Raw genomic sequence first — 71,335 nt, 5'->3', positions numbered from 1 at the left:
TAAATGCTTGATTTAGTACCTCTAACTGCGAAAAATGGGATGAACACAGAACATAACACAAAACATAGCCGAAAAAAACTTACAGTTTGAACTCACTTCAAATTATTTTTAAACCAAGAATAATTCATTACTAAAAGTACAAATTGGGTTCGTATTTGTATCGTGAACCTTTTATTTCACCTTCCTACAACCAAATTCTTGAGTTTATGCAACCAAATGTTTTATGCCTTCCAAAAGATTGCACAATTTCTTGTTTGATCTTCATCCCACAGATCTTTTTCTAAATGATGATATCCTTTCGATATTCTAATCGCTTGCTTCACGATTCTAAGGTTTTTAAAGGATTTTACTCTTTCGGCACAATGGTAATGTTAATTCCTGCACGGTGATAATTACTCATTTTTCTAGCTGAAATTGTCGTATTGTTTACTTTTATATCCGCTCTTAACAAAGTCCACCAAATCACCTTAGGCTGGCTAAAAAGAAATCGACGTTTTTCACGATAGATGTCTTTAAATGCAGATAGAAACGGTGCATACACGTATTTTACACAAACCGGACACATTAAACTTTCACATTAAATACAGTTTTGAAATTCAAACCGCAAAAAACCGCGATTTATTTTTAGACAACCTAATATATGGTTTAGTGAACTTCAACCGCTTTTCGGTCCTAAAATGAGCGCTGACCTTGCCACAATGTGATACTGGTTAAAATAGAAGGCCGGAAAGTTGATTGAATTAATTTGGTTTATATTCAGTGCCAAAAAAAATTGAATGACCTTAATCCGTCAAATTTTTTCACTTTTGGAAAACATAAATTTTTACATTTGCACCTTTTTGGCAACATTCGCTTGACCATTCTGAGCGCTGCGGTACGCTTCGATTTAGAGTTATCATCTCATCTCGAGGATGCAACTTACAGTCGAGCGAAATGTCACAATGATAGATTCAGGCTAATCTAGTCTATTTTCTTAATTTTGATTACTTATTGGCTACATTTTCTAGGAGCCCCCAGGACGTACAACCGAAAAATGATCTTGAGACTTCTTGAGGATTTGAATCAGTATTGAGCGCCCGCTGGAACTGCTTTGGATTAATTAGGAGATTGAATCGTTGGCCGAAGGAAAACGAAAGAAATCGCTTCGTACCAATTGATCAGCAATATACCTATCGCCTTGTGTACGCTTGTGAAGCGATGTAGAACCAAATATCATCTGACTAGAAACACGCAACATACCACGGAGCCGATTGATAAGGAATCCGAACGTTGCCAAGGTTGCTTTCACCTGAAATTAGTCGGGCCACCTAGGCCACTCCTTTGTCGGTTCTTCGACTCCGGTAGTCACACGATAGACTGCAGCCTGTCTTTTTCTTCCTGGGGCGTATGAGGCGGCGACCGAGGTGGCCGAGGTGCTACCAAACACATGTCACCTGTCAGCCTGGGACACGCGGCGGCTACGGTCCGACCGCAAGAGCGATAGCGCGAGATATTTATCGGGCGCACCTTGATAAAGATCTCGTAGCTCTCTGATCACGCCCCGTGCCTCTGGTCTGGTCTGACGTTTCGCGTGGTTTGACGTGACGTGCATTGGGTTAGCGACTCAGATGAGTCGCTGAGCAGCGCAAATGACTGCTTTTGCGACTCGTTTCAATAGTTTTCATGTCATCAAAAGTGTAAAGTGTTGTTTCACAATTTGTTTGCAGTTGGGTTCGGTGACCCTCGGCAGGCACAGGCCGGTCGGGTGGAAATTCAGCTGCCTACCCCGTCCGATAAGCGGTCCAGGTGCCGGTTCTGTAACGACCACTTTGAGGAATTAATTTGAAGGAAGCTCCGGAAACGAGGCCCCGGAACAATATCGCGCCCAGCCGCACCATAAAGTCCATAAGGTTGTGGCCGCCCGTAGGTTTGCGCTTCGTTGCGTTCGTCACTTGTCACCGATCCGGAGGGCTTCCGCGCGATAGCCGCGCGAAACCGGTGTCGATGGTGGCCAGGTTTACCAGCCCGCCCAAAACTCACCCATCCGTGCCGGGCGTCTCGGAACACGTCCGTCCGCATACGCCACGCCATGAACGCCAGAGAGCCAGGGAGCCTTATCATAATATGGTGTGCTGGTTAGGAGCCGGTCCGCACCCGGGGGCGGAAGTCGAGACCCCACCCATCTTCACACCCGTTCGTTTATCCGAAACATGCGCCCGGCTGATATGCTGGTACGCACGGATCTGATCGCTGTACTCGCCGGGGGTTTGGTGGCCAACGGTTATTATTCATCTTTTGGCCCGCGTATCAGCATGGCGGCGTGGTGTATGGGTTCGGTTTCTCTCGTGGACGATAACGAGGACCCCTAACGAGCGGCAACGAGCCAGCCGCTTCTCTGTGGAAGCGCCGCTCGAAATTGACAAGTGGGCCCAACAATATTATCGACCATATAATGACGGCATAAAATTAACGCAAACAATTACTGTTGGGTGTTGGGTTTTTTTCTACACTCCGCCAGGCGCTTGTGTCCGATAAGCGAAGTTCGTGTAGTGAGTCTCTTATTTTTAGTCGCAGGCAATACGACTTTAGACGTCGGTTGAAAATTGTCGCCACACTCGATCGGGTTTGGAGTGTCCATTCCGATAGTGAACCAATCGAGAGACCGTATCTTCTGGCTGCGAAATGAACTGTGATCTTTCGAGAGGCACAGAACAACAGAGAGAGAGGGAGAGAGTGGACGACAGGATAGTCATTTTTTGCTCGGTCACCGGCCGGAACTTTTCGGGCGCATTTTTGGCGCACTAATCTTAATTCCAATTTATGTGCCTTTGATGAGTGATCGGAACGCTTTCGGAGCAAGGTGCGAATGTGGCCACAGTGCGTTCCTTCCTGCCTTCCTAGCGGTCTAGCGGTGGTTCCTGCTGATGATAGAACCAAAGGAGGTATAAATTGGTTTCTTATCACTCGGTGGCTTTAGTCGGTGGGCCTCAGCAGCGGTATCTAAAAAGCTCGCTGTTTTGCAGATGCCGCGGGATGGATGTAGGTTAACAGAAAGGTCCAAATCGGATTTTCATCTTCGTCGTGGAACGCATTCATTGTAGCCTGTATGTGTGTGATCCCAGTTTGGCAACCACTTTCGTGTTTTAACACATTTTCCACACGCAACAAATGGAAGAGAGTCAATCCGCATTTTTTCCGACGAACCAGATGTAAGGTGCCATATAAGCAATGCTGATTCGAGTAAGAATAGTTGCTCAGTGTTCTATGGAGAATCGTTACTAATTTCAATTCTATCCGATCCGAACTAATGAACCGTAAAAACAAGTATTTGAGAGGTCTTTTGTACTAAAATTGATCACACGAGCGATACTCGCATTGAACTGAAGCTACGAAGCAAATCTATTGAATTCCTGTTACCGACATCATATGTTGAGGGCAAAATGGATTTGTTTTGAATGAATAAGACAATAAACACGATTACCTTATATTGATATTAACAACATATCAGATCAGTTCTTTTCGTCAATTAAACGAACGCTAATCGCTTGTAGTTGGGAAAGATTTGTTGAAGATTTGAAACAAAACCTGAAACCTCATCCAGCCCAAGTTGAACCAAACTGAAAATACAGTGGAACGTCGCTATTACGAATGAAAATATGGCCTGAAATGAATATATTATATTACAAATTAAATAACATCGAAAAGTGAAGATATAATGTTCATGAATGAATGTAATGTAGTTTTCGTTTGAAATCCTCGTTCTACCTAAGATCCGTTGACTAGTCTCACCGGGTGACCCCGTTGTCATATTCAAAATGGCCAGATGTTCACAAGATCCTTTAGAGCTTCTAATGCCGTTGTATTATTGGGGAACGTACAACGTACAACGATGATGCCTTGACACTTTCGATACCTATGAAAACGAAGACCAAACAATTAAACAAACGTTTGCCACGCTGCTTGAACAGGAAATTATGGGATCGGCTCGAAAGTATGATTATGCAAAAGCTATGTATTCGATAGCATCGATTTGTCTAAATGTCAAAGTTGTGGTTTTCAGTAACTAACAAAGGCATTTTTCTTGATACAAATTTAGGTTATTCGACACATGCGCAACTCAATTTACTGGCGAATCACATTACTTACAGTGGATGGCGAGGGTCGGCCATATTATAGGCTCAGAAACAGTAAGATGTCTTGTGAATTCTTCTCCGTGCGCTTCTAAGCCTTAATTTTGCATTTTGAATATGAAAACAAATCGTTTTATTATTGCTCATAAATAAAAAAAATGTACTCTAGTTGCTTTATTACCGAGCAAAAGGAAGGAAATTTGTGTATAAAACTGAAAACTTCATGCTTCCAACTTAAACTAAACTTTTTTTCGCCTACGGCCACAATTGGCCGCACCAGTCTAATAGATTATATCTAAATGTCATTTTATCGCCCAAATTTTGCACCTAGAACCTCAATCTAATATTCAACGTCTCAAAAGAGCCATCCAAATAGAAGACGTACTTATATTTCCACATATTATTCAAATGTTCAGGAGGTAAACTTCTTTTCGCTATCCACTGTAGGTCTTATTCGCCTTTTTGTCACAAATTCAAATTTTATTTTCAAGGGCCAATGATACAGACGGTCGATACATGAAAGGTTGATAAGCATTTTGATGATCAAATCGCCTGTAAAGAGGTTGTTTTCCTAAACCAACTTCTGGACTTAATAGCCCACGTGTGCTACGTAGATAGGACAGGAAAATTCCGTTGAGGGGCCTGCCTGATGCCTGAAGGTTACGCTGTCTCTGGCTACCCTCTAGCATAGTTGCATAGTCTACTGTTGCAGTAGCATAGGGTGAGAATAGCTGATGAGTTCGTCGTGAGCGAAAGAATGTCTTGTTTTGGATGTTGATTAATATGTTAACATTTTCAACCGTTTTGACGTCCGAGTAATGTCTGGAGCGCATAAATGGGGGCAAGGTGGCATTTTTCCCAAATATTTTCCACCCACGCCCACAGGTGCAGGCAACGACGACCACCGGGAGGGCACCTCGTGAAAATAGTTCACATTCTTCACGCCACTAATTTGTCTTCACTATGTTTAGCGCGTCGTTCGGAGGGGTTTGGGTTGTTTGCCACGTTCCCGGTCTTGTTTTTTGTCTAATGAATGTTTTTCCCCATTCTCGGCGTGCAGGGTGATCCCGCGTTAGCTGATCCCGCTCGTCGCCCCGCGTGGGCCTCCCTCCGGCGAGGATCATGTTTCATACGTCCGCCGCCTACTCCGACATGACGGCGGCAGCGGTGGTGGCCAGCGGCAACGGCGGCTCCTATCATCAGTCGGCAGCTGCCGCGGCAGCCGCGGCCGCCGCCAACACGCCCGTCTACGTGCCCTCGAGCCGCGCCCTGCCCCACTCCCAGTACGGGGCCCATTCGGCCAACTTTTCCACGCAAAATGGCTGGCCGACCGACGGTTTCGGTAAGTATCCCGTAGCGACTCCCGGCCGGCCGCCCGACTCGACTCCGGTGATCCGGTTTCGCTCGGTTCCTGTTTTGCGACTTGCAATTGCATCTCATCTGTCTGTCTCTCTTGCTCGCTCTTGCTCGCCAAAACCGGGCCGTCCGCCATTTTCCTCGAATTGACCATTTTGTTTCGACTTCACCACGCCAGGCACGACCCACACGCAGCTCCCGCCGCAGTTCTACGCCCAGAACGTGATGATGGGGTCATGGCGCGCCTACGACCCGACCGGCTTCCAGCGCACCTCGCCATACGGTAACTTGAAGAAGGTAACTAGAAGCGCCTAGAACTCGGAAACTAAACCACACTTTTCTCTCTCCCCCTTCCCGCCGGTTTCGTCCTCTCTCTCTCTCTTTCTCTCTCTTTCTCTCTCTCTTTCTTTCTATCTGCGTCCCGGTCGCTCGCGCGCGCGTTTTTCCATCCGCTTCCGTGGCGATTCGATGGCACCACACACACACACACACAATCGCCCACACACACACACTTGACTCGTGTTTGACACATGCGCCGGATGCGATTTTCCTTGGTTTTTCTGGGGTTGGGGGTGGATGGTCGCCCAACACACAGACAGCGCCATGGATTTTCAATTCGGCGAGGGACGCGAGTGTGTGAATTGTGGGGCCATTTCAACACCGCTCTGGCGTCGGGACGGCACCGGTCACTATCTCTGCAATGCATGCGGGCTCTATCACAAGATGAACGGCATGAACCGTCCGTTGATAAAGCCCAGCAAGAGACTGGTGAGTGTGAGTAACCTTTGCTTTCTTGTTTTAAACGCCTAAGTTTTAACGCCTCCGGTTTCCGGCGCGCCTTCCGGGCGCATCTATCGCCCACCTACCTGTTCCTGTCTTTCCCATCCTCGTCTTCCCGCTCCCCCACTTTTCCTTCTCCGCCCCTGCGAAAAGTGTCGATCGCACGAATCGATTCAAATTAGTGCTCGAAATCACTACCAAATAGAATTAAATTATTCTGGTATTTAAAATCGTATAAACTTTTGACAGTCACTGTAACGAACCGCGTTCAAAGTGGTTTGCGTCTCGGATGACTGTGGCGCCATCTGGGCGCTAGTTTTCGAAACTCTACGCAACTCGCGGTCGAGCGCGCGAGTCGAGCAGTTTGGATCGAGCAGTTTGAATCGAAATCGCGCAAAGACACACACACATACACACACACGATCTAGTTGTACACGCCGAGACTGATATTGGGACGCATTTTTTCTCTCTTTCTTTCTCCCCATCTCTCTCTCTCTCACTGCCTGTCTCTCTCTCGCTCTTGCATTCGCTCTCCCGTTCCTCCTTCGTCCCGCGCTCCTCCAGCAGACGGCCACGCGCCGGTTAGGGCTGTGCTGCACGAACTGTGGAACCCGCACGACGACGCTCTGGCGGCGGAACAACGACGGGGAACCGGTGTGCAATGCCTGCGGGCTGTACTTCAAGCTGCACGGCGTCAACCGGCCGCTGGCCATGCGCAAGGACGGCATCCAGACGCGCAAACGGAAGCCGAAGAAGGCGGGCAGCGCAGGGAGCGCCACCGATGTGATGGCGCTTGTGGGCGGCAAAAAGGACGACCTGCTCGGTACGGGGGACGGTAGGTCGTGGAACACAATGCGCATCCTGAGTCATGGAACTAACCTCCGGCGTAACCCCCTTCCCTTCCTTCTAGGGATGCTGCACACCACCGACCGGAACGGCAACTCGAAGGCGCTGTCGGCGAGCCCCAAGTCCCAGTCGCACCTAACGTCACCGCCGATCCGCTCGTTGCACCTGTCGCCCCACCACCCCCACCACCACCATCATCCTCATCACGCGCAGTCCTACAGTCTGGCTGGGTCCGGAACCCACCATCACGGGGCCGGCGGCGGAGGATCGTCGTTGGGATCGTTGGTCGGGAAGTACGATCTGGCGGCCCTTTCCTCATCGTCCGGATCGCTCGGTGGCGGTGGTGTCGTGGCTTCGTCTGCCTCCCACCAGCATCAGCTGGGCGGTGGGCTCGGCGGATCCCACACGATCTACACGACGGGCACGTCGCAGGCCAACAGCAACGCGGGTTATCCGGGCGGAAACCACCCCGGTTCCAGCACGACCCCGGTCGGTGGCCTCAGCAACAACAACAACGGCGCCGGAACAACGTTCGGATCGGGACAGATCAAATCGGAAGCCGGTAACCTCGGTACGGCTACCACTCCGACGTCGGTGGCCAACGGCGGGTATGGTGACTACATGAACAACTGTCTGCCGAGCGGGTACTTCGGGGGTGGGTTTGGGACGCTCCACACCCACCACAGCCCGCACCACCACGGGGTGTCGGCGGCCGGCGTCGTCGGCTCGGGCGGTTCGGTCGTGAACGGGGCCTCGCTGGCCGGGGCTCACCACGGACACCCGCACCATCACCATCACCACCACCATCACCACCCGACGGCGGCCGATCTGGCGGGGTACCACCACCAGCACAACGTCATCCAGGCGGCCAAGCTGATGGCCTCCTCCTAGGACGCGCCCTTCCGGGACGGGTTCCGAGTACTTACGCGGCGGCTGGTGGCAAGTAATTCCACTACAAGTTCCTCGCTTGCCGCTCGCCCTTTAATTTAGCGTTAGTTAGTGAGAAGTAGTAGCTCTAAGACCGCAGCAGCAGCAGTAGTAGTGGTAGGCCCCCCGGCAGAGTTGTCGTCGAGGGCACATACTGTACATACGGCAAGATGGCGCCAGATTTTAGGAACTAGAAGTCGCCACCAGAATTCCTATTGCATTCCCCGGGGAACGACGGCCAACAGTCGGCAGAGAGGCGGCGAGTATTGCTTTCCTAGGACCAGACTAGGTCGGGCTGGGCCGGGGCGAAAAAAGGCGAATGCCAACTAGGACTCGTATTTAATATACCTTAACCTGTAAGCAGACGTGCATATGCATCTCGGGCAAGCGCCCGGAAGTTGCCCGTAAGATACCGAATTGTAATTGAACAGAAGTATTAAAAATAAAGCACCATCGGACATGAATCGGAGCGTGGATTACTGTCTTTTTTTGTTTGTTTGTTTCCGGTAGCTTGCGGGTTCTGCGCCGAAACACCATTTTGTTTTCCAAATCAATATTTGTCTTTGTCAATTTTGTCCTATTTATTCGTTTCTGTTGGAATGGTTCGTTTTGTGACAGTTCTACTGTAGTGGCAGCGTTTAATTGGGCTAGATTTATAGACAAACAGACCTACGGCATCGAACTGATTTTACTGCAAAAGAAACGCCAAGCTCACAAACCAGAGGTCCTGAGGCAAGAACTACGCCTAGGTGACAGGTCCGCCTTTTTAAAATCTTCGTGTGCTTCGACTCACCAACTTGTCGACTCACCTTTATTGTCTACATTGGTTCCAGTATTTGAAACGGTCCGAAAAATTCAACACATTTTTCTTATCTCAACCATCGGCTCTAAACGGTGTCCACGGAGCGGCCTCTTGAGTTGAGTTCTGGCGAATAGCCAGAAGTTACTTGGTGTCAAGTCAGGTGGTTGCGGAATCATGTGGGTCGAGTGTTTAGCGAAATGATGACGAAATGATTCCAAAAATGAAATGCAACAAGTTCCTCGCGAGGCAAAAGTCAGGAATTGTCTCTCCACAAATCAGGTCTGTTTTGACGCACAGCATTATGCAAACGACGGACAACACTCAAATAGTGTTTTTTGTTGACAGTTTGGCCGGTTTGGAGTGAATTTATGATGCACCACACCACGATAAGCAAAGAAAATTGTTTCCCATTTGGTCACAGCAGCAGAAGCGCTGGTTGACTCATCGATTCGCTATAAGTTCGATATTTGAAAACCGCATAAATTGAACCGAAATACTTTGGGTTAAATGCTTGATTTCGTGGTCTTCTATTCATGATCTCTACATGATTAGGGAAACACTTCGAAACAACGTGAGATCTTCAAAAAACCTTCGCACGGCAACGTAAGAATTCGGTGATTGGAAAGTTTAGATTTCTCCATTATATAGTCCGAACCTTACACCACTACCTGTTTTGGTTTCTGGTTAGTCTCTCAGGTTAGTATTATGCAATAAACTTTAAAGAGCCTTATTGGTTCTCATTCAATTTATAAGACGAAGAAAAGCAAATTACAGAACACTCATTGTTCGTCATCTTTGGTCGTTTCTCTTGCGTTTGCCATTCCGAGCGTTTCTCGCGAACACATCCATCAATTTGCATATTCGAAAGTGAACTTTTAACCGTACATTGCATTCCTCGTCGCCTGAGCGTTTTCTTGATGTTATTGTTAGACGGTGACTATAAAATACGTAACTTGGCTCGAAGTGCGTTGAATGCGTTGAGCGGAAGTGGTCTAGACTACCTGGTGAACACATCCATCACTTCATAACCTTACATAACTTCATTCTCGATATTGGTCTTCAGTGATCGAATTCAAAGGTTGGAGATCTGGAAATCAGGTAACGAATCGTCTGATTCTTCAGGGAAACGAACGACAAAGAATTGTAATTTCCATTTGAAAAGATTAGTAGCAACTCATCTTTAGACGAAACGTACTTCAATGCATATTTGTTCATGTATTTACAACGACGTTTAATTGTTATGAACCGTCAAAATGTTTCACAACAACGAAGAGTGCAGAATTGCATCGATACTGTTGACAAGGACCACAATTAGTGGGATTCCCCAATTTGCTACAACCTATCCTCGTTGGCTGCAACTCAACTCACTAAGAAAAGAACGCTGATGAATGTCTGCTGCATCTACCAAACAAACCACCGATCCGACTCACCGATTTGCTACCCCGACAGCGATGTTATCGAGGAAGGTGACACGTCGTTCGACACACGGCCCTGATCAATCGAACATCGCGCTTCAAGAGGGTGGCCGTCTTTGTTGGTCCTTCGCTCTGGTTCGGTTGGTTCAGGGCGCACACATGGCGCGCTCATCAACGGCCAGACCCAGAAAGATCTAATCTGCCCGTCGTCAGGACCGGTCACCGGACGAAGACCGCGGACGGACGATTACCAACTTGACTGTCACGACGGCTGTCCGCAGAGGCCGATGATTGGCGCGCAGTGGCCAGGATCTCTGCCGCTTTCGTTAGTGACGGCTCGGATCAAACGATAACGAGTTCCGGGGAAGAAAAACCGACCACTCGGTGGTGGTTCTTGGAGGCCTTGGAAAACGCCACCAGCGAATTCGCGTTCAATAAATGACGCAAAACGTGACCGGGACTTTAACGGAAAAACCGAACCCAAACAGTGAAAACAATCATTCTCCGTCCGTTCCATAAATTTCACCGTCACAATTGATGCCACCGTTCGATGATGACAATGGCTCGACGACGTTTCCGTTTTTCCGGTTGTTTTCCCCACTTCCGGTGGTCAACAAGTGTCCGTGGCGTGGCGTGGCGTGTGTAATTGTGGCCGGCGGTATGGTCACGCCGACCGTGTCAATTATGTCGGACATCCGGTGTCGCGTCTTCGGGCCGTAGCCTGACCGTTATGATCGTCGCTTTTCACCCTTTGCCCGCGGCATGACTTGTCAGGTTCGAGTGGCCGCCCGTTTGTGGCCACCGTGCGGTGAGCGAGCGTCTTTGATTTGACAACGGATAACAAGGGGACACAGACACGTGTAACGTTGGCCGTTGCCAGGTGTAGAGCGACTCTCTCTGGCGTGGTCACTTGTCGATGGGAAGGCAAATAGTGATTAGCGCCGTCCGCGGTTGCCGAAGGATGGCCGGAGTTGTATAAAAACGGTCGGCACCGGCCACCGGGGAGCTTAGTGTAATTCGGGTAAACCCGTGGCCCATTGTGACCGATGTCCTCGCCGGCGCTGGTTTGTCGTGTTTGTGGTGACCGCAGTTCCGGCAAACACTACGGCACGGTTTGCTGCGACGGGTGCTCGTGTTTCTTCAAGCGCAGCATCCGCAAACGGGCCATTTACAGCTGCATCTGTGAGTCGCGGCGGGTGGAAGAGTGGCCGCTTTCGGGCGATTAGGTGCAAACAGAGTGTAATGTGTTCGTTAAATCGTCCTTCCTTAGCCGGACCGGGTGGATGCTCGGTGGACAAGGCCCGGCGCAACTGGTGCCCGTTCTGCCGGTTGCAGAAGTGCTTCCTGGTGGGGATGAATGCTTCGGCGGTGCAGCAGGAACGCGGACCACGGAAGGCCGCTGGCCGGAGAGTGGTTCCGGCGAGGAAAGCGCTGGCCGAAGGCACCGACCGCCCGGTGTCCGGTGGAACCGCTGCAGGTAAATCGATTTGAGGTCACTTTCTCTCGATGCCGACGGGGCGACGGGTGGCTGTGCAGTGAGGTGGAGGTGTGCGTTCCGGACATCCCGTTGAAATCCGTTGCCGATTTACGTAATTCAAGATGTCGGGCTGGAGTGACCGCCATGGGAGTTTATTTATTTTAATGTTTGGCAACTTTTTTTCTATTATTATTTTTTGGTCATTAATTAGTTTCGATGCAATTTTAAGCAAAAGAATGTTGACCAATAGCAGTTAAAGAATGTGCCCAATGTAAAGAATGTTTTTACACATAATTCGATTAAGTTGGAGTAGAATTTCGGCATATTTGTCTTAAATCCATATAGCTAATTCATCGTTAATGTAACTTTGTAAGAGGATCTGTGGCTAGCGAAGATATGACGAAGGTATCAATCACCTAAAGTTATGAGGAATTGAACTTTTCTGCGTACTAAATCAACATTGTGCAAATTACAGAAGTGTTATAGCCTTCAAGAAACTGGCAATTTAGTGACCTTACCTGTTCGTATTGACTCGAACGCATACCGAAACTTGACGAATGAAAATAACCATTCATGAAGACGATGAAGAATATTGTCCAAAAAGACGTACTATTTTGGACAATATCCTATAACAAGGCTTTATTGCAGGATAATGCAATAATCCACAAGGCACAAGTAGACAAGCAGTACCTCGAGGATGACGGTATTCAGGTTTCAGACTATCCGCCTCAATGCCTGGACCAACCAGCCATTGGGAAAATGAGGGCTCAGGTGAACCTTGGATCAACTGAGAAGACCCCACTCAATTTCACAGAATTAGCTCAATTGATTTAAAACAGCGAGGCTGTAGAAAGGACCGCATTTGGCTAAATTGTTTCATGTGTATCAAAGAGGCACAAAAAACCGAAATGTTCTTGTTGAATAATGGATGTTGTTTTACTGAATTTCGATTGTTTAACCTGAATATTTCATCCGCGTATTTGATAAAATCTGTATTAAGTATTTATCTGTTACGTAAGCCATCTGATAAAAGATCAATGCGACTGCAGTTTCGTCCGTAAGTCATATTACACCCGGATGGGACGATGGGATTAGAATTGTTTTCGTTTTAATGAATTGTTCTGTCGATAAGACTATCATTGAATTCTGCAGAATCTTTCCTTCTGATTAGCTATTTTATCACAATTCTACCACTTTAAAGAACCATTCGAATCCAATCTGTAAAACGGCAAAAAAAGTAACAAAATGAAACAGTTCTCTTCACTCACAATTCAAACCCACTATACTGAGGCCACAGTTTTTTTGTCGCGAACCGAGTTGAGAGTTCACAAATCTTTACCAAAGGAAATCACGTTAATCGTTTTCGTTTTGAAACCCAATTTCCACGCGATTCGTGACAACCTTTGCTTGGTTAGTGATACGCGAACTGCGCTAATGTGGCGTTGTCGTTGCTAATGCATTTGTGTCTCGTGGCCCCTTTCGGGTGACTGGGGGACACTTGCAGCCTTTCAACTCGCGAGCACCCGAACCTCGTCCCGGGGAGGATGCGATGGAGCGCAAGTATGCTAATTAGGTTGACGGGGTGCATGGCCGTAGCGTAGGTGTGGGCTCACCGGTGTCATTCGTGGGATCGTCTTCATCTCGTCCCATGTTTGCCAATGAGTTTCCCCCGTTCATCCATTCGGCGGGACGAGCCATCAACCGGTAAACGGGGCACGACTACACACGACTCCTGCACAGTTGTCGAGTCGAGTGCATTTCCGCTTGGTTTGCAAATAATGCTAATCACATGGCAGTTCTGTAGCTCCTTCGACAAACTTACGTCCATCGCCCACTCTCTCTCTCTCTCTCTTTCTTTCTTTTTGTGGTGCAGACGGACTCTCGGTGCAGATCCTGTCGCAGGTGTTGGTGGCGTGCATTCGCCAGGTGCGCCACAACGAGCACTTCGCCATCCTGAGCCGCACGCAGCAGGACGAGATCCTGCGGCACGTTTGGTGCGAGTGCTTTCTGCTGCGGGTGGCGAACTGGTCCATCGACATATCGGCTCTGGTGGATCGGTGAGCACATCGGAGGCGGCGTTTGCTTACCCATTAGCCGCCGTAACTCCGGGTTCCGTTTCAGATGCTGCGACGGCCATCTGCGGTCGGTGTTGGACGATGTCCGGGCGCTCCAGGTGGATCTCATCGAGCTGTCGCTCCTCGAAACGCTGATACTGTGCCGAAAAGGTTGGCCGGGCGCGCCCGAGAAAGCGGTTCCCGTTTCGGCTACCTTTAAACGTCCGTTTGGTTCCTTTGCAGAGTACGCCCTCGGTGAGCGCGAAGCGGACCAACTGGAGCACTTGGCCGAGCGAACCCTGATCGCCTTGAGCCACTACAGCGTGCAGCAGCTGGCGGGTCCGGTGGAAAGCAGTAAGACTGGCCCCGGTTTCAGGTCCGGACGGCACGCCGCAGGTGTCGAGGGTAGGGCGGACAGGGTGCCCACTTCTGTGGCCTCGCCGTCCGCTGACCGGCAGCCCCTCGGGTGGGCCGCAGCTCGGCTCGGGAAGCTGCTGCTTGGGTTGCGTACGCTGACGCTGCGTTTTAACGAATTTTCTGTCCGCTCGATGCTGCGGGATGTAATTAGCGACGGCCTGGCGATGGAAGGCATCCTGGCCAGGCTCTAGCCCCGGAGGCGATTCGCAACGAGCGTTCGCTTCGTAGGACGCGACTTCATCGCCGGAGAAGCTAATTAGTTGAGCGAAAGTGCACTTACCTGGCGCGCTCCGGGCAACAACGATGCGACCGAGTGGGAATATGATGACAGGATTTTTGTGCTTACCAACTGAAAGGACCCGCCGTTTCCTGGTTGGATTGTGCATCGGTCGGCTCGGGTGTTGTTCACCAGGGCAGAGTAGGACAGGATAGTGTATTGTAGCGAACCAAACACATTTGTAACCGAAGATTATTCTAGTAGCAGGGAGCCGATAGTCACGGAGCCATAGCTGGCAGAAAATTGGATTGGATACGGAAACAATCACACGAAGACAGACACATCACTATTATCTGGGTTGCCTTAACATTGAACGAATTGTCACCATCTTACTAAAGAGTTTAGCCATAAATTACTTTCCTCTTCGACACCGTGGTTACATTTATCCTTTTGGCTATTACTTCGCGTCCGGCTGGACGCAATTTTCACATATTCGAGCACCAGAGATTATTCTGCATAAGTAAGTTCTTGCCGCGAATTATGAAGATGGATTTCCATGAGTTGCGTTCCACTATTCATCTATTTTCCGATGTCAGATTTTTCTAAACATGTTGAACTTAGCATTAATTTTCGAAGTGACCTATCGCATTTTGTTTTTTACTCTTGTACTAAACATTGTTTGGAAATTTGGGTTTAATCCGCGTAGCAATCGTGACTTTTACACTAATAAATTCACCTCATTGTGCATATACAATCCTTTCTGAAGATTATTGCGTAAGGTATAATCGTTGCAGGATTAAGAGGTCTTGCTCTGCCGACGGGTACCCGTTGACACTTCCCATTTGTCAAGAGCAGTAGGCGACGTCATTGGCGATGGTTGCGTAGTTCGCGCATCTTCGTCTTCGTTACTTCGAAGTTAACCCCAAATGGACGCACAAAGTGAACGGCAAGTGAAATTGTATTGCATGATTTTCAACAAACTTCTCACTCCTTTTCTCACCACAGAGAGTGCGCTATCTGCTTGGAGGCATTGAAGAAAAGGTCACCCACGCTCCAGTGTGGCCATCAATTTCATGGTTGCTGTATCAATCTTTGGCTTAGAAAGTGCAAAAGCTGCCCGATTTGCCGAACGCCAACGGAAGCGGATTACGTGAGCAGCGTAGGTGAAGATGAGCCTGAAGATGCGGAAACGCCTGAAGATGCGGCACAGGTGACAGCACAAGACCAAGAAAATAATGTTTCGGAAGACGAGTGCTCGGACGACGATCTAACGGGTCTGTCGGATCTGTTCCAAGCCTCTACCCTTGGCTGCGTAGATGTGCTACCTTTGAATGAAAATGTTGAAATCCGATCGGATGATGAATTTACAAGTGATTCAGAAAGGATTCCAGTTACAATGTGTGATCTTATTCCAACGATAGCGCTAGAATAAGAAGCATGGCCATCGAAGAAGTGTGAAACGCACTTCAGTACGACTTTCTGCAAATTGAATAAAATAAAATGATTCTAATTGATTTCAAATAAAGAAAAAAACAAAGATGAGTCGTTTATTGATGCTGATTGTTTAGTTCTTGACTGTCGATTGCTATTGCGTTCTCTATTGTTGATGGTTTGTGGTTTCAAATGCAGATAGAACATTGCTGCTTAAGGTTGCCATCATCGCTTGTTGTGCTGAAGATACGGCCAGTAAGTATCAACGCCATTAAGCATATCATAAGTAACACTTTAGTGGCGAAATAGGAGGCCATTAATGTTGCACAATCCTGTGTGTTAATAGGATGGTCTTAAGTATGTTGGATTTCAAGGATCCATTCATGAATAATAAATTAGAACAGTATGCTCTAACATTTTCATTTATTAACTGCTCCTTTCGTAGACGGTAAACAAGCTTAGCGTTCGATTCTCAACCAGCATCCAGTAGTGAAATCTTGTGTTCCCAAAGAGTTTCCTACGATACTTTTTCTGAATAGTGTCTAGTCCGGAAGTAATACGAATACGAAGTAATACGAATAAATAATAGTAATACGAATGCGAATCGCGTTTTTTTCAGGATTCGCCTTTATCTCTTTCACCCATGTCATTTCACGTGCATTTATCTCGCTCTATTAGGTACGCCATAGACCGTTTATAAGTCGTGGTTTTTCAACAATGTTTTGAAATTAGAATTATTTCCTGAAGTCGTTCGTTCCATTTCTTTTCCCTCTAGTACTGATTATGGTGTGAACATTTACTTACGCTAATAAATCTCCCTCATTCGATTATTGCGTAAGAAATTATTTTTTTTTTTGGTAAACAATCCTTACTCTGCCGACAGGTACCTGTGACACTTCCCGGTAACAATCGAGGTAGCCGTTGACACTTCACAGTAGGAGTGAAAAAGCGGTATTCAAGCTCGAGGTTCAATCGAATCTCAAAAACTACTCTCTAAATTAGTCTGGAGGCGTATTATTCTTAGTGCTGAATATCTCAAGCGCAGTGAAGTATTCAATTGTTTCTCAATTGCACAGTGAAAAGGTTTCCCTTCGTCAACGATTCTCGTCACACACGGGACAAGTTTATCGCTCAACAAGACTACGGTGATAGATTGCATCTTCGTTACATCATCCATTTATTTGACTCCAAATGGAAGTAAAACTTGAACGGCAAGTGAAATCGAAGTGCGTGATCGTCAACAAAATTGTAACGCATTTTCTCACCACAGAAAGTGCGACTTTTGCTCGGAGCTACTAGATGACTCAATGACGACGCCGCCGTGTGATCGTTTTCATATGCAATGCTTTGCTCCATGGCTAGAGAAACGCTTGGAGTTCTTTCGTCAACTAGCGTCCGAGCAACCAGAAGACCAAGAAAATAATGTTTCGGAAGACGAGAGCTCGGACGACGATCTAACGGAGACCATTGAAAGGTTCTTGGAGCAAGAAAAAGATGAACGCGAAGCCGCTTATGAGGCAATGGAAGCTCAATTGGAGATGGAGTCAGAAGATGATAAGTGGGAGAATTTGGCCAGCTCATTTGAACCAGAAGATGATAAATTGGAGAATTTGGCCAAGTTATTGGAACCAGAAGATGATGAATTGGAGATCGAAGCCATGTTGTTGGAAATGAACATTGGCAATTAATGATGAAGAAAATCTTCTCTTGCACATATCTCACTACTACTATCACTATCACTACTATCACAGCTGAGTAGCTGTGGATAGAATTGAAAGAAGAAAGTGATGCACAATCACCGGAATTGTCGAATGATATCCTTTATACACGTCCATCACCTTGCCGATTACCCCAATTGTTAGCCAATCATTTCGTACTTCTTCAGCCGCTCCACTTTATGCTTGCACTGGAACACCTTTTCCTGCAGCGTATTTCTTTAGAACGCTCCTACGCTGTACGGTGTAGTGTTTTGCCGCGTGAAAAAAGAACTGTGTGAGGTTCCCGCTGGAGGACATAGCAACTTAATTGCGATCCTTGATTCTTCATTTCAACCCTCCCGGAACGATTGTTTCCACACTTCTCGTGACTTCCTCCCTGTCTTCTTCGATAAATATTGGTGGATAAAAAGTGGTCCTTTCGGAACCGTTTTCCATAAAACTTAACACAGAGAATGTATTATTCAAGAAGGCAAGAACAAGATGGGTGCTCAAATTGAACTGATTCTGACAATAAAATGCGTGAATGCTTGAATTGCTATAGATACACGTGACATCAGCTGTAAAATATAAATGTTGTGTAAAATGAAAGAAGTGTTCCTTAAGACACAGTAGGGCTTTGACGATACGTTACAAGGTGCTTCTGAAGAACTGTTACAACTTTGAACGAAACGTGTTTAAAACTAAAATTAAAAGTGTCAACTTTTATTTGTAATTCTTACTGTTTCCAGTGCAATTTGTCTTGCAATGGTAGTTGGTTTGGTTGATAGATTCATGCCGCCAAGGGTTAGCGGGCAGGTCCACAGTACTTACGCCTTGTGTTGTGCCCAACGTGCTTCAGTGATATTTGCCACTCAGAAGAAAACGGTACCGTCGGCAACGCAATTTTGCACGGTTGATGAACTACTGGAATATGATTTTCTTTATTTTCCTTCCAGTTTCGGAAAATTGTAAAATAATCTCTAACATTCATATAAACATCTGTGAATAGCCGGCCGCTTGAGCCCTTTCGACGCGGCGCGTGCCACCTTCTACTAACATTCAGTTTGATTTGAACAGTAACTTTCTCTCGTTCTCTCTCTCTTTCTTTATCTTTCCTTCACTACTTCCCTCTGTTTTTCATCTCGCGAGGCAACAGACCCCGCTGCGCTGTCCCGTCCCGCTGCCGCGCGCTCTCCTGGCTCTCAGTTCCACTACACAGCACAAGATGATATAAATTGTCTCCGCTTGGAGATGGTTTCAGCTGTACATTGCACTAGGAAAACGGTGTTAATTCGTTCAAAGGATGGGGGCTACACGTATATCCCCGCGTCGTCGTGGCGCAACTTCGTGCGACACTTCGTCGGAGTCGCAATTCGACTTCGATTTTGCTCGGCAAAGTGATTTTCCCCGGGCAGGACGCTACGACAGTCGACGAAAAACAAACAATAGTCTTCGGGAGACAGTGGAATCCCTGCTCCGATTGCTGCCGCCGCTACGGCGTGCTATCTAAACGAACGTACGCCGGGACTCTGGCAACAGTCCCAAGCTGCCGGTCCCCACGGTTGGCCACTTACAGTTATGCTGTTGCGCTGTCGCGTCGCTACATGGCATCTCGGAAGGGGTAAATGCGCGCGGTACAACACACAAATGTGGAAAGTAACAGCTCCAACGGTACACACACGCACACACACGCACACAGAGATGAGATTATTTTCCGGTTTTTTGGCGCACTTCACGCACTGATACGTTGTTGGGCCTTTTGTTTGGCTGTGTCATAAAGCTGTCGACGGCACTTTATGCTCTCGTTTAGCTGTACAGTGTGTGTCTTGAACGTTTGGGGATTGTTCCCCTGCTTAAATGCTATCGATATCGAACGGAAGAGTTCAATGGCCTCTATTGGCGACACTCTACGAGGAACACTACTTTTGGCGCTACATATTTGCTACAACTATGGCGGGAAGTTTACAACTAAAAATCCGTCGTTCCACTTGAACACACACACACACGCGCCGGAGAACGGAAGGACCCTTTTTGCATCTTTCACCTACGCGGAAGCGTAATAAAAGAAGCCGGATCGTGACCGGAAATCATTCGCAACCCTCTGTGGATTGCACCTTTGCGACCCTTTTGCGCCGTTCGACTTGCGCCTGGCATGCAAATTGGGGTGTTCGGTCGGGTCCTCAAATGAGACCACCCGGCGATTCCCGGTCCCGGAAGGTATTGATTGGGCTACGCGGAAACAAAAAGTTTCTTCTCGGACTTGGAGGCCCATCGCTAGGTCTGCCGAGTTTATGGGTTTTTTTGGTGGGGTTTATGGCGACTCGCTCACTAATCATCCGCTTCCCGGCTCCGCTTCTGATTTAATTTAATGCATTCCTCTAAGCTCCACAACCACGTGGCCCGGGGATCGGGGCGAAGTGCCCGTCACGGTGCGCGGACCATAGGGCGGACACACACAACCCAGGCGGGTGCGAAAAGCGGTTCCGGAGGTGTCCGGGTCACCAACTAGTTGGGACTAATTAATTCCTGCAGCACCTGGGCCACCTGATGGTGGTGGTGGCCAAAATTCGCCCAATCGTTGGAGGCCGCACCGAAGGTCACCCACTTTGTCGGTTGGACTTTGTGGAGTGTCGTGAATAAATGAGTTGTGTGGTGGAATTAAATTTCTACCACACTCTCGTTTGGACCGCTCTCTAATTGGGATCACCTACCTGGCTCATGGGGAAGGTGTAAAACGGTCCCGGTCTGACACTGGTCACTGGACTCCAACAACGGACTGCCGCCGACGAGGACGGTGAAGCGGTTGATTCATAAATGATGATGCTGACCGGAACCGTGTGGCAATCAGCGCAGGTCTCGCCGGCTCGCCCGTGACCGGATGTGGGAGGCTTTTTAGAAGGTGCCGGTCTTTGACGCCAGCACCGCCCGGAGGACTAACACAGGGGCTGAAAAGTCCCGAGCCTAACACATAAAGGGCGCTAGTCTTATTGCATTCATCACTTTTTCAGTTAGTTCGAATCTTCAAAAGAAAGCTGTTTGAATTTCATGATATTCTGCTCATAAGTTTGCGAGTTATTGTGCAGAGAGTGGAACTACTTTGTTAATTTCAGAACCATGCATTAAAAGAAATTTCGTGTTTTAATGTTACACTGCATCTTGATGGGAAAACAATCCTTCTAAGCGAAGCAGGTCAATGAAGCCAACGTCAAAACTACGTGAATTTTACTGTTCCCACATGCACCGTATTCGTCAGATTTGACTCCCAGCGACTACTAACTGTTCGTGGCCCTCAAAAACGGAGCCCGCAGAACTCAGGCCTATTTTGAGGCAAAAGATAAACATCGTTCTACAAAATTCAGGACTTTTCAGCCCATGTGTTAAATGAGCTCGGCTGACCACTGTCCGGTGTGTGTCCGTGTGTGTGTGTGTGTGAAAATGGTTAAGCAAATACCTACACGTACACAGGCGTTCACAGGCGATAGGAGATTGTCGAGTCTGCTGTCCCTGTGGATTAAGTGCTTAAGCGTATCGTATTATCGTTCCACCTCGTAAAGCTCGTACAGTGATTTTTCGCGCACCCCTGACCCCACGCCTGACCCCTGACTGTGTGAGTGTGTGCGTGTGTGTGTGGTTTTGGTTCACTTACAGCTACAGGGCACAGAGAAAGAAACGACACATCGAGGATACGCTCCGATCGCTAGCGCCGATCGACTACACCCTAACCCTAACCTCGGAGTCGGTTTGAGGTGGTGCTCTCCCACACTCACCCCTGCTACTGTTAACGCTGGTTTGGGGGCTCCAGCTTCGAGAGCTCCCCTCGCAGCAGACGGACGGCCACGGACTCTCGGTTTGCAGGGACACGTTGACGTCGCTCCCACGTTTCGTGTTTGTTTGTCGCCGCCGCCACTGACTTCCCGAAACAGGGGCCACCGGGGACTCCACGGGTTGAAGGAGGTGTAGAATATATTTATGCACCCCGATTGCAACACATCAAAGATGATGGACAACTTCATTTCGCCGGTTCACCGGTCTGGGAACGTGCTTCGCGGGGTTTGTTTTGGTCCGGACCGTTTCGTGGAATGTGTCGGCGAAAGTAAACACCTCGGGACCTCGCGGTGGCCGGGGATCTGTGAAGTCGGCTCTGTTTACGAACGGCGCGGGTTGTCTCCGCGTACGACACGTGGCGTTCGGCATAAACAGTGCGGACTGCGAAGTTGTAGCGTCTCGGGAGCTCACCGAAGGCCGAGTGCTTCCACGCTGAGCCGCAGCTCCTTCCCGTTCGGCGCCCGCTCGATGGCCCCGTTCCGGATCGTCGCCACCCGCCCGCCCGGCGGCAGCTCCGACTGCAGGCTGGACGTGCTGCTGCTGCTGCAGCCGGTGTGGTTGAGGGCGTAGGCCTGCGGCGACAGCGGGATCTCCTCGATCTTCTCCAGGTCCTGCGCCACGCTGGCCGACTGCTGGCGGTGGTGCATGGTGAGGGTGCGCTGCTTCTGCGTGCCCTGCGACCCGATCGAACCTGACGCCGAGCCGAACGATGGGATCGACGTGAGCGTACCCATCCGGGCCAGCTGCTCCCGGTCGACCGACATCGACATCGAGACGGCGTCGAAGGTAGCAGCGCCTGGCTTCTGGCCGGCGGCGGCGCTCGCAGCCACGTCGTCCTTGTCCAGACTAAACTGGCGCCGCAGGAAGCGCGTGGAGCCGGGCTTGCTGGAGCAGCTTGCATCCGACCGTAGCTGGTAGCTGCCGTAGCGGGACTCCGTGCACTGCGACAGGTTGCTCTCGCTCGGGCTGAGACACTTGTAGTAGTTGTACGGGGAGCTGAGATCGATCAGCTCCTCGATGCGCTTGAACAGGCGCGTCGAGTTGGCGGTCGGCGACGGGTTCAGTCGATCGAGGTGCACGTTCGCGTTAAGGAACGAGCCGTCCGAGATGACCTCGGACAGCTTGCGGGGCTGTGGGCTTGCCAGCGGAGTCGCCTTGGTCGCCTGGAAGTCGCCCAGGTTCAGCGTGAAAGTGTTGTTGCTCGAGCTCGAGTCGATGGAGAACGAGGTCGAGAGGACGGCATTCTCGGCGGTCCCGGACCCCTCGCCACCGCCTCCTGGGCTCGGGTCGCCCGTCACCGGTACCGGGGGCGTTATCTCCACCTTCACGTCGATCGACTCTCCGGCCACGGACGGCGAGTGGCTGGACGGGCAGCTACCGACCTTGCCGTTGGACTGCTGCGACTGGAACAGCGAGTTCTTCAGGATGGCCACGTCGAGCCTGTTGGCGGGTGGAGGGTGGGTGGAAAGGATTTAGCATTCATTTGGGCCCCAAAAACTTCGACCGATCGGCCGCCGAACGGCGGATGAGTCGCGGAGCATCGGCAAGGATGTTTGCTAAGAAGGATGGATTAGTTGAAGAAACTTACCCGTGCGACTCCCTGCCAGTCGGGACGAACCGTGGCGATGGTGGCGATGATGCCCACAGCGGTCAGAGAGAGAGAGCGAGAGAGACCAAAGATAGAGAGAGAGAGAGCAGAAGAAAGCGTATTTGTTGAGAACAGGTGAGTTTTCAGAGGCGGCTCGCAGAAGTTTGGAATTGTTAATTTTCGGTGCCCCCCCAAGACGAGGGCCGACGGGTGACGAGGGATCGGCCAAAGTTTTGGCGAGTTTGTCTTGGAAATGGTCTGCCACCGATCAAACAGCAAACAAGCGCGCGGCCCGACCGGTGGCTTAAATCGTTCGCCGGAACCAGGGGCTTAGGTGTTTAATTATTCGGCCGAGCGGCCGGTCTCCGGTGGCCGGCCGGCGGCTTATTTGGGGTTAGGCCGGTGGGCAAAGTTTTGCGCAAACTTTTAATGCCCGTCTGTTATTTTTAAAACTTTAGACAGCCCATTGAGGGCGGTTGCTTTTGCGAGTGGAGATCCATTAAGGAATCCTGCGGGAGATTCGGTGGTCACTGGAAGTGCACATAATAATGTATTCGATGTTTTGGGCATTTTGATTTATCTACGGGCTATTCTTCGTATGTGATCGTTGCACTCAATCTGGGGCATCTGAAGCTCTTAGTTCCAGACTCCGTAAAGATCATTTACATGGTGTTGAAACTGTATTTAATTTACTATTAATTCAATGTGTCTTTGGTAGTGTTTTGATTGTAACTAAAGTACCTTCGGAACCTATTTTTGTGGCATTACATTTAGAGTGTAAGGTATTAAAGGTCTTCAAAACTGTATTCATGCAACGATCCTTTCATTTCATCCTTTCATCCGACCGATATGATATCGAAACTTGATTTCCATTAACTCTGTTGTTTGAACCGTGATGATTCCTATATTTTTGTGCCGATTTGAATAATCAGCTCTCTGTGGTCCAGCAGCTCTGGCTGTGGTGTAAACTTATAAAACTGATTCCTAAGTCTAGAGCACCTTTGCTCAAAATAAGGGAGGTTTCAAAGTATGTCGATAGAAAAATACAGTTCTTTTGCTTAAATCGGCCCTACTGAGGTGCCGAACCGTCTTGAGAACATGGCCAGATTTGCCTACAACAAATAGACTACTTCGGACGACATGTTCAAAAGTGACTTCTGTTATTATTCTCATAATAGAGACCATTCAAAGTTCTCATCGGTTCTCATCGGTTGGTTTTTAATATTTGGAGGTTGCAGTCATCGTTCAGGATGAGAGCAAATTCTCTTGAAACTTCTTTACCGCGCATTTCTCTCTCTTAGTTCTACATTTTGAATATCAAAACATATAAACAATCAATTTATTATTATTCGTGAATAACTAAATCAACTGTAGTTACTTCAATACCGAGCAACAATCACGCTATTAAATTGCCATTTAATCGCCTTTATTTTGCTCTTGGAGCCTCAAACTAATATTCACCACCTCAAAAGAACGATTCCAAAAGGAGACATAATCGCATTTTCACAATTTATTAAAATGTTCAGATTCAGATATTCAATTATTCAAATATTAGCTGAACTTTGTTTCGATAGCCAACTGTAATATGTCAATATTTGCATAGGAGTTGTGCAAGCTACTTGAACTTATCACACTGATACTCTAACCGACGATATCAAATAAAGGTTCTGCAATAGTTTAGTTGATGCAACCAAAACACTATGCCGTTGGAATTGTTTTAAAATAAAGTATGCGGCGAAAGAAAATAAAATTATTCAAAAACGCAGCCGCAGAGGCAACGAAATTAACATAGGACACGCGTTTGCCATTCCCGGGTCCGTGTAGCGTTCGATTGGCCGGCACGGGAGCGCCAAAACCATACTTCACATTCGTTAACCAAATTCGAATCGAACAGGGAAGAAAAGAAACGAAAAGGACAGCATGTGACGTTCTCTTACCCGATCGGTGGCGGCGGTGGCAGCGTCTTGTCGAAGCCCTTCTTGCCCAGCAGCCAGTAGGTGTGCATTTTGCCTTTGCCCTTGATTTCGATGGGCCCCCGGGGCTCGATAACGTAGCCGCCCGCTTTCTCCAGCAAATTGCACGTCTGCTGGGACATGTGGATCCTCCAGGACGAACCTACGTTGCAAACGGTGACCGAGAGACCGAGAGAGAGAGAGAGCCGGAAAGGGAAGAGAGGAAAAAAGGCACCCACCCCGCGCGTGGTGGGGTGGATGTGGGTGGTTGAGGGCTTTTTTCCGCTTCGATCCATTTCATTTTTATTTGCCATCCGAATGGCGTGGGTCGGGAAATGATTGCAAAGGTAATTGCCATCATTTTTGCCCGACGGCGCAGTGCTGTGCATATGAGTGAGGATGTGGATTTATGAATGATGGTGGACGGCCGGTCATTGGGCGTGCGAGAGAGAGAGAGGGAGAGAGCGTGCCGAGCGCGAGCGAGTCGCAGTTCGGGGCGTGAATTGCCGATCGATGGAGGCGCCTGGTGTGTGGTGCCAAACTTAGCGGCAAAACGTGTTCTCCGAACTCCTCGGCGGTCGGTCGGCGGTGGCACCGGCAAACTTTGCTGCCAGCCAGCTGGTGGGGCTAAGCTCCGTTCCGTGGAAAATAATGGCACCGCATTACCTGCTGCGATCGAGTGCTATGAGCTGGTCGATGGTGGCCATTTTTTGTGTTGTTTTGTGCATTGCATTTATCGGCGTGAATCGAGCACCCTTTTACTAATTAATGTGATTGCAATTTCATTGCCATGGCGATAAGATAGCCGAGCCCCAGGCGGGTGGCTGTGACGTGCATTTTAATTGATTTCGAACCGTTGCGTGGGGTCGAGCATCGATCATCGCCCAATGTTGACTTGCAGCGGGCGGCTTATCGGTGGAGGTGCACGGGCCGCACCCGGGATGATTGATAGGAGAGATGGTCTGATCACGGTCGCGTTGGTGCTCTCTCGTGACAGGACGTTTTGTTAGTGCGTCGTTGCGTTGCGAGCAACGCCGTCGAGCGAGTAATGAGCTGGGGTTAAAATAAATCACAATCCGCCGGAGTGTGGGCGTTGTGGCGGTGGGCGTTGATGTCAACATAAAATCAATCAGCCGAACAGTCAACAACAGCCAACAAACAGTGCGTGCGACGGGCGACCAACCCGTCGGTGGCCGTGTGGGATCGCTTTGTGTCAACTGGCGATTAGTAATCAATACCCCATAAATGCACAGGTAGATGGTATGTGTCAAGCAAACCAGTGCTTCAATTGTGAGTTAATCCACATTGACTCGTGGTCATTATTGGAAGCACCTCTTCTATGCTGTATGTTGGGGCGTCAGTTCGCATTATTGGACGCTCTGTCCCGTTTAGTTGAAATCGCAACATGGAAATGGAAAAATGTTCAGAGCGGCTGATTGGAAATGCAAATGAGAAATTCGATTAATTTGCGCTAATAGCAGATAGAGTTCATTGCATTCGACATCGTTGATTGATTATAAAATGGCGGGAAAACACTTACATACACCCATGGCCGTAATTTTATCAGCGTATTAATATTATCCATAAAAAGGCTTTTGAAATAATAGTTCAACCCTTTTTATGCTTGAGTTTCACGACTTGAATGAAATAAATTGAACTCATTGGGCAACAATTGGGGCTACACAGAAAATATACGTTACACTGTGGACGTTCAAAAAAAGAAAACGGTTCATGAATAATGGATTTTAAAACTTCACTAGTTGCTATTGCCTATATTCTTACTTTATTAACAAATGAGCCCGAATCGCAGTTTATATTGCATTCCTTCATTAGTTTGTAGAATTGTATTGAGTTAGTTTCAGCATGTATTAGATACCTAGTAATTATTGGTAAAGTTTAAGTGCTTAGCGGTGATCGGCATAATTTTGCTGCGATACTGTTTTAATTAAATAAAATGCTACAATCATTTCTAAAGTTGAAGTAAGTTTCGTCCACCTCGTTATGGTCGGTCGAACACGCACGACCACGACCACTTAAAAATGATATAATGATGTAAACAATAGAGTTATTGTGGCCACTAGGAGATATACTTAATAACGTACCACGTGACTGTTGGGAATCCTTCGAATAAGAATATCAGCATATAAACGTTTGATGTTAGAAAGTCACATAAACACAAGCCAATGAAAGCTGAAAAAAATGATAAAACATAGATAAATACACAGTAAAAAATAAATACAGTAAACTAGTACATATAAATACACAAACTAACGAGTGTAGACTGAATATTTTGATAAATTTGGGCACTATTTTAAGGTTGTTTCACATTTTGCTGTGGTTTTTACATAGAGAAAATTAGAAAAAGAAAAGCTAGGATTGCAGAGCATCGGAAAACAATTTAAATAAGTTTTTCACATAAAGCACAGAATTATTGCTACTCGGCTATGAAAAATCAATAAAATTATTTATAGATTGTATTTATTAATAAAAAAAAATTTGAACAGGATAATTGTTGTTTCAAGAAAACTTTGTTTAAAAAAAACAAATAATCAAATTTAAGTACTAAAAACGCATAAAACATAACTCAATTGACCTTGTTATGGGCTATGCTTGTTATGGTGTGTTTATATAAATTCGGCACAATATTGACATTCAATATAATAAGATTCATCCCCCATCGGGCCCATAATTGGAACAACTAAAAACTACAATTGAAATAGTTTCGGTTCACGGAAAGCGGAAAAATTTGTGGTCACGAAAGCGGACTCGATTCGATCGCAGCGACCTGTCAAAATTCCGCGAACCATTTGACCGTGCCCGACGGGAATGTAATCTTTTGGTGTGACCAAGTTACGCCATTAATCCATTGCCTTGACACCGATTCAGCCCTGGAATTGACCATTGTCAGCGATTTATTGACAGCTGGTGCGAAGAGCGTTAGAAACACAAAGGCCCGCTAAAGCGTTGGTGACTTCCGGTCGATTCGGCAGCAGCCGCTGATGCTGGCCTGGCTGCCCTCGACCCAACACTCGAGTTGACGACGAACGAGGACCCCGCAATTTACATATTTGATGGACATACATTGTTAACCGGGTTCGATCGCTTCTCGGCTCCGATGGCGGGCGGAACCGGAGGCCTCCGCCGGTGTCAAGTGCTGGAAAAAAAATCCTTCCGTTTTCTGGCTGCACCGAAGCCCTCGGGCGGTTTTTCCCCGTCGAAGGACGGCTTGAAACGGGTTGAAAGGTCGCGTGAAGAAACCTCACCAGCAACAACGCATGGCATCTGTCGGAAAATCACATTTGGCATCGCTCTCCTCCGGGGCGGGAGGGGAGCATAATCGTTCTCCCAAATCTAATATGTGGGCCGCCGAATGATGATGATGATGATGGTGCTGTGATCCGGACCGGACCCGATCGTTTGGGAGAGTTTAGCCAAAAAGACCATCGCCGGTAATGGACCGGTGCCCGGTGGCTACGGACTTGCGGATGAAGGCGAAGGTAAACTATGAATGATTGATGACGTGATGGGTGCGGACGGCCCGCGGCACTTGCGGCACGCAGGCATAGATCACAGTGAGAGAGAGAGTGTTTGGTGTCAGTACCTGTTGATTCCATCCGGGAGGCCGTGTTGACCGTGTCGCCGAAAAGGCAGTACCGGGGCATCGTGAGGCCCACGACACCGGCACAGCAGGGACCTGCGACCGGCGGCAAACGCGCGCCGTCAAGCCGTCAGCGGCGAGGTGTTAGAGAAGTTACGCATTTGAGCAGGAGCAGTGGCAGGAGTGCCCGGGTCACTTACCGGTGTGCAGTCCGATGCGAAGCTGGAGCGGAACGCCCGGCAGGTGGCGCACCTTGAAGTGGCCGCTCTGGGACAGCAGGTCGAGCGCCATCGTCGCGATCTGCTCGGCGTGGTCCGGGGTGCGCACGGGGAGGCCACTGACCACCATGTACGCGTCGCCGATCGTCTCCACCTTGTAGACGTTGTACGCGTTGATGGTCGCGTCGAAGCAGGTGTACAGGTCGTTCAGCAGATCGACGACCTGCACCGGCGTGCAGTGGGCGGCAATCGTCGTGAAGCCTACGATGTCACTGAAGTAGATCGACACCTCGGCGAACTCCTCTGGCTCTACCGCTAGCCCTAATTTTAGCTTCTCTGCCACCGAGCTGGGACCAAAATGGCGAAGATGTCAATCAAGTAGTTGTTATGAAATGTGATACATGGGCCCATTCTCTAATAGAAGACTTAATCTCAAACCTATTCAAACTAACTTGAAGTTATTGAAGGTAACTTACAGGCAGTAGAAGGACATTGGGTAAGGTAGGAATAACAGTAAACAAGTCAGTGCGATGAGGTGAAACCCAGAAACAAACTCCGAACATTAATTAACCATATACAGTGAAAAGCAAAAAGAAGTTTAGTTGAAGAACACAAAAGATTTTACGTTCCCAAATGTATTTAGAACGAGCTAAATTCCAGAAGCAATGCATACCATTCCGCCCCAACCATGTTCCCAAATATCCTGCTTAAGTTGTCATGTTGTCTTTTCTATAGTAGTCAGGTATTATTTTGGTCCCGATTGTTTTGTTTAATTTAGCTAATTCTGTTCTCTGTCATGTTTTCATTGGTTGGATGATCTGGACAGCAAGATTGATAGCCTAAGCCTTTGATATCACCATCCCCGAGGTGCTGGATGACTACTCCTCCCTGGTGGATTGGTGCACATTCCTGTGATGCGGTGAAATGACCAATGTGAATGTTCACAAATAAGACTTGTTCATTCCTGAATATCACCACAACCAGGAATGGTCACCGACTTGTAGGTTTCATGGAAACAATGCATGCCGAGACAAGAATGTCGTTGTAATTTGTTTCCTAATGTTGATTTAGACCTACATTCTATAGACTACGTTGAATGACACACACCTCCAGGGAGTTCTTTACATCTTGGTTTTTTTTGTCAAATACATGAGGTGGAATTTAAAAGGGTTTGTGGAGGAGATATTCTCTATACGTTTATCAACTCGTTTTGTTGTTGATTTCTTTTGGAGCGCTCAGGAGCTTGATGACCAAGAGCTCAGGACATGATGAGTACGACTTTCGTTTTCAAAACCATTGATTATTTAACCGATGACTGTTTCACTTTGGTCGAATATTTTTGCAATATCATTGGTACTTTCATCACTAAAACTCATACTAATTTGACCATTTGACGTTCTTCATTGGTCAGTTTGCAATGTTTCGACATTTCTGCCATCTTACAAGCTGAGACACAGAATATTGTCTTGTGAAATCTCCACCGTGCCTTTCTCAGCCTTAATTTTACATTTCGAATATGAAAACATGTAAAACATCAAGTTGTTATTGTTCATAAATAACTAAATCTACTCTAGTTGCTTTAGTACCGAGCAAAACAAAGGAAAGTGGAATGAAAACTTAAAACTTTGAGCCTTCAACTTCAACTAAACTTGTTTTCACGAACCTCAAATTCACCTATGGCCACAAATGCCGGTGCCAGTCTACAAGATTTGATCAAAATGTCAAAAAACCGTCATAATTTTGTTCTTAGAACCTCAAACTAACGTTCAACGTCTCAAAAGAGCGATTCAAAAAGAAGGTTCATTTTTTCACATATTATGTTCAAATGTTCAGTAGCTAAACTTTTTTACTTTCCACAGTAGATAAAGAAAAAAAACATTGTCTTTTGTCAATGATAGAGGAAGGTCAATGGTAGTGGAAGACGTATCAAACTGATCGGCCTCTAGTCTTACCCTTTACCCAAAAAAAAACCTTCAACAACGCCACCCGAATTGAGCGGCCACACTTACCTCGGCAGCATTCTATTCAGTAATTGTTCAGTCTTTTTCCGCTCCACGTCCAGCTGCTCGGTGCGCTCGCGTATCAGTTCCTCCAGGTTGTTGGAGTACTTCTCCAGCATTTGGAACATCGTATCTACAAAGTTAACCTTCCGCCCGTGGTTCAACTGCTTGAACCGTTCACAGATCCTGCGTCGGTCGGTGCGGAGAGACCAAATGTGCATGACATTAGAACGAAGCGGACCTAAGGCCACTAAGCGATCGAGCGGTCACTTACGCTGCGAAATCCGGTCGCATTTCGGGATTCTCCGCCCAGCACTGGCGCATAATGTTGATCGCTTCCGGCGGGGCCGCACCCTTCGACACCGAGGGCCGTATCAGGGGCGGTGGTTTCTTGATTTTGGCGATAATCTCCTCCGGCGACAGTGACAGCATGCAGTACGGTTCGCCGCGCACTACGACCTCCTGCATGATGATGCCGAAGGCGTACACGTCCGCGGCCTGGGTGCCTCCGCGCGGGTATCCTTTCGTGTCGCGCAACGCTTCGGGCGCGGTCCACAGGAGCTCTTTGGCCGTTCGCGTCGTTGGCGGGATGCCCTGGGCTTCGTAGAAGCTCAGCATTCCGTAGTCGGTGATCTTCAGCACCCACCGGGCGTCGACCACGCAGTTCCGGGACGACAGCGATCCGTGCACGCGCAACGGCGACGCGTGCAGGTAACGCATGCCTCGCACCAAGTCCGTCAGCAGGCTCAGACGGAACGACCAGTCGAGCTTGATTTCGTCCATGATCAGCACGTCCTGCAGCGAGCCACGCGAGCAGTGTTCGAACACCAGCGCCGTCCTAGTGGGCTCGTTCAGCCAGCCTGGGAACAATGGGCATTCGTTTTTGTTATTCATTTCTTTGCTTGGCTAAGAATGAAGCTCTTTTTAGGGGAACAATTTCGACTTTTTACGAAGTACCATGCGTCTCCATCGATTGCCTTTTAAAGTGGTTCAAACAATAAACTCATAAGAACCATGAAGCATTCGGGGAACCTTTAAAATGTTGAGAATCTGACGGAAGTTTCTCTTCAACAACTTTGACTTATGCATCCCATTGTTCTGTTTTGATTGATTGCATGCTAAACCCCAAAGCGGTTCTGACGATTCTGATGAAAGTTTCACAAGAAAAGCAAAAAGGGAAAGCCCTTATTGTATGAAAAACTACTCCTGAATAGAGAACCGACCACAGGCAACCCATTAATCTGTGGCTTCACCCGGCGAGCTTCCGTGTGGGATTACTGATAAGTCCTTCGTATCGTGCACACGTAAGATACAGCGTATGGGGCCGTACCGGAGCGATAGTTTGAAGAGAGAGATGGCGGGAGCAAAAAAAAACGTGATTAGATTGGCCGAATGGACAGGATCTTCCCAGACCTTAGAGCATGCAGCTGGAAGAAATTGAAAAAGAAAATCGATGCAAAACCCACCGACTTTCTGGCATGCAAACCACTCTCGGCCCGGCTCTAGGTGGTGCTCTTGGCCAGCGATCTGGTAGAAACCCCCCGAGAAAAGGGCACCGAGAGGGAGAGAGCGGGAGAGCAGCAGAAGTAGTTTCATCAACTGTAACCGTAGATCATGAACGGCTGTACCGAGTCGTGCAGTCGTTTGGCTGCAGCCTAGGGAGACTTATTAATTCACATCCAGCGTGACCTGTTCCCGGTTAGGTAAGGAGGTGAGTGCGTCGAGAGTAGCAGAAGGCCGGCAGAACGATTGAAATGTCGGCGGACCGTGGCCTGTGAATATTTGAATGCTGGACGAACGTTGCAGCGTGCGGATTGTTGCACGTGTTGATTCGAATGCTTCAGTCAGGATTCAAACGGGAGCGTTTTTGTTTTTTCTCGTGGCCAGAATTTAATATAGGATCCTTTCTGGCACTTCAACTCTAGCGGAAGAGCCGCCCGAGCCGCCCTGGATGGTGGCAAAAGTTTTTGGAAGCAGCAGCAGTGGTGGTTTGGTTGAAAATTTTAATATTCTATCGCCCGGTAACCGCGCATAAACTGTGGGCAAACTGGTGGGAACTCGGTTTTGGGGTTCGCTCGAACTTATTTCATTGTACGAAGCGGGATTTTTTTTTATAAATTTAGCTTATGTTTTATATTTAAAAAACGGAATCGTGTCTGTTCGTCCGTGGGTCGATTTAATAAAAGAGAAAGTGCATCAAACTGTAGCAACTGCAATAGTGTCCGAAACGCGTTATATCAGAATTCAGTTCTGACGAATGTCCTGATGATTTGTTATAGGAGTCCTCCATCAATTACAGAAATTAGAATAAGGAATATTCCACTATGTCGTCACCAATATTCGTAGAAGAAGGAAAAGAAAACTATGGAACTCATTTTTATGAGTCAATGTAAAACTTGCAAAACAGTAAGCAACTAAAGTAGCGAATTTAAGTGGCCATGGCAAGGCATGCATCCGCGGCATCCGCTAGTAATTCACATCGTAACGAACGAGCTGCCGCAAAGTTTGTTGATAAATAAAGTATTTAATAAACACAGTTCTTCGTAATGAAAGTTGCGCTTCTGGACCGGCCATTACGTTGCCACGTAGCACGTAACTCCTGTTCCGTTGTGGAGCCGTGTGGGGTTCACCCAGGCCCAGGCTCCGGGTTTCTCGAGTTACCTAATTGTTGCTTTGTTGTTGCTCTAAATTGGATTAGTTACGTGCAGTTCACGGCAGCAGCATCCGGCTGCACTGGTGCAATGGCGTTTATTTTCACCATTACCGCTTAGACCCCGGCCCGATGATGGTTTGCTATTCTTCGCCGCCCGCAGTTCGCCAGCGAACGAGTTATGCTCATTAAAAGTTCCCACCCTGGCCACCGTTGTTGTTGTTGTTGCAACGGCACAGCAAGGAGCAGCAACTTTAAGCGCCAACGGTGCGCTCTGTTGTTGATTGTTTGTGTTTAACTTTCGGTCGCAACGTTTTTCTTTTATTCAAATGAGCGTTGTGTAGCGCGCGTAGCCGAATGATAATGGGTTGCAATTGGTGAGGTGATATTTTGGTGTAATCTGAACGATGGCACGATAAGCACCGAAATGGGGGAGTGTTAACAGGACGGCATCGCATGACGAGGGCATCCCACGCAACCCAAAACGGGCTCGTGCCGGCGCGTTAGCAGAGTTTTAATTGAATTAAAATTGGAAAATGGCTTCCCGAAGCGAACGGGTTCCGGTGCGGACGCCGTGGCCCACACAAACCCGGGCACTACCGAAAATTGGTTCATGTTTGTATGCTTTTGATGTAATTAGGTGCCGTTCGGTGCCTGTTCCCTTCCGGGGCAAATGGGTGCCGGAAAACGAAAGCGGAAGCGAACGGTATTATTGCTCCGTCAGCGAGCACCATCCGGACCGTATGGGCCGGATCGTCTCCGGAAGAAATCGAGAAAATCGAGTTCCCCGAGAGAAAGGTGTGTATGCAAATGTCGTGCCCCCAGCATACGGCCGGTGTACGTACAGTCCATTGGTGTTGTAGCCTGGCTTTCCTTTTTGTCGGAGATTTATGGAGCGTCAGCGTCCGATAGGTCCATTGCGTCGTCCGGTGTAAAAACCGAAAAGGGGCTTCGGGTTTTCGAACACGGACGGGCGCCGGTAGTTTGTGTAGGTAAACGGGATTATGTAGCTTTTGGCCCGGCACCCGGACCGACAATCACTTTAAAATGCGGTGCACGACCCATTGGCGATGGAAAATTAAAACATGCAATCGGGTGGCCATGGCAGCAGTAGCAGCAGTGCGGGTTGCGGGGAAATTGGGCAACCATCGGGCACAGAGTTTGGTGTGCCCCGTGCAGACAAGCCCACAGTGAACAACGATATTGACTCTTGCCGTGTAGTTGGCTCTTGGTTTTATCATCATCAGGAGTCAGGAGCGGCCAGCTTGGGCCAGCGTCCGCAACCGATCGTGGCAATGTAGAATGTATGGCCATGTGCAACCCGCTGTCAACACGATACGGCTCCATCATACGGGGCATCGGGCTGGTACCGACCATTTCGACGTGTCCCAACGGACACAGTGGACGCCCTCCGAATTTAGCCTGGGCCTGGTCGACGAATCCTTCCGATAGCGAGCCGATTCACGGCACTGGCTGGCCGCACAGCTAAGGTCGGGGCGATGCTTGTGCTTACGCATGATGTAACAAATACAGGGCCGACGGACCGGCACTATCTGCCGGGTCCTGCCCGATCGGTACGTCCATCTCCTGATAATAATTAAATGAAAAGATACACACAATTTTCCCTGCTCACGGTCGCAGGTTGGGCGAAGCGAATGACACCACCGAGACTGCGAAGCAATTACCTTCGGTACGACCGGACCGGGTTTTTGGGGATGCTGCTGCGTACAGCCCTAAAATCTGAAGGTCAAATCATTGCGAAAGGAGCACGGCCTGGGCATGTTTGGTTTGGAAGGTTGTTTGGTTAAATACACACAGTTTCCGGGCCGGGGGGTTATGGTTTGATCAGCAATCTGGAACATTGCGTGGTACTTACATACATAAAACGTGAAGCGGCACCGCGTTGTTGAGCCGGAGCTTAGGCCGTTCCGAGCGATGATGGAACGGTGGTGCCCATTGATTCTGACTACTTAAGGCGGCCTGGCAGGGGCATTACACCGGAAAACATTTACGAATCAGGGCGATTTGTCACATACGAGTGTTCCGGACAGACTGACAAATCCAACCTAATCCTCTCCGCAACATAATGATGCTGACAGATTTTGCTACCGTCCGGAGCACGTCTCAAGACAGGACATACTCGGAAAGCTTTCGTATGGCGCAACAATAACACCTTCGGTGTAACTTCTGGGCATTCGAAAGTAGGGTTCTATCACGGAGAGTCACGCTCCTGTATCCAGGCAATATGTTGTCCTCTAACCTTCCGAAACGTTACCGAAAACCGTTGGCAAAAACCATGCCAACTTAAGCAAAATCGAAACGGAAACCGTAACAAGGGCTGACCATATCTTCAGTGGGGACTTGAAATACTCAGTTAGGCTACGGAACACAAAAATAAACAGTTTTTCAACTATTAGACAACCATTCGAGCCATAAGCGAATAAACTACTTGCTTCACAGAAACTCCAATAAAATAAGAAGTAGCTGGTATGTTGAGGAACTACGAGGTCTGTTCAACAAGTATCGCGACAAAAGTATTATAGTTTTCTTAGACTGCAGGAGCGTGGTGCATGATGAGTTCTTGCCACTGGCTAAAACGGTCAATAAGGAATATAATCTGCAAGTTATGCACAATTTGTGGGAAGTAATCCACCAGACGACCCGAATTTGTGGAGAAACAATAACGCGCCTGTTGCTTTTTCGCGAATTTTTGGTTAAAAACAACACACTAATGATGCCACCGCCACCGTATTCCCCTGATCTACTTTTTACTTTTTACGCCCCCAGTAACTTTTTTCTGCTCCGAAAACTGAAAGGTGCCATGAAAGGACGACGCTAGGGCACGATTGAGTGCTTCGAGGACAGGAAAAACTGGTGTTCATGAATAAATAAGTAATTTAAAAATAAATAAAAATCGGTGATATTTTTTTAAAAGAGCACGTATATCTGTCTAATGAATGCTGACTGCAAACATTCATTAAGCAACGGACTTGTTATGGGGAAGTGCATCCGAATGGACGCGATTGCTGGCGCAGCATCCTCTGGATAGGTTAGCTTTTAATACATTCTCAGGCAAACCTTTCAGGCAATTTTATAGTCCCAAAAACCCTCGTGTATTTGCATCTTCATTTAGTAAGTAAAGCACAATGCGGCGTTCACTGTCATCCTTTAGAATTTCTACACGCTGCATTACTTTTGCGATTGGATTGAGATTGGACACCGAAAGACGAACCGTTCACAAGAATTAGCTATTCACAGTAATCCCCACACGAACCTTAGTGGTCCGTTAGTTGCATTTCAAATGACCCGAAGCTTGAGCAAATGCTATGCCGCACACTGTCAACAATATCAACACTGAGCCCCAGGTCGGACCACCATCGGACGTGGCTCGTTTCCGGACATTGTTTGCCCACGACCTACCGACTGGGAAGCTGATATTCGATCTGTCTCAATAGTGTGGCCCAACAATGGCCCTATTTATTGTTCCCGAACGCAACGTAACACTTCTAATTAACTAGATTTACATCTGCCAGGCTTATCCCGGATCGGCTCAAGGTCGCCCGAAGCGGCCGACCGGAAGCTCGGGCACTTCTTCCTTCCGGGTTGGACGGACGCTCCTGTCATGATCATGGGACTGGGCCGAGTTTCTCATCAAAAGCTTATTGTGTGACCGAACACAATCGCTTCCGTCAAAGGGCGACGGGATGTGGCGACAAGGAAGACACGCTAACAGAGGTCTAATATGGCAAAAGATAGTCGTTTTACGCCTCCCGTTCTTGCCGTTCAGCGGTCGGCGTGCAAAATTAATAAGCCAATATTCACCGGAACCAGGAAGCAGTGACTGGTTTCACGGGCGATAGGACACGAGTTGCTTCCCTCACGTTTCACCCTGGCTATCGTTGTCCTCAGGGGATGGGTGCTTGCTTCCGGTCGATGCCGGACTCGCCATGTTCTCGCGGCTGGATAATTTCCTTTTGTAAATAATCGGAATCAATGACGGACCGGTGAATGAGGGCCTCGAAAGATGCCAGAGTGAAGCGGTGAAGTGGTGCGCTCATTTTCAACTAATCAGCCCTCACCTTAATCGGCTGCGGGATCAATTGGCTTAAAGCGTGTGAAGATTTTGTGTGCTGATCACGTTCTGCTAATTACTTGTTAATGAAGCAGCGCTTGAAATTCAATTCTCGCCAGAATCGAGATTCACCGACCGATTGTTGGCGGAGCAATCTATCATGCAGTGTTCTAATTAATTCCAAATGTTAAACATCTCGGCGTGCTACGAGTTATCCCGCAAACGGTGTGACATTTCATCAACCAAGTTTTATGGACGCAAACGGGAACCCTTTTTCGTGCAGTGACAAGCGTAGCACAACATAAACAAGTGTATCGTTATCGCCAGAAGTCAGATCTTAAAGCTCAGTGGAGTCTTCCGGGACAGCAGCAGCTCTCGCGGGCCGTACTCTAGAGAATGGCGCTCGTAGCAGCAGGTTAATGATGACAAATAGATCGAAAGAGATGATCCAAGTTTATGTGTTGGCACCCCCTTCTAGCGGTGGAAGGTTTTCCGAGCCATAATGGCTCCACCTAGGCACACTTAGCCCCTTTCGGTGCCGAAAAGCTCGTAAATCCTCCGTAACACGACCTACGGGAGACCTACGACCTGCGGGCGGAACGTGCGGGTAGCAGCTGTTGTTTTGGTTTGACTTTTGCGAAGAAGAATCGCAGGTACGTCATAAAATCGTGACTGTTTACAAGGCACTAAACTTGACACCAGCCGGAACCGGAAACCGAGTGGAGCGAAAATGGGAAACGAAGCGGAACTAGTCGAAAAAATACCAGAAAAATAGACGGGAACACTGGGTTAAGGGTTTTTTGGGGTGGAGTGAATTACCGATTAGTGGATTTATGTTCTCGTGTCGTAAACCGTGGGCCATCACGAGCAGATCCATCGCCTTGGTTTTCAGCTCGTGCGACGCGGAGCTGGACGGGATCTCCTTCAGCTGCACTAAATCACCCTGCGATGAAAGAGACCGACAGAGAGATAGATAGAGATAGAGAGAGAGAGAGAGAGAGAGAGAGTGGTGTTAGGCTGCCCGTTGCGTTTGCCGACCATTAGCGCCGGATCGGGATTAGTTATACTTGTATGTGTGCAAAAGAACAACGGTGCGAATGGCTTACATTGTAGCGCGCCTTGTGGTCAATGGCGGCGGTGTTGTGACGGACGAGCGTTTCGCTGCCCGAGTTCGGCTTCGTCGGCACCGACAGTCCCAGGTTCTTGAGCGATCCAATCGAACCCTTCAGCAGGTCAGGCTTCTCCACCTCGGGGCCACCGAACTCCTGGAGCTGCTGCAACCAGCAGCACAGCATCGCCTCGATACCCTCGTCAACCTGCAAAAGTATGTGTGTGTGTGTGTGTGTTTTGGAGTGGAAAATCCGTGCAGAAATAGATGCAAATTAGACCTTCATTAACGCACTGCGCCCTCCACCGCGGGGGGCCAGGCTGCGTTCGCGTGCCCTTGAACCGCGCGGAAGATAATCGAGCCGATGGTTCGATGGTTTTTCTGCCTCCCACACTTACCCTTCGCATGTCAACCGGAAACACAAAGTCCGACGGCGAGAGGACGATCTTGTTCGGTCCCTTCGACAGCCGGGTCTTGATGATGTAGTTCCTGCGGTGGAGAAGTGGTGAGCGAAGTGGGATATGTTCATTAAAGGGTCCACCAATTGCGAATGAGGCGCCCGGGCTACAGGACGACGATGATCCGTTTAATTAGCTGCCCGGAACGTCGTCACCCAAAATGGCCCAGGGCTCCCGATAAGTAGGGTTTTATATTCTTTAGTTCGCTCTCTTTCTCGCTGTCTCTCTGTCTCTCTTTGAGGTTGGGCATTTTTTTACTGCAAAATCCTACCATGGAGTGCAATGGAGAACGGAGCCGTTTTTGCTGCTCCGCAAGGCGGAATAAATGGCGGAACGCGTATGAAATTGTTTCCTTAATTTTCCTTCCAAACGATGGCCTTCGTAAGCCGTAGCTTTGAGTACCGGGTGGCCGTAGCTTGCACAAGATTGTCGATTGAGCAGTTTGTGACAGTGGAGTCTGCCTTCCTTGAGATCCACTTTGTTCAGTGTTTGTGTCTCTATCTGAAACCATCAATTCCCTCTTGAAGCGTGTATAGTTATTAAGTATAGAGTAGCTTAAAGTCCTGCTTGCCTTGCTGATAAAAGTACCCTAAATACTTTTTTTTACTTTCGATTGACTAGAACTTGTTTCAGTTGTCACACTCAGCATATGGATATTCAGCAGAGCGACACGCACGATCCCGGAAGATGTCGTGGAACGTCAGGAACGTCGCTAATGGAGAATCCCGCCGATTGTATAAACGGCACAAACAGTGTTTGCAAAAGTGGGCACTTATATTTCAGAGATGAAAGAAGCTCCATGCTCAAAATCTTTCAAGTGACAATAACGAGGTCGGCAGTTACAGTATGTGCAGTCAGCGGCACTCAATGTGGAGAGATCAGATTTAAAGAGGCATACACCATAGAATCAGTTGCTACGCGAATAAACCAGTAAACCGAGAACAGAATTCTATTTTCACGACTCCCATAATCATTGCTTTTCTTACGTTTGGTGTAGATATTTTTTTGTGTTGCAAAACTAAGCCTAAATATTTTCAAACATTGCTCAAGTTTGTTTAATATTGTTTGCTATTCAAATGTTTTTCAACAGTTCTTACAAATAAAATCTAGTATTTTTCGATGATGCGACATCGCCGTAGTTGAAAGCTTTCTATACGAAAATGCTTGCAGAATTCTACTCTAGCAAACAGATAATAAACAGGTTTTGTATAAAGCTATGCAAACGAGAATCTGTTTGTATGTTTGTATATCTGTTTGTTTGACCGCTCCACTTGCATAGAACCAATTTTAGACTCGAACGGAGCGGACTTAAGTTTTACTCATTCTGCCTCTCAGTTAAGATAGAGATTGGTACTTGTAGCGATCCCGTCATAATGATATCGAGCAGTCGAGCAGCACCGTCGAGTAGCACGGTCTAGCAACATCCTCGAGCAGCGTTAACGAATATCGTCAAGTATTCATTGACCAGTTTTCTCCGCACAATCGAAGATTACTTAAAACAGTTTATTTGTGACACTCAACGGTATCGGACGTACTAATCTATATCTCCCGATCTCAAATATAAAAATAAAAAAAAAATATCAAGATTTCTACATACTCAAAGGGTTTCTCTGTCCAACACCCATTCAAAAGATCGAGGCGATCACCTCTCTCCGCCTGCTGCACAGGCTTTCAAACTGCGAGAAGCAACTACCGAGAAGGTAACAGAACTGTTTTGTTGCTGCTTGAGCCAACGGACCCTTCCTAGGAACTAGAAAGTCCCTTCCTTCGCGGCGACCTGTTTTCGGGACGTCCAGCAACAAATGGTTGCATACAACAGTGATGATGATTAGGATAATTATGGTAATGTGTGTGTGTGCGTGTGTCGGTCAGGTGAATATTCACGAGCCCAACTGCAGCATTCTAGATAGAATACCTAGAGAAGGTATGACTTTCATGTCAATCGAAACAGTGGTAAATCAGGATGAAGGAGTAAATTATTCAACAAATTTTCTTAACTCGGTTGTTAAGGAGCGATGAGTATTCTTTTGAGAAATATTATATCAATCTGCCGAAGCTTTGCAATGGTACTGGGCTTACCATAAAAAAGTGTTGTGCATTACCTCATCGAAACCATAATTTTAAATGGAAAACAGAAAGGTATAGTTGTACTATTACACGAAATTCTTATATTTTGGACGGATTTGTCTTTGAATTTAATCGTGTGCAGTTTCCTGTGCAAACTCGCTGTTGCGATGACAATAAAGACTAAAGACGGCTTCTAGGACCCAATTTCAACAAACTTGGTGATGCAACATACATTTATTGTCACAAACCAACGGAGTTAGTAAGAGAATTGCATCAACTGAACCATTGACCATTCTTGAGGATTGGTCCCCAACGAATACTGACCAGACCTCTTAAGAATGTCCGGGTAGGGAATTCCGCTACGACGGAGTGGTTATTGCTTAAGCAAATTTGTAGGTTATAGTTAAGCCATTCCAAACGAAAGTCTGAATAGCATTGGAATGTCTGTATAACTTTTAAACAAGTACCTAACTGAAAAAAATATTCACTTTCCAGGACCAAAATTAGCGTCCGGTCAAACATTTGCACTGTCTATCAGCTTAATCAACGTAATGTAAGCTATAAGATGGTTGACAGGGTACAGAGTAAACAAGATATAATTTAATCACCATTCGTCAGCCCCCGAATTGGGCCACCATTGAGCCGGCGCACGATCATATTTCTACGGTTGTACCGTAGTACCGAGAGGAAAACTGACAACCGTACCCTATCCTCGGTCCAAGAAATTGCCCACATGAAGAAGGTCCATTTTCAGGGTTGTTAATGCCGGGGAGTCCCTTCATAAATCACCACAGTTTGGCTGTCGTAACACGGGACGCTTGGGCTGCGGATCGGTCCCACAGAGCCCCCGCCCGAGAACCCCCGAGAGCAGCGATGACAGCGAAAGGATGAAGAAAGCACCGCTCGCCGGCCATCCTTTTGACTTTTATCGTGAAATTCTTTCCCATCGATGAAATGCTTTCATCCCGGGCAACCGACCTGAGTGAGGCAAGTGACATCCGAGACGGAGGAGACCAGACCCCATGCCTCGCCGACACTGGAAAAAGGACTTTCTCAGACCGGAAATGGTCCGCTGAGCCGGGTCCGCGAAACATTTATTTTCTCCCTCGATGAAAACTTAATTGAGTGAGTTATGCTTTGTGTTCGTCCGCCGAACGGACTGGACGCTCACTACGCTTTCCATCTTCCAGCACGGGGCAACTTCCGGCAACTCATAACTGCCATCGCAACTGGACTGACCGAACGGCCACCGGGTCGCCTTCTTTTACATCATAGTTTCTACATTCTTCCGCCCTTAACGGTGCCGGTGGCGTCCGTCTAATCGAAGTCAATTAATTTCGCCATTTTCGCAAACGTTTGGCTCCCCGTGGGGCTGGCCGTGGAAAGTTGGAAAGTTCGGAATTAAAACTTTGCAGTAGTCCCGTCTGCGCCCGCGCGTGGCAGATAGTTAGCCAACGACGTCCCAAAAGAGATAAACACTCTCCGCGAGATCCGGGCACTTATGAGTAGCTCCGATACGCTGTTGACCATCCTTGGACGCAGTTCTGGAGCAACAGAGCCGAGCTCGAGTGGACAGCGTTATCCACTGATGGCTCGGCTACTTGGCCGAACTTTTCCGCAGGACCTTCCGCGGGGCCGTCCTCGGTGGGGGGCGGGAACGGTCATAAATTTGTAGCGTTCGCCTTCGGAGTGGATTTCTCGGTATCGGATAAGTTTTGTTGGTAATAACTTTGCGATATTCGGCGCAGCTTCGCTCGACTTGATGGGACACGTTTAGCTGCACCACCTGAAACTCCGACACTGGCGACGGCGGCTGCGGCGGTCCGGGTGGCCATTAAATAGCGGCCAAGTAATTTGTTATCGCCGGGTCCCGGGTCCCGGGGCCAGCCGGGTGCCGACACCTTGGGATGGGGCCGAAATGGGTGCTTGACGCGACGTTAATGCTTCTTTACCGAAGTAGTTGCCCAAAGCCAGCCAAATCCGGTCGGGCGATCCGTTTTTCTGATCCTGTTTGCTGTCACGAACTTCTCTCCGGTATCAGTTTCCTTGAGGGGCGGCAGCCTCGGAGCGGAACTCCGGATCAAACTTGCAGCATATTTCATTTCACTGCCTTTAAAGCAATAATAAAAAAGTTGGCCATTCGATGCCGCCATGTTTGCTACTTTTACTTGTTGCAAGTCGACCGGAACCGCCTCTACTGGTTTGTTTGTTGATACAGATAAAAAGTGAGGGTCTAGTAAATAAGAGAAACAGGAGGTGCTGTGAGAGTCTTTCGGTCGAGTTTGATTGCCGTAAGTTTCACTCACTTCAGAGGTTACAATATTAAGCATGAGTCTATCTTTTATCAAATTAGATTAAGTCTGTCTTTTGCCAAATACAATACATGAATGCATAATGTTGTAATAATGCTGTTAGTTTGATTTGTAGATATTGTAGTTAAGGCGCAATACGTTAAGTTGTTAAACGACCTATTGGATTAGGTGAGCGAATCGAACGGTCGTTCGAAGCGGTGATAAATTAACAATGAGACACTATGAGAGAACTATGAGAACTAACATATACTTAATCTTGATGAAGGAAGCGTATCTCTGGGCCGTTTTGACTAGTTTGAACAGTATTTCGAATGGGTATTATTGAAGTATGAAGTTGACCAAAAAACGCAGAAAGAAGCAATGGAAACTATTATAATACAGTTCCATCTATTGCAATAGATTACTTATTGACTGAGTGCTCTAATCAGTTTCTGAAACGTTTAATCCAATTTCCTTTTCCGGTTACAGCTAATACATCAACGCTTATATTTCTCTCATTATGGTGGCGGTGAGTAATATTCTTTTAATCCAAAAATTAAAATGGCTTACTTTATAAGTGGCTTGGACGTAACAGCTTTGATTACCAAGCTTAACTAAATGTAAAAAAAATCACAGTTTTATGAAATACCCGAAACACCCGAAATCTGATTGATGAACTTTTGGCTTATCAGCTATGCAAATGACTAATTACGTAAATCTTGTAAATTCCGCGCCAGCAGCCGAATCATCAGTCTTTCAATCGAGCAGTAGACACGCCTAGGGCACTTCCGCTTAGGCTCCTCCAAGCAACAGCCTTCCGGGATATTGAAGCAAGCAATCGACAGCCCGGCCTGCCTTGTATCAGTTTGTCAGCTTTTGGGTGGATCGTTTTACGACCTTCCCGTTCCGTTGGCGCCCGTTCGGTGGCAACAGGTCCAGGTCCAGCATCGGGGGTCCCCGGTGCCCGTTGCATTATTTATCATCATCATATTTCACGGGATGAATTTGTGGTGCGGTGGCCAAAAGTTTTATCTTGGCCCTGCCTGCCTGGCCTTGGCCTCGGCCGGCTGGCTGGCGGCGCGCCAGATGGGCTGGTTGGTGGCTCGTTGATTGAATAAATAAATTCCCAGCGAGCCCACGCCGGTGGACGATTAAAATTACGCCCGACCGGAACACCGGGGAACACCGGGTACGCTTTCGTGGAAGGTCCCCAGCGGGGAACGCGGGGCTGTGTAATTAAACGGAGGCCGCAAGCGTGCCCCAGGCGGAAATGAGTCGATTAGAGTTGTGGTAATCTTTTTACTTCTCCCGTCTGTGCTAATTGCTGGGCACAAATCGCTTTCCTGCATGGCGTGTTGATTGGCGGGGAGGAAACCCGCCCTATGGTTGGTCTGTTTTTGGGTCTGTTTAAAACGGTCCTTTGGGCCACAGTCGTTGCTGTCGAAGACGATAATCTTGGTCGCAAGCGCAACTTCCAAGTGTTTGCCAACTTTCTCGATTCGGGAACAGCAAATTTCCATCAGCCGAGGCGCCGGCTGTACGCTCGAATCGACACCGAAAAAGTTATCGCAAGTGCTACGCAGGCAAACGGAAATCCGGTCCACCCCAAAAAATCCGATCCGTTGTCTGTGTGCGAGGGAGAGAGACAGAAAGGCCAGATGGATGGAAAAAAAGAAAAGATCACACGGTGGTTAACCGGTGATGTTTTTCATCGCACCGGCCTTGTCAATCAACTGCGAGTCCGCCCGGCCCAGTCCAGAAATAGACGTACGGTTCGGGTTGTGACAGGCGAGAGCTAGGTTGGCACCAGCCTGAAGTCCCCGGGAGTACCCTCGAAAGCAATTTCGGGCGGACCCGGGCACCCCAGAGTCCCGGGCAACAAGGAAAACAAGCGCTGCAGGTCGGACGGGCTGGTCCGCTCGGCTCTTCGGCCCGTACTCGAGAAGTTGAAAATGTGCCGACGTCGATGGAAACGTTAAACAAATCAAAAGGGCCGCACCTTCGGTCCGGAAAAGTGGGAAACGACACCGTCCAGCTGGCCGGAGGGATCAGATTCATCATCATACTACCCGAACAAAATGGTAACTCAGTTTCTCCATACTGAGAAGAAAAATTTCACGGCGAATTGTTTTCTCGCCAAGGGGCAGAAAGAGAACGCGACAGTGAGCAGTATTTTCTCTCTCTGTCACGCTAATATAGCGTCCAGTCCGCCACTCAAACTGTTAGAAAAATTGTCAATAGTTCATTGCCGAAGCGTCCAAGATACGACGTGTAAACAAATCGACATCGGATCATCGTCGTAATAAAAGTGTTTAAAAGTGAATTTTAAGCTGTTGCTTATTTCGGTAAGTAAATTTAAGCATCGGGAAGCATTTCTCGATAAGTATTTACTTATAAATAATGAAAGTGCACCGCATTTGTTTACATTTTTAGCCGACCAGTGTCATCGTGCCATTGGATGCCAGCGACGCAGCGAAGCCAGCGAACGATGCAATGACGATACAGCGGATACATGAAATGCTGCGGCGTAGTGCTTAATATACACGTAGAGCGTAGTGAAAAGTGTATGGTGGAAGCCAAAAAGTTAAATAATTGTAGAAAAATTGTATTTTGTGATACTAATAAATACAACTGTTTGTTTACATCAGTTCACAAGTGACAGCTTAATGAGGGGAAATGAATTGAGAGAAAGAAAAATAAAAATATAGGGGAAATTTCTCCACCCAAGCGCTCACGGCGGGCCCTCAATTTTAGGGCTGTAAGGGCCCGTTTAGTCCTATAACTGTACGATGACGTCACTTACAGCCCTAAAACGGCCATAGTGAGAGGGACTCTCAAAAGTTGAAATTCTGCGATTAAAAAAATGAAAAATTGAGTGAATTTTTCGTTCGGGTAATGCGTGGCGCAGGACTGTGTGAGTGGGCGTTAGCTTGGTGTGCTGAACCTGAGGTGGACGATACGGGTTTTTTTACGAATGCCCTGACACTCTGTGTCGAAGTGGACAAAAAGGTTCCGAAAGGCTGTCGGTCAAGTGCGTCGGGCTGTGAACTGGATGGAACGGACATGGCTTCAGGTCCGGTCCGAATGTTCGGGGCCGGTGTTGACTCAATGGGTATTTTCTTATCCTGATGAGGCGCAGTACAAAGTAAGCGATGTAATGGCAAGTGGGCAGCGACCTTCGGGCGGTTTTCGTTCTTTTGTTGACTTGCGTCAATCGAGTTCTCTCGTGAATGTCTTAAAGCTGAACACGTGAAGAACATTTTGGAAGACATTTAAAATAATTTGCTAGAGTCCTGACGATACTACGCGATGCTGATAATTACTGCAGTGACAGCTTGAAGGTAATTGTCAAAGGTAGCACATCTGGAGAGACGCCAGAACACTTCTTGACCTTGAGGGTACTTCATCTAGCGTTTGGAGTCCGCGAAGATGGGCGTAGAATATCGATTCTGGCTGTCGCTGTATGGCACGTATCGTCGTCCTTTCAAAACCAAATGTCGCCTCTTGCATTGGCTTCTCTTGCACGACGTGTCGGTTTTCCGAGCCACAAACTTTTTTTAAATAAAATAAGCTTTTCAAATCTCGTACAGTTTCGCTTGAAGACTCACCGCTTTGGAAATAAGTTTGTAATAATTCCCCATTTTCACAATAATATTTAACGTTCTAAAAGTCAAGTTGCATCACCCTATACTAGTGCTCTAGCTAGATGAAGTAAATAACAAATACAACAAACAGGTATTGGGTGTCTTTTGAGGACATCGGACATCTGTCAGTAGCTGCCCCGAATGACAGCCCGGGATTGCGGCTCGGGCTTGGTACTTACCGCACGGTAATGCTGAACACGATGCTTCCGACCACCAGCGCGACGGCCACGAGGGCCACGAGCCCAACGACGCTCCAACACAGCACACCGCACCGCCAGATCGTGCCGAGGACCGTGCCCTCGACCGTGACCCAGTCCGCGTAACCGGGCGGCACCGGGTGCATGCTGAACCGGTCGCGGTGGAGCTGGTTCTGCTGCAGGATCAGCAGCGGACGCCAGACGACGGACGCCGTCCGGTGGTGCGAGAAGTTCTTGAAGTCGAACGCGATAAAGTCGTACTGTACCGGGCGCGGCCGCAGTTGCCCGTCGCTGCCCGCGGCATCCCGCAGCACGGCCATCAGGAAGTCGAAGAAGTAAAAGTGTTCGCCAAACAGCAGGTGCACCCCGGTCCGGGCCGTGCCGTTGGCGTCACCGAGCAGTGTGGCGTAGCTGGCGAGGAAGTGGTCGCAAAATCGCTCGATTTCATCGACGCGGCCGTCGTCCAGCGTCCGGTTGGTGGCGTCCAGCGACGCGGAGCCATTGAGGTAGAGGCTGGTGTCGAGGTCCACCGGCCCACCGGAACAGTAGCTACCGAACAGGGTTCGGCAGCGGGCGGAGTCGACGGTTTGCGACAGGATCTCATACCAGTTGGGGACCTGGTCGAAGAAGTAGTGGAAGTCACAGCTGGTCTCGGACGCACCGGACCGGTTGGCCGCAAGCCGGAGCACGCTCTCCAGCACCAGCGCCTGGCGTTCTTGGCCACGTTCGGCATCTTCAGCCGCCGGCTCTTCGTCCGAGGACTCCGACGAGCTGTCGACCACAACCGGGCCGGAAGATTCCTGGCGCTCGGTGAGCCGAATCTTCAGCAAGTTCTCGCTGATGTGCTCATAATCGCCCAGGTCGACTCCGTGCAGCCGGTGCAGGATGGTGCGGAAGTTCTCGGTCAGGATCGTCAGCACGAGCAGGGTGCTCCGATGGGCAGCCTCCTCCGCGTCGTCGCCTTCCGCGGCCAACCGTCGATAAAGCGCGTTGTTGCTGTTGAATATCGTGCCGATCATGTCGACGAGCAGGATTTTCGTCCTTCGGCACCGCGGGCACAGTTGATTGATTACGCTGATTGTTTGTGGGGAATCGATCGGCGAACAGACGATAATGACTGTGGGTGAAAGGAGTGCGTTTGAAAAGGGAAGCTTTTGTAGGAGTTTGTTGCCGAGAACTGAAGCTATCGGCTGAGCTGATTGCAACCCGGGAGCGCTCGGGCGCGTGTAATACGCGCAGTGATGCAATCACTGGATGGATGGATGGAACCGGCACGGACTCAAGAATTTCGGGCGTAGGACGAGTTTAAAATGACGGATTACGGTCGGATAAGAGCGAGAGCTGATGAAGCAACACCCTCTGAAACTCCACTCAGCGGGGATAAAGACGGCTCGCTTGTCAAGTGGCCAGGTGTTGGTATGGAAGAGGCATTACCCGCCGCGAACGAAACGTCATCGTGCCGGGCGTGTCGGAAGTTTTAACGAGATTAGCCGCGAATTAAGAAGTGAACATCTGATGAGTATTTCTTTCGTATTCCCAACCGGAAACTTTGCCCGGAGCGATTCCACTTACGTAATTGAGGCGTGCGCCTGGCACACAGCGCCGGCACCGGTGCCGGGTCGTAAGATGATCGTTGCGAGTGAAACAACCCCCCGAAAAAAAAAAACAGAACAGAACAGAACAGAACAGAACCGAAACAAGGCGGTAGTGTAGTCTTTTTTCCGGACCAGACACGCGCCTAATTAAATGAGCTTCACAGCGCAACGGAGCGTGCCCATTCCTTATGGCGAAAGAAAATAACCAAGTCTGAGTTGAAACGCCAGAAAAAAAGGAAGCCGGCCCCAGCCGGACCGGACTGGAGGGCGCACCAAATTGGCAAACGCGCGGAGGCGTTTGCAAATATCAAGTTAGGAATCCCAGAAGGTTGGCAAAAAACCACAGCCTTTACAAAGAAGCACCATCGGAGGACCGTTGCGGAACGGAGAAAAAAAGAAAGCGAAAAGGAAGTAGAGTAAACCGCGTTCGCCAAGACGCCAAGTCGCTGGCCGCGTAGCTGGCGCCGGCTGCAGTGCCCGTAATCGGACCCGACACGGACTGGGCGGACACGGAGCGCGGCTTGCAAACAGGAAGTGCGCTGCGAACTTTCACTACTTCGAGCTCATTTGTTCGGTGCCGAGTGCCTCGGAGTAGGTCAAATCGGGAGCACCGACGACTGGCGCTTTTTGCCCTCCGTTTTCCAGTCCAGTTTCCAGCGCTGCGCTCGCCTTACGCTTGGAGCGTTGCGTTCGGAATGAGGTTTTGGGCAAAGTTTTTCCACCCTTGGAATAGAGGAGGCAAACGCCTAATGCTGGTTGGGACGCGATTGGTACGAGCGAAGTGGTCAACGTGTTTATGCTATCGCGAGTCAATTTGATCCGTATCGGAAGATGCCAGATCCATGAGCGGATTTGAGGCGGACCGGAATAGATTGATAACTTTTCTAGGAATAAAAACTCCTTTCGAGCGGGGATCGGCCGTGGGGATTGGTTTTATCGGAGACTCGATTGTAGGAAATTGAAACCGATTGGGTGGCTCGCATATGTAAAATATTAAAGTTCATGAAAGAATTGCATGGAATCGGTTTGGAAGCCTCCGTGTGCAGCCCGTTTCCAATAAAAATCGTCGGAGCTGGAGTGGAGCAAAGATTTTTCATTAAGTTGAATTTGGGAATTGGAAATTCTCGGGCTGAATCGGTCGAATTGTTGTTTAACACCTACGTGCGTCGACTCCGTTTTATTAAAACCGCAAGCGTTTTGATAGCAGAAAAATTTCAAAGTAGTTTGCACAATGCACCAAAAACATGCTTCGTGCCCACACTTCAAAAGCGTACAGAACTGAGTCAAGCATAGCTATAATAAAGGAATTGGTGGCCAAAAGTTTTTGGCTCTGGTATGAAAGAACTACCATAATTTGTCAAAAAGTGTGTGCTTCTACACATTCTAACGGAATATTAGACCAAACATATCATCAGAAATGAGTCGGAACATTGTCTTTTGCTTATAAGCTAAAATAAAATGGGTTTATCGGGGAACAGTTTGGGAGAAGATTTGAAAGAAATGTGAAAAATCAAGGAGCTTACTTTGAAGGAGTTGAAATAAATATGGATGAATAATTTGTGTTTGATTTTGAACTAGCAATTAATGTCAGCCTGCGATTCGATAAGTTTAGCTAATTAATTTGAATGTTGAAATTAAATAAAATTATTTAGTTTCTTCGGGAACGGGAGACACGGAATGATTCATGATTATATTGCATCCTATAAAATTTTCATGAAAACCTTAGCAGAATATACTAAAGATTGTTCTATTACTAATTTCTTTACTTAATAATCATTGCTATACTTTTGTTTCCTTATCCTTCAGACTTGAAGTCTTGTTATTTTTGTTTCAATTTGCCAAGATGTTTCGTTTATCTGACCAAATATCGCAGAGCTATAAATGAATCAAAATGCTTAAGCTTATAATGAAGCAAACACTAGAGAAGTTTTATTACAAAAATAAGAGAGTTACGGAACTCAGAATCATTCATGCAATAGTTTCATCTCCGTAGGTTAAAGCAGCACGAACATCAGCGTTATATGCTGAACCCCAATTTTCCTTCCTTTCCCGAAGACATTTAAAGCAAGACCTTCGAAAGCAGAATGGTAGAGAATTGTTTCCGTCTTCGTGGAAGGGAATCGCGCTGAAGCATTCGATCTGACAGCAGAAACTCGATCTACGGTTGCGTTCTTAAATTCAAGCCCAACAGCGAGCATTGGCCCGTTCTGAGTGAGTACACTTCGGCTTGAATTTTGGCAGCGTTCCAAGTGGTTGGCGTTCGCTAACGTTTACTTAGGCTCGTCCTTCCGACGGAATTCCGTCGGTTCGTGCACTCCGGGATCCACACGCGGTGGGTTGATGGTGGCGGTGGTTCCGGCAAGAGTCACGCGACCACCTTCCATCGGGATATCGGGATAATTTGATTGGGGTCGAAAGTTGAGATTGATGTATGATGTTGGCGCCGGGAACGGGTTCGGCTTGCGCAGGGACACGGAACACGCATCCGTTCCGTAAGCGCCTTTACATGGTTTCTTCCCCGGCCACGACCGCAACCGCGGAGCCTGGGCGCTCTTTGAGAGACACACGCCAGAGGCACCATTGTTGGATCCGGCCGGAATTCAATTTTGATTATGGTAATCATCGTTTCGCGATTGTTGGCGTACACGCAACGCGGAACAGCGCGGAAAGATAGAACGAAAACTCTGGAAGCTGAAGGCTCTGGAGGCAGAAGCAGCCAGGAGCAGCAACTCGGTTCCGGCCAACTCCGGTTCTGGAGCGCCGGAATGAAGTAGGATTCGGCCAAATAGCGTTTGACATTCGAAAGCCAGTGAAGGGGCTCATCGAGAGAACAAATTGAATCGCCGGCGGCGGACGGAGCTCAAGGATATGCGAGGCCCGGCAGGCCGTGGCGTTGCGTGCGTGCGTGTGTGTGGTCAAGGAGCACGGACACACGCAAGGCAGCTGTAATTGAATTTCGAATTTCACATTTCATTCCATCGCCGTGACGCGATCGTTCGAACGCGCGTCAGCAATATGGCAAATTCGTGCGCACCCCCGCTGGCCATTCCGATGCCTGATGATGATGATGATGATTGCCGCCGGTAGACATTTGTGCGGTGCCGGCTCTTTTAGCCCGCCCGAGATGGTGGCTTACGGGTTTCGATTTTCGATCCGATCAGGCTTTTTTACTCGTTAATTTCATCCTCGACGGCAGCAACACACCCCGGTCCGGGCCGGTTGAGGATGTCTTGAGGCGGACGAGGACGAGGACGTTTTCATCCATCATCCGGCCACGCACCACATCGAGGCGGGCGCCATTAATAGGGCGTGAAATTATGTTCACATTGATTTACTGCCCACACCGTGGGAGTGTACTTCCCGGAGCTTGGCGATTTTTAATGGCGAAAAAAAATTAAAAGACCCCCCGCCTTACCTTTGCCAACGCTGTCGTTGAACGGCCGGGACTCGTCAGGGCTGGCGTGCAGAATGGTGTACGGGATGTGTAGGTTCGTGGCGAGTGCGAGCGCTAATCCTCTGTTGGAGTCTGAAAGTGAAGGTTGGTAAATCGATGTTTGAATATCAATCACAAGCCAAGTGGAGAAATTCGTCTGCTATTCCATCATTTTATTCATAATCAAGTCACATGTAATTCATCAACACTGGTTGAAAGCGTTCTTCGCTACACAGAATCCACAGTAACCACACCTTCAGTTCTTTTGGGAAGCTTTGTTTGTTTCATACATTTTAGTTTTTTTCATTTAAGAATAGCTTGGCACATCTGAACCAACAACGTTTACCACAAAAAGGATAGCCACAGTCAAAAATTTAGGAAGTAGGAAGCATGGAATTTTTAGTTTTTCCTAACAATATCCTCCATTTTGCTCCGTAGTAAAAAAACAAGAGTAGACTAACTAATAACTGAGTAATAATAACTTAATTTTTTAATTAAATTTTATTGGTTTCATTTTCAACTGCCAAGTTAAGGCTGGAAAACGCACGGTGAAGAATTAACAAGACATTATGCTGTGTCTCAGCTTGTAAGATGGTTTATACGCTTATATCCGCGGCTTGTGATTGCGAGTAGTGCAAGTATGGATCAATTTGTGCTATATGTAAAAAATACTAAATAAAGGGCGATGATGCATCGCTGGCCTGCCCCCCTGGACTTGCCAGCCTGGCCCTCGTCGGGGGGAAGACCAGGACGTTTTCCCACAGTGGGAATCGATTAAAAAAAAGCTTGTAAGATGGCAAAAACGTAGAAATAATGCAAACTAACCGATGAAGAACATCAAATGGTCAAATGAATGTGAGTTTTAGTGATGAAGGTACCAATGATGTTCCAAAAATGTTCGATCAAAGTGAGGCAGCCATCGGTTAAATAACCAAGGGTTATGAAAACGAAGGTTGTATGCATCATTTCAAAATGTGTTAAAATGAACGAAGGTTGTATTCATCATCATGTGTCCTCGGCGAAAGAAATCAACAGCAAAACGCGTTGATAAACGTATAGAGAATATCTCCTTAACAAACCCTTTTCAATTCCGCTTAAAATATTCTATTAATTAATACAAAAACTAAAATTAAAGGATAAAGAACCCCCTACCGTGTATGTCATTCGACGTAGTCTATAGAACGCAGGCAAATCTAGCAAATCAAACAAAATTCAGCACCTAACTAAGAAAAGTTTCTCTGGAGTGATGATTTTTTGGTACGACTCAATTATCGTTATGAGAATTGAATCTTGAATAGAATTGAATGTGGGGTCTAAATTAGCATTAGGAAATAAATTACAAAGGCATTCTTGTCCAGGAAAGTGCAGCAATCACGAGGCCAGAAAGAGTCATGCAGTACCTTGCGGATAATGATATCAAGGTTCTATTCACATCGTTGCCTAGACCAGCCAACCATTGAGAACATGTGGCTATTCACGAACCTTGTAGTATGTGAAAAGACCCCTTTTAATTTAACAGAATTAGCTAAATTAATCAAAACAATCTGGACCAAAATAGTAGCTGAGGACTGTAGACATATACCAATCTCGTGTTTCGCAAAACCTTTTGTGTTCTTGAACTAAGCTTTTTTTTCGCTATTTCGCTGTATGTCACATCTGGAGCATTAAAGCCTCTAGCTTTAAATGTTTAACCATTTAACATCAGCAAGATATGCGTTTGACATGTTTCGTCAATAACCATCGGAGGGCGGTAATTATCAAACCAGACAGTCAGACTTATTAGAGCTGTATCTAGCACAACTGTTCTATTTCAACGTCCAACGTCCAACGCAATTGCCATCTCAAATTGAACACTAACCAATTGTTTATGATTAAATGTTTGTGTGAGAGATTTGGCAACGATTGCACAGAGTATCGACCAGTGGGTGAATATTGATAACCGCTCAGTTAGCATTCGAGACGGTGCGTAAGCTGTTGGTCCATCCGGTTCAAGAAAGTGAGCCGCAACTCGCTCAATGCCAACAGCCAACACCAATCAACTTAAAACACGTCCCATCGTTCCCGGCATCGGACGGATAGCGCCGTTTTAAACACTCGGCCACCACCACCACCGAAAACCGTTTGACTTCTCCGTACCGTTCGATTCGCGCATTTTATAGACTGTAAATATTTGCTGCGCCAGCCGATCGACCTGGTGCCTCCAGCCTGCCCCGCCGCCGCCACCACCACCACCGCCCCCGACGATATGATTTATGTGGATTCCGTGCCGTTCAACAGATGCTGCTGCCAGCGCGGGGTCGGGATCGATATTAATCGGGGCCTGCTGCACGGGAGTTGCTCGTTTGCCAAGCAGCGTTGGCCGCCGCCAATCACTTCCGCAAGGCCCGTTCCGCAAAACAACCACTTCCGCCGTAACAATGTGTGCACGGGAATCGGCACGGGAAAGGCGGCAAATAAGAAACCTGCCGAAAGCCGCTTGTCAAAGTCGAGCGCACTGGCCGTGATTGGTGTGATAACGTCGTCCCAGCCCCCGTTGTGTGTGATAACCTACGACGGGCTTTTCCGCTTTCTCTCGTGGCAAAGCCGTAGCCGGAAGCCGAGCATATTCGTTAGGAACCGCTCAGGGCCCGTTCCGAGTGTGGGGTGAATTGAAATTGCAAACGACAGCGATTCGCTCGAGCTAGGCGTCCCGGTTGGCATTCCGAAGTTCCAGTGGGCATCGTCCGCAGCAACCAGGTCCGGGCGCTCCGTGGCGCTAATTCTTGCCGGTTGTAAATTTGTATCAATTTGTCACCTTCCGTCCGTTCGTCGGTGTGGCCCGGCAGCGGCCAAGATCGCGTACGGTCTGTGCGCTGTGCGCTTTTCCCGGAACGGAACCACAGGCCACGCATTCGGCGTCGGACGCGTCGGACTCGTTTATGGGCTCATAATCTTTCATCCACGAGTAGATCGTAATAGAGCGCCCGGCCACGGGGCCACATCATCAATACGTGACAGTCCGGGGAGCATAAAAATAAATTTCAATCAGTGGAAATTGTTTTCCACGCCGTGTTGGTCGTGCGGATTATCGCTCACGTCGCTCACGGAGGTAACCCAGGGGAGGGGTGGGGGGGGGGCTGGCCACATCGCACCGGGTATCGATTCGATTTCGTCCACGCTCGCCGAAATGCCGGTGTCAGCGCAAAGCCGTGCCATGGGGGACGTTGACAAGCCGCGTGGCGTGGCCACGTACACTGCTTTAGGGTCGGCGGACCCTGGCGGACATCACGTCTCCTTCCTAGCGCAATCGGGAGGTGGCCGGTGGAGCGTGGCGCCCTGACTGTGGGCGATTTTGGTCCGTGGCTTCCGTGCTTCAAAAGGCACCCGCCATATCACTGGCATTAGCTCGTGGCCAAAGGGATAAAAGTATTACCCATTTTTTACACGGCCGATCCGTGTGGATTCGTCATCCCAACAGCTGGATTGAAAATGGGATTGGGGTTTTTCGTTCAATTAACTGATTGACGGCGCACAGGTATTGTAACTACAAAAAGGATTAGATCCTCTATACTACGCCACGCACAGTCGCCAGTTCGAGGCATGGATTTAATTTCCATTCCGGTTCCATTTGTTGGTTTCCATTCTTGTCGAAACCTTTGGATCCTTTGTGACTCACTACACGATAGGTCGTCGGGAATTTATTCGGATCACGATCCATGTGGGACTGATATTCGCGCAGCGTTAAAGTCCTGGTGATGGACCTGAACAAAACTACCGACGTTCCAATGGTGACTTCCGGGATCAGCTCGCGGTGACGGGATTTTTGCTGACCAACCGAACGTACTGGCTCTAATGGCATAATTCAATCACACCTGAAGCTGGACAATCGAATTGAGCCGGATTGAACGCCGGTTCCGCAAACCAGCGCGCAACCCAATCCAATTGACCATTTAACTTATTGGCTATTCACGTCCGCCCAGTAGCGCCACGGTAGCGCCGATAAAAGCGAACCGAAAGAACCTACAGTCGACGTCTTCGCCGACGGACGAGATAGCCGCCCGTCATGTCATGTTTTGGGTGCGTGGTGTTCCGTTTCTTCGCCGACTTCGCCCCAGTTGGAACTGACAAACAAGAAAGATGTCCTCCCTGCTACGTCAGTTGGTGGCGTTATTTGTGCTCCCGTGCTTCTCTCTCTCTCTGTCTGGTGTTGGGTTTTGATGTCCGGGGTTGTTGGTTTATCTTATACCTCGTCCCGATGCCGACACTGGAATTACAGTGTCGTTGGACGGGGCGTTCCCGCGGGCCGGCTTGGAGACGATCCAAGTTCTTATTTTCCAGCCGGTTAGTTCGCCACGCTCCGCCAGCCAGCCAGCCAGCGGGACGGCGTGTCGGAGGACGGTGTGTCGCTCTGGCGCTCGGCCGTCAGACGACGGATTCGGCTTGTCAGGCAAATGAAAATGAATGCACGTTCTGGGGTTATGCCGTCAGCCGGGTCGAGGTGCACCGGAAACGGTTACGATGATGGCGTCGCAGAAGGAGCATAGTTTTCGTTGGCTGATTGACATCCCACGTTGTGATTCGATAACCTTCCCCCCCGAGAGAGGACAGGGATGTGGAGTTATGTGCATCGGTTGGACGTTGGTAAGCCGAGCCGTATACCGAACGTGGGTTGCTTGTGGATTGAAGGCTCCCGGGGGAGGTATTGCTTTTTTCCGGAAGCTCCACTTGGACGGCCGGTTCCGGTTGACGTCACGCACTATGCTGCCCGAGCGGAACCCGAATCGGGCTGTGCAGATGACAGGTACGGGAAGTGATTTCCATTCCACTCACTTCGACAATCGGCCCTCCGGTTCGGCGCAAATACTCGAACGTCGGGCGACGTCGGGGCTGCGTGGCACGTGGCGGGACCGTATGGCCGCGCCCAGTAGGGGATGCTAAATCGACTGTGATTTGTATTGGGCACATTAGTTGGAGAGCGTCTCGCGATTACGTCTCAATCGCGCTGAGCGCTGCCGCTGAGCGTTCGGGGCCATTATCGGGCGGAGTGTCGAAAGCTAGGACCCCAATCTATGCGGCAGCTGATCGATGGCGGCGTGCTTGAGTGCGTCATGAATATTTAAATCGGCGCGAGACGGAGTGACTAGTGCCCACTTGTTAGTCGCAAGTTAGGTGTAAAGTTGCGCCGAGAGTTACAATCGTTTCTAGACTCGTTAACGCGAGCATTTTGAGTGTGGAGTGGTGAAGTTTTTTTCCGCTGCTTCAAGTCGGTAAATCTGAGAAAAGGGCAATCTGTGGCTATCGGTGTAAAGTGTAAAGTTGTGAGAAGACCAATATTTGAACTAAGGCCCATTTTCTGAATGTTATTTAAGCAACAATTGCTGGCATGGACTTAAGCTAAAAATCGAAGGAAAATAGGATAAAAAAAGGAAAAAAAAACGGCTTGTCTCGATTTATCGGGAACAGGTAGGTTCTACAGGCTAGCTTTACAGTAAATTATATCCTCATTTTCTTGTATGTTCTCTCGTTATTGATGTTCATGATAGCTTTTTATAAATTGTTGATTGTATGCTCGTTTTTAAATAATCAAATTATTTAATGCCTTGTTTCGTACAGTGTCTTTTGGCTTTCAATTATTGAATGGCACATGAAATTTTTTCTGATTTTCAAGAAAATGTTCTACAAAGTGCCATTGTAACTTTACACACTTCTGCCAGCGATGATCCCATCTCTTTCGTCTCATCCAAATAGTACTCGGAAAAGTAGTACTTTTTCTCTTCAAAATAATTATTCACAAAGGAGATTGCCCCTTTATTTAACGAAAGTCTCTGTCCTCCGGGCGGAATTTTCAGATTAGAGAACAAAAAGAAGTCGCTTGGGACCAGATCTGGTGAATAAGACGGATGGCCCAGCGGTTCAAACCGTAATTCGTCATCACAATCGCTGAGCAACGTGATGGAAACGTGAGCAAATGTGGCAGCCAACGCGCAGGCAGCTTTCTCGTGTCTAAAAGATGATCTCAAATCTGACAAACACAATTTTTGGACATGTTCACAGACTCGGCCATGTCTCTCACTTTCATTAGCCGGTAATCGAGCGCCATTTGGTGAACTTTGGCGCTGTTTTGGCCGGCTGTTGCCGTTTTTGGACGTCCTAAATATTCATCGTCTTCCCAGCTCTTACGGTCACGTTAAAATTTAGCTGCCATAAAATTTTACAGTGGTAAATGGTGATACAGAGCCCCAATAGGCAGAACCTATCTGATCTTTGACTTGGGTAGGCGTATTTTCTTTGAAAACCAAATATTTAATGACACTTCGATTTTCGATTTTGTGCAATTCATTCACACGATTGTGACACAAAAACTGCGGGTCCAAACTGGCTAAAATTTTTGTGGGTAACTGTCAGTAACTGTTAACAATGTTGCCATCTTCATGTTGAGGAAGGTCACTTTTTAAACCAGTCTATTTGAAGTGGTTTTTTTTGGTAGCTTGGTTGAAACTATTCACAACTGAATATTATGAATTAAACATATTGAAATGGGTTGGTTTTTCATATCAACATTTACACCCAAAATGCAAACAAAAGTTCGTTCAACTAACTCAACAAAAGAAGGATAGAGAACAACTTGTCACTGTACGATGTACAAAAAGCCACACCACAAAGGCACGGTGTACCGACATCAACCAAAACTGGGCGTATAAATAAACAAATGTAAAACAACAGAGGCACGTGCTTATAAAAACCGCGACCGGTTGTCAGCAAGTGATACCAACGCAACGAAATTACGCCCGTTTGAGATAATGTTGGCAGTAACAGTTTTCATGAAAGGCTTCAAGTTGTAATTGTAATCAGGTCGGACCTGGTGAACGTAAATGTGATGCGAAGAGGTTAGAAAAATACTCCATTCCGACATAAACTCATCCCACAGTGCGTGCGATGTGCAATCAAAACGTGCACATTACTCACGGGCTACTGGAGCAGTAGCTTCCGTGAAATCCGTCGAAACGAAGAAAAATTGGCAGCGCCGGGCTGGCTCGCCGGTAACGTGCCTTCCAGTGACCAGAGCTGGGTATAAATTCTAACAAACGCGGCACGTACGTAAATAAACAATGGCCACGTGCGAACATTCTCACCGGCGGATGGGGGTCCTTAAAGCTTCCCGGAAGACCCCCGGGGAAAGCACCGTCCGGGAGTATCGGCTAGTAGTAGTGACCTACCACGTGACCCCCGTGGCAAGTTTGCCTCCCTCGACGGTGCCTTTCCCTGGGGTGGTTTATGCTAAAACTTGAAGAAGGCTGTCGGTTGCCCAAAGTAGACGCCACCTGGGCAGGGGTCCGCAGCGCACTGACTCCAAGCAGTGGTTAATTTTTCATGCCCAGCAAGTTCTCGCCGTTTACAATACCGCTCCGAATGGGATCAAATTTTCACGCCGGGAAAGTAAACTCCTCCCGAGTTCCCAAACAACTCCGGCCAAATCCCGGGCTCCGTCGAGAGGCTCTACCGGAGCCGTTCGTAAATAATTTATCGTGGCTATCGGGGCCTGTGAAGGGCCACCAGGAATATTTGTTACATTCATTTGTGTTGCGTCCTTTTTTTTAACAATCCTACTAGTCCACTTCACGATGCTCTTTGCATTGGCCCGGTGCCTGAGCTTGGCATTACGGCAAGGTACAAACGTTTCACGTGCCTCCCGAGTACGGTCGTGCCGCTGAGCCGGCATCTCTTGACCGACCCGGCTGCTCCTAAAGGCCAACCGGCGGCCGGGCACGTACCATTGGGTTTGACCAGGGCTGAGGGTAGACAAAAAAGAAAACAACAAAAATCCCCATCTAGCGGTGGGCTGCTGTTTGCCCACCGTCTTAGTGAGCAGTCCGCGGGGATTGGCACAAAAATGTAAGTCCGTACCTTGCTCTCCTTGGCGCTCCGGAGCTGTTCACGTCCCGGTCTACATACCGACGAGCTTCAAATGGGCTCTCCCGGGGAACCTGGCGGTCTGGGCCAACAGTGACGGGCGGCTTGCTTAATTTGTGTGTTTAAAGGATCGGTGTCATCCGCATCCCCGGCCGAGGTGCAGCAGTTCCACGGAAATCTGCTGAAGAGCACTTGGGTTTCAGTGGTCACTGGAGATCAGATCGGTCGGCCCAGATCGAACAACAATTGACGCGTGTTTGCGTGTACTTGTGTAACTTTATACTTTCTGCGATGAATTAGATGATTCGTGGGCTACTAGATATGGGCTCATTTTCAAATGAATCTCGTCCTCGTCTGACTGTAGGGGTGCTACAGTCCACCAATCCAATCTTGCATAATTTACTTTCCAAGAAGCATAGAATGCCATGCCATGCTCATCACTTTTGTTTGAAAAGGTCAATGGTCAAAGGTTGTTGAATGTCAATAAGACTACTCCTTTTCATCGGCCTTCATCGCTGAGTTGTAAGGGTGCTGTTGGAAACATAACTTCAAAGCTACTTAAATCAATTAATATAAGTAAACAAAAATACTTAAACTAGAAATGTTATACAAATAATTTTACTGTCCACGCTGCACACCTACTGCGCTAATTCTGATAAGTCAGAATTCATCAAAACCAAAGTTTATAAAAGAAAGCATTTGAATGTCTAGAAAACATATTATGTTAAAATGATGTTTTAATTTTCCCAGATTTCAAAAAACCTTTCATTTTAAGCACAGATGCTTCAGACAAAGTACTAGGAGCAGTTTAGTCACAACAACATCAAGATGGAGACCGGACTAATAACTTTTGTTTCCAGAGGTCTTGCCAGATCGGAGGAAAACTAAGCTAAAACGAGAAGGATAATATGGGCTCTACAAAGTCTTGGAAATTTCAGACAATGAGCGAAACTAAAAGTTTTCACTCTCACTAACGTTCACATTATCCCCGAAAAATAACAATACCAAAATAAAAAGAAGGAAAGCCTTTTTGGAAGGATATAACTACGAGCTCTATTCCAAACCAGGCAAAGATAGCATTGTAGCTGATAATCTAAGAGACAAATTAACTTACTAACTCCAACACAACATTCCGCTGAAGATTTTGACAATTCCTTCATCCTTTCCACTGAGGCCCCTTACTAACGTTTTCCGTAACCAACTAATTATCCGCGTAACGACCAATTCCTCATATGAACATATCAACCCATTCTCCGGATATAATAGACACATGTTTCGTGAATCAACTTTTTCCAACGAATTTATTAAAGTAAAATTTAAAAAAATCCTAAGCGTTGCAGTTAGAAAGTATTCTCTGTTTCGGCTGCGATTGGTTGGCGAGCGTATGACTGTTTGCATTTATGTTCCGGTTTATGCTAAATCATCTACGCTGAGAGTGGTCGGTGATCGTATGAATGTTTATTCTGGATATTTGTGGCAATGTTACTTCTTTCGATCTGTTACAATATCGCCTCGCTCTGATGCGTGGTAACAATCGGGGTTGTATGCAAGTCGGTTCTTTACTAATATGCAAACCGGCCCTTTACTGCTCGAAGGGCGATAGTTTTCTACCGGTCTAGCATCGTTGAAAACTACATCCAGCAGCTGCCATTTCGGGCGCCGCTCGAACTCAACGATGGAATGTCTCGGGCTGCCAAAGGACACTTACCTGTCGCCAGCAGGGTTGCCTCGGTCCAATTAAGCTGCTGCGCGATGCTCTTCACTGCAAACGATACTGTTTCGTAGGAGGGAACGAACTTTTCTGTTTTCTGAAAACGAGAAACACGGAGAATAATAGAAGGAACTGTAATGTCAGCGGTTGATAGCTTCCCTCCGTCACGGAATGGGATGGCACGAGAAATTTCAACCCTCGAAGGATGGTGCCGTTTTCGAAGGAATCGCTAGAACCGTTCAACTTTTCACTCCCAGTTGTCCCTATTGGCCCCAGCACGCGAGTAAGGCGAACTCGAAGCTACACCAACTGCCACTATTTTAGTGTCCTCGACCCATATTTTCTCCATTCGGTGAGAGCCGTTTTGTTGCATTACAACTAGTGAAAGCCACCGGTTGGCAACGACGACATAAGGTTTCATTCATTGAGTCGTCCAAGAAAACACCCTCAATGACAGATCACCGGCTGCGGAAGAGAGCCAGTTTTATATGTCCAATTTCATTATTCGATTCAAGTCGTACAACCATGTTCGATAGGCGTTAATGGGGAATTCAACAAACCACCAGCAGACCTTCTTGGAGGTGTGCTCGATGATTGAATCAGCAAGTGTGGCCAAGATGCCCAACTGGGCGGGAGAAACCACGGAACATTGGGTTAGCGAACTTTGTCGCACCACCCGTTTCACATTTCGAACATGTTTTCGCCGAACCATTTTCAACTAGCCCATGATTAGATTGCGCCTATTTCCTGCCTGTGCTTCGGCTTCGTCAGCATTGCGGGTTGATGGTTCGGAAAAGGTGAACGAGGAAATACTTTAAAAGCTTTGCAAAACTTTTTCCCAATCAAAAGTAACTTCGCCCGTGGGGGCAACGTTGGCTACAGAGCGTTCCCATCGCAGGGCAGGCAAAACCCGCCACCGGGGGAAGCAATCTCCAGCTCAACACTTCATAAATGTCACTAGCGGTTGTCTCTTAAACCTGTCTGTGTGGCAAAGTCATACGGCCGAATTGGTCGTATTGTTGCGAAAGATTTGGTTGTTTTCGTTATAAAAACTTACTGTACGTGGACCATATTAAATGTTGGGAGTTTGCAATTTTTGCAACAACAAACCGCGCAAGGAAAAATTTAAACAATTAAAACAGTTCAGCTCATTTATGCTGCCTGGTTTTTGCGATCGACATTTTGCGTAAATATTTCAAATTGTAAATTTTCACAGTTAGACTTAACTCCTTAGTTAAGTGTAAGCTCATCGAAAGACCCATCGACGATCGTTTCATGTTATATTTGTCATTTCCTTTTTAAAAAAATTTTACCATTCAAATTTTAATTAGGATTCGAAAGCAGTTGGCAGGAAAAATAAACGTCTCTGAAAATCGTTTGTTGGCGTTCGTCATGGACGAAAGCCCGAAAGGGTCGAACCTTGAAACGTGGAGATTGCTTCCGGCGCCTCGTTTCTTCGATGCAGCATTGTTGTCACGGTCACGAATTTTTAAAAGAAACAAAAAACTTCAACCAGAAAATAAATATTATTAGGAACGCATTTTTTATTCTGTCAATAGCAACAGTCTATCTGTTGTCTATAGAAACAAATCACATTATTTAACTTAAAGTACATAAGCAAAACAGTGTAATTGATGATCAATTGAACAGAGCATCAATATGAATAATGATCAACTGATAATTTTTGTACCCAGAAAAACACGAACTTCAAGACAATTTACGAGAAACATGTACTAGGTTGTTCATTAAGTTTTGACGTTCGATACCATAGGGCGCTGCTAGGACCCTATTTTTTTTGTCATATTGGTACACTATCCAAAAGAACGTATGGAAAGTTTCATTTCAATCGGTCACTTAATTTTTTTTTACAAGCCTTTTAGTATCGGCGTGTCATTTTCATATTTTACAGCTGTTATGACGTCATCATTTGATGGAAAACGCTTTTCAAGTATGATTTTTTTTAGGTCTGAATACTGATGGAAGTCGTCAGGGGCCAAATCTAGTGAATATGATGGATACTCTAACAATTCGGACTTTAATTCATGGATTTTTACCATTTTCAAAATGCTCTTGTGACACGAGTCATTGCCCTGATGAAAGAGGATGTTTTTCTTCTTCAAACCGGGTCTTTTTTCACGAATTTTCGCTTTCAGTTGCTCTAAAATGTTACAAAAATAATCAAAATTTATTGTTTTATCAATTTACAAGTAATTCGCTAGCAAAATTCCATTCGCATCGTACAAAACTGATGCTAACTTCTTTTTAGACAATTTCTGGACGAACTCGTTTCGGAACCGAAGAAAACGGTTCAAACCACTCTTTGGACTCTTGTTTTGATTCAGGATCATAGTGATAGACCCAAGTCTCATCCACAGTAATGATTCGATGTACAAAATCCACTTTATCCTATCGAAAACACTTTAAATGTTGTCAAGAAAGATGCATTCGAATGCGTTTGTAGCAAATGCGGCAGCCATTTTGCAAACAGCTTTCAGGAACCCAAAACTTCAGTCAAAATATTGGTTATACTGCTCAATAAGTTGGCTAGGTCTTGTACTTAATTTCTATCAGTGATTCGACGATTTTGCAATACGATATCCTGTATTGTTTTACGATTTCAGGTGTTGTGTCTGTTTTTTGACGTTTTTGACATGGATCGTCTTAAAGGCTACTACGACCATGTTTAAACTCAGAAAACCCCCCAATTAAAGGTGAAGAGCTCTAACACACTTTCAGTATTGATTCATTATTTTCCTTTGCTTTTAAACCTTTTAAAAATAAAAATTAAATCACTGCACATACTTGATTTTTTCCATTTTAAAAAATACTGTGACATGTCGATACTAAATGACTTGTAAAAAAACAATTAGGTGACCGATTTAAATGAAACTTCACATACGTTCATATGAAGAGTGTACCAATATAACAAAAAAAATTAGGCTCGTAGCAGTGCCCTATGATATCGAACGTCAAAACTTAATGAACAGCCTAGTATTTGATTGAAATTATGAATAAATTTATCGATATTGTTTTACTGCGATTCGAGATCGTTTTCTCAACATTTATTCGTATATTCGTATTCGTGCAGTCGTGTCGGTGTAAATGGGAAAACATATCAATATCTGCAAAAAGGTGTCTAAATTACAATCACTCCGTTACCCGTAGCTTTACAACTGTATAGAAACAAGTATTAGTCGTTTCCTCCATTTTTCAAAGTGATGAAATAGTATTTCCAATAGGCAAATAAACTCAGATTGCCAAAGAAATCTTGTTTCAGTAAGAGCACCATTATGCTAGATAATCAAAAAACGGAATAATCTGACGCGTAGACGAAGAAAACACAACTCAGATTAGCATTCCACAAAAAACAACAGTCTGCAGCGGAGACGTTTGATGTAAAGCATTCCTCTCTCGTTTCGGCGCACGATATTAAAAATACATTCTTCTACATATTACCAGAGCACTTCTGAAGCACCCGGTGCTGTCTGAGACGTGCCCTGGGCGTGGAGCGAAGATTTTGGGTTGCCTATGTTTTTTATTCCAACAGTCCTCTCGAACCGCGACCGGCACCGGGCAACGTAATGAAAATTATCGTTATCACCGTTGTTTTCCTTTCCGCCTTGCCGCCTATTTCCGCCGTCAACCTTCGGCCCCGGTCCGACGGTGGAGCTTTGATACAGCGCTGATTGCGGCATGGCAACGCAAATAAAACTGCATAAATTATGTCGCGCTTTTAAATTTTCGTCCCCGGGTCCGGTCTGTGCGGGGTGCCAATTGAGCCGGGCGCTCTGCTGCCGGATACCTAATGCGCAGTCCTGGCGCATTATTTGGCGAGGATTCCTTCTTTCGGGACCTTCACTTCGCTATCGGTGAGCAGAACGCGGGGCGGCTTTGGAATGCTATGGACATAAAATATGAATATCGATCGGAGGTGACATAATCCATCCGCTGAATCGCCGGTTACAGAGTGTACCACATTGAAGGTTGCGGAGGACGACCGGTTCGCACTATAAGCGGCCGTGTAAAATGATTGCACCAAGCCAAGCACCATGTTTTAATCATCTTTTCGGTCTACGGACCGCACCGTACAATGGGAACCGTATTTTGAAATCAACCAATGCCACGCTTTTTTTGGCATCTTTACAAAGTAAACTACCAAGAAATGATTCCTCCTGTGGACGATGGCTTTCCTTGCTAATTTCTTTATTCTTATTATCTCCCTTCGAGGTCCGGTTGACAGACAACGACTGTTCATGTTACATTATAAACTCAAAGTTTACGCAACAGCCTTCGTTTTTAGCTGATGAATACGCTCATATTAACTATTCTAGGTTAGTAACCTAGTGAAATTAATTTTAATTGAAATTTGAAATTAATAGGCATATATTTTAAGAGAATAGAATAAAGTGAGTTGTGAGAAGTTCTAATCTTGCTTATGTGAACGCGCAATGATAATAAACATCCGCAAACAAGGTCCAAAGGACTTACGGCTGCATATCAACTGGTTTCGTTTACTTAATTCTGAGTCGTGGCATAAAGTAAAAAAAAGTTCGAAGGGGATAGCATCTCCATGCACAATCTAATCATGGTTCGAGCACACATAGGACACTCCCCAACGTACGATGGACCGCTGATTACGTACGCCAATGAATTCATCCACGAGAGAACGGCTTTCCCGGACTGCGCCCAGCTCATTTTCATGATCTTAATAAAGTCTGGATGATACGACACCTCGGACCGAAGGTCTGGCCACCGTTGCTGGTGGCCCGATCGTACGGCCCCGAACGGGACCGTAAAGCTTCTTACCTGCGTCCGTGGGCACGGCCAGAACAGCACCGACTTCCGGTAGGCCATCGACAAGTGCTCAGATAAGCTGTCACAATATCCGATGAAGCTGTCACTCTCGTCCGCCGACAGGTAGAGCACGGTGGTGAACGCGGGATCCCCGAGCCAGCGCTCGAACGAGGCCATGTCTGCAATCGAAACGGATAGGGATTGGGTGAGTGGAAAAAAAAAACAGAACCATTCCCGAACGCCGGTCCGGGCCGCTCGGTCGAAGTGGCACCGAAAGCATTAAACAATCCCACACCACATTAGCTGTCTTCGCGGGGCCATTCGTGTCTAGATGGCGGAGAGGAACGAAGGCCGAGTGGCCGGCGGGTGAGTGATCTCGAAAATCGATTCGAATGAAAACAAGCCGCCAACAGTGAGGAGAGATGTGGCGGGGAGTCGTGGATGGTGGTGGCGCTCGAAGGCCACAAGCTGAGTGGTCCGGTATCCGACGTTGACGGAACGCGCGATGACGGATAAATTGGATTACGTCTTCGAGGAGCAAACGCAAAAAAGGCAGGCAGCAAATATATTAGATAGATAAATCAATTACCGAAGGATCTCTCCCACCGAGGTTGAACCAGTGCCTGGAGTTTTTCGGCAGTCCGCCCGGTCGCTGCACTTTCCCCGCCGGCCAAGGTCACGGTCGGTTTTCCACAATCTCCGTCCATTAAAGGGGTGCACGATCGGGACCGCGAAGTTCCGCCCTGGCCTCGGAAGCGATTTAAATGAACTCCGGCAGCCAGTTGGGAAAGTGTGCCCATCCGGGGAGGGGTTGGAAAAGTCGTGGCAGCGGCAGCGGTTGTTTTCGCCAGCAGCGAAAGTTATTCTCCGTCGGATCGGAGATAAAGTCATTATTAGTTGACGTCAACAGTCGACGGGGGTTCCGACTTAATCGGGGTTGATAGATATCGTGCCGTTAGTGAGACAGTTTTAAAATAACCGCTACTTCGGAATTCGGGCTGATACTTTGTCTTTCGTTTGCCCAAGCAGGGTTTCGCTTCGGAGTGTCGGTTGTCTCAAGAGGCTCGGAACTGTTCGAACACCGACGAAAATACGGCGAAAATACCACCCGCGGCCGGATGTTGGGCACGTGTCGCTTTCGTTTCGAACGCTAAACGCACCACAAAAATATGCTGCCATGTAAACCAAGAAGCCGTCAGAAGTTAGTTTCTGTTTGTTCGGTCACATTCCAGCTGGTTCGGTACACCACCGTCACTACGTTGGTTGAAAAGTCTCGACGCATACGCTCATATATTATAATTGGGAAGTAGGTTGTAGATTTTGCAATGATGTAGTGTCGTTTCAAGGATATTTTTCTGATTTCATGACGAATAATTCACAAATCATATTATAACTGAGTGGTAAGTTTAATCACCTATGTACAATAAGTCACAAGTTTACTATTCGTTGTGACTCGATTTGATGACTGGATTGAATTAATAATTTATTAACTTATTTCTTTTAACTAATGCAATAATATGTTAGTAAGTGAAAATTAACAAAAACCCCTAATCATTTAATTTGCAGACTGATGCATTTTGCAAGATTTGGGGATTATGGAGACTTCCTGCACTATGACGCACTCTAGACGGATGTTCATGAGACTAAAAATTAACCTCGCGCTAAGAAAGTGTGATTTTCGTTTAGCTTAGCGACCATTGAGCGATGTAGTGTAGCTACCGACCATTGGAAGAAGTTAAAGGAGGGAGAACTAGGAAAAGAATTGACAACTTTTTCCCAAGGAATGTAGTTAAAAACTTTGCTACACGTAAAATGTCGCCCACTGCCGGGCAGCAGCCGAAAGTGCACTGTTTTGCGTAACGATGCCCAAACCGAACCGAAACGAAACGGTAACGGAGAACTCAAACAGCGACTCTTACAGAAGTTCCGGCGAAGTGTGGGGAAGTTTTGGCCAAGTGAAGCATACGCTTCGCAGCGACCATACCCGGGCTCACCTCTTCCGTTGCCCGAATGCAAATGACAGTTAGTTAGAGCGCTTACCGTGCCAAACCCGAAACTGGAGTGTGCTGTCCAGCGAGCTAGCGTCTTGCAGGTCCAGCTCCAAGTCGCTGCCCAGCAGCAGTTCGGCAAAGTTGCCAAACTCTCGGCGAAGCTGAACGGTGGAAGAATTGGCTGGAAGCACTACCAGCACCATGCTCCTGGGGTTCGGCCCGAACCGGGTCGTAGTCGTAGCAGAACTCTCGGACGGACTGGCACTGGACGACGTGGTGGTGGACGAAAGGAAGCGGTCCGGCGACGAAGTAGCGGTAATGGGCGTGCCGATGGCGTCGATAGAGTGTAGTTCCAGGGCACCGGTGCTAGTGGCGAGAGGGAGAAGGACGTGACCATCGATAGCGGCGAGATCAGTGATCGATTTGAAGAGGAAAACTGCATAGATCAGCAGAGTTTGTCCAACGTTGCACCTTCGGTGAAAGTGTGGCTTCATGTGGAAATCTAGATTGTTCACATCGGGTTCACTTCTCGAACTGCTGTCCCTGGCGTCGGCTGTTGTGCTCCAACCGGCGGTAGCTTGGAAGCAGTGGCAACGCTCATAACCGCTCAACAGGTTCGTCGATGGCCCGAAACGAGCTTCCTCGCTGTGTAACGAACGACGCTCAGCATCTCTGGCTGTTCCTTTGCTCGGATCCTCGGAGCAACTCAGTGTTGACGCATCGCACGGTGTTGACGAGGGTCCACTTAGCACCAGATATGCAGCACTGCACCCTTATCGAACTCTTGACGGATGGAGGTGTGGAGCCAGGACCTTACCATACTTTGTAACAACCTATCGAAACATACAGCAAGAATAGAACACTGATGTCAGAAGGTCTTCTATTGGGGCTGTGGATTTTATTAATAGGATTAATAAACACATTTAACAAAATGCTTAAAATGCAGACCAATGGAATGCTTATTTCCTGAACAACGTTTATTCAATCAACAACGAGCAGAATTCAGAACCATTCACATTAATTGTTCGTTGGTTGGTATGTTTGCACGTCCGCTGTTTGACATTTAAGCGACATTACATGTAGCAACAACGGTTGTGCAAATTGTACCAGAATTTCTGAGAAACCCTCGCTACTTTTAACGCTCATTTTGTTGCTGTTCGTCTGTGTCTAATGAAATTTTAATGAAGCAACGCAGATTCAGCCTTTCGGTTGGCAGTGTGGCTGTATTTCGAACGAGACTTCGACCCGCTGGTGGAAAAGTGTATCGTCAACATCGAAAACTTTGTCAACGGACAGTTCAGTTGGTCACAACTCCTGTAAAAGTGGCAAAATCAACAGGCATCACTGTGCCACACGTATTGCATAATTTCAGGCTACTGTGAGGGAGAGAGCTTTGGTTTGGTTTGTTTAATCAAGTAATAGGAGCACATAATCAAGCACACCAGCGCCTAGCATTGCTCCAAATGGAACGGATAACAGTTCCAACTTTTTTTTTCTCAATTGAGCACCAGCACTAAGTTCAATTATTGCCTTTGTCGGATTTAGTGTGTATCTGACAAACTTTGTGCATGCTTCTGTGTTTGGTCAATTTCTCAAACCATGGTCTTGGTGTCATCCTCGGTGCGATCCTTGTGGGATCTTTCCTACGAAGCGGATGCTTGCGCACTGTACCAGGTTATCATTTTCGAGCTTTTACATGTTCGGGTGTTTTAAGCCTTCAAGTGTCCCGGACCCAGCAGCAGTTACGCACCGGAGCATACCGGGCACGCAATTACTGAGGTGAGTGGCCCTCGAGCGAACGTGACGGTGGCGAAAAAAGGGTGCCAAAGTAGCAGTGGAGTGTCTTTGATTATTTCCTTTCGAGCGTACTTTTGTAGCGTCGCTCGGGCAAAAGGTGAGAACATAAACGGATTTTCAATGTCACCAGTTCGCGCGGAGCTTCGGCGGCAGCGAAGCGTGCGGGACCCACCGAACCAAAACCGATTATGGATGGAAATTGGAATTTTATCAAGCGTTTCTCCTCGGCCGGTGGACCCCGGGGCCAGCGTTGACAAGCGGAGCTTACCTATTTTTAGAACGATTCTCCCGGCGCGCTCGCGAAAGCTTTGCGATTCGTTCGTCCCGGGAAATTCAATCAAGGCTGTAGTGGTGTGTGTGTGTGTGTGTGTGTACGAAAGCAACTAGAAAATCATTTGCAACAACTAGACGCGAAGTGGGCGAAAAAGCAGTGATAAATAAAGTCGATGATCGACGGAACTGTGGCAGCGGAGGCGCGCCGTGACGGTGGAAGTGACGATGGGCGAAAGGAAATGGTAGCGAAAATGGCCTCGCCTTCGGCGTCGCTCGTTCGGAGTTGCATTAATTCTATTGATTTAGCAGCAATAGTTAACGTGCCAATGCACGGCGGAGGCGTATCGATAATGACCGAGTTGCAAAACCCACCGTTTTGCACTGGCGACGACGTAAACGTCGCCATTTTATGGCTCGCATTTGTGCAGGAAAACAAATCCTCAGGAAGAAGGAAAAGTGTCTTCCAAACCGGCCAAACCGCTAGGGAAGAATACTATTTGAGTATTGTGTATCGTTTGCGTAAAAAAAGACCAGATTTGTGGAGAAACAATTCTTGGTTCAACTTCCTCGTGATGTTTTTGCATCACATTTATCTGATCATTTCGACCCAAAGTCGATCCATATCGTTCCGTAATACTAATACTAATTCAAAATA

The 71,335-nt window shown here is 47.5% G+C and overlaps 3 protein-coding genes across 3 annotated transcripts; 2 read left to right on the top strand and 1 right to left on the bottom strand.

The window, feature by feature from the left end:
- Positions 1-5,231: 5,231 nt before the first annotated feature.
- On the top strand, positions 5,232-7,982 carry LOC128271309 (GATA-binding factor A). The gene is made up of 5 exons (XM_053008772.1): positions 5,232-5,451; positions 5,644-5,748; positions 6,061-6,239; positions 6,810-7,080; positions 7,156-7,982. The coding sequence occupies exons 1-5, from the start codon at positions 5,232-5,234 to the stop codon at positions 7,980-7,982; spliced, it is 1,602 nt and encodes a 533-aa protein (XP_052864732.1).
- Positions 7,983-11,281: 3,299 nt separating this feature from the next.
- LOC128270431 (retinoic acid receptor RXR-beta) lies at positions 11,282-14,374 on the top strand. Its single transcript, XM_053007829.1, has 5 exons — positions 11,282-11,417; positions 11,506-11,637; positions 13,586-13,769; positions 13,834-13,937; positions 14,010-14,374. Exons 1-5 carry the CDS (start codon positions 11,282-11,284, stop codon positions 14,372-14,374), a joined length of 921 nt encoding a protein of 306 aa, XP_052863789.1.
- A 7,386-nt stretch (positions 14,375-21,760) lies between these two features.
- LOC128270429 (uncharacterized) lies at positions 21,761-69,104 on the bottom strand. The gene is made up of 15 exons (XM_053007828.1): positions 68,660-69,104; positions 66,632-66,798; positions 61,823-61,922; positions 52,207-52,317; positions 47,179-48,313; positions 38,938-39,028; positions 38,538-38,747; positions 38,251-38,374; positions 30,984-31,569; positions 30,719-30,895; positions 28,692-29,056; positions 28,495-28,587; positions 24,879-25,056; positions 22,942-22,953; positions 21,761-22,793 (listed from the first exon to the last, which is right to left on the bottom strand). Exons 1-15 carry the CDS (start codon positions 69,102-69,104, stop codon positions 21,761-21,763), a joined length of 4,827 nt encoding a protein of 1,608 aa, XP_052863788.1.
- Between the last annotated feature and the right edge of the window lie 2,231 nt (positions 69,105-71,335).

The sequence above is a fragment of the Anopheles cruzii genome, chromosome 3 (genome assembly GCF_943734635.1).
Source record: "Anopheles cruzii chromosome 3, idAnoCruzAS_RS32_06, whole genome shotgun sequence".
In the NCBI taxonomy this organism is placed as follows: Eukaryota; Metazoa; Arthropoda; class Insecta; order Diptera; family Culicidae; genus Anopheles; species Anopheles cruzii.
This window is presented reverse-complemented; position numbering and strand designations above follow the sequence as displayed.

Excerpts from the sequence above, each read along its gene's own strand:
- LOC128271309 (XM_053008772.1), top strand. The coding sequence starts at position 5,232 with ATGTTTCATACGTCCGCCGCCTACTCCGACATGACGGCGGCAGCGGTG. Across the intron at positions 5,452-5,643 it reads CTGGCCGACCGACGGTTTCG|GCACGACCCACACGCAGCTC; the intron begins GTAAGTATCCCG and ends TCACCACGCCAG. Across the intron at positions 7,081-7,155 it reads CCTGCTCGGTACGGGGGACG|GGATGCTGCACACCACCGAC; the intron begins GTAGGTCGTGGA and ends CCTTCCTTCTAG.
- LOC128270431 (XM_053007829.1), top strand. The coding sequence starts at position 11,282 with ATGTCCTCGCCGGCGCTGGTTTGTCGTGTTTGTGGTGACCGCAGTTCC. Across the intron at positions 11,418-11,505 it reads GGCCATTTACAGCTGCATCT|CCGGACCGGGTGGATGCTCG; the intron begins GTGAGTCGCGGC and ends GTCCTTCCTTAG. Across the intron at positions 13,770-13,833 it reads ATATCGGCTCTGGTGGATCG|ATGCTGCGACGGCCATCTGC; the intron begins GTGAGCACATCG and ends GTTCCGTTTCAG.
- LOC128270429 (XM_053007828.1), bottom strand. The coding sequence starts at position 69,104 with ATGAAGCCACACTTTCACCGAAGGTGCAACGTTGGACAAACTCTGCTG. Across the intron at positions 61,923-66,631 it reads GGCCGTGCCCACGGACGCAG|AAAACAGAAAAGTTCGTTCC; the intron begins GTAAGAAGCTTT and ends TCTCGTTTTCAG. Across the intron at positions 25,057-28,494 it reads CTCCCGGATGGAATCAACAG|GTTCGTCCTGGAGGATCCAC; the intron begins GTACTGACACCA and ends TTTGCAACGTAG.